Source organism: Hyperolius riggenbachi, chromosome 7 (genome assembly GCF_040937935.1).
Source record: "Hyperolius riggenbachi isolate aHypRig1 chromosome 7, aHypRig1.pri, whole genome shotgun sequence".
Taxonomy (NCBI): domain Eukaryota; kingdom Metazoa; phylum Chordata; class Amphibia; order Anura; family Hyperoliidae; genus Hyperolius; species Hyperolius riggenbachi.
The window spans coordinates 73,598,897-73,670,985 of NC_090652.1; the positions used below are offsets into that span (position 1 = coordinate 73,598,897).

The 72,089-nt window shown below is 46.6% G+C and overlaps 2 protein-coding genes across 3 annotated transcripts in view; one reads left to right on the forward strand and one right to left on the reverse strand.

Moving 5' to 3' along the window:
- The first annotated feature begins 9,439 nt into the window (after window positions 1-9,439).
- PAQR4 (progestin and adipoQ receptor family member 4) lies at window positions 9,440-54,997 on the forward strand. The gene is made up of 3 exons (XM_068244095.1): window positions 9,440-13,043; window positions 41,569-41,787; window positions 50,572-54,997. Exons 1-3 carry the CDS (start codon window positions 12,878-12,880, stop codon window positions 51,003-51,005), a joined length of 819 nt encoding a protein of 272 aa, XP_068100196.1. The 5' UTR covers window positions 9,440-12,877; the 3' UTR covers window positions 51,006-54,997.
- A 7,251-nt stretch (window positions 54,998-62,248) lies between these two features.
- The window catches only part of PKMYT1 (protein kinase, membrane associated tyrosine/threonine 1), a 21,866-nt gene continuing 12,025 nt past the window's right edge, over window positions 62,249-72,089 (reverse strand). The window contains exons 4-9 of one of the 2 annotated variants that reach the window (XM_068244096.1): window positions 70,611-70,717; window positions 69,452-69,624; window positions 67,677-67,927; window positions 63,936-63,995; window positions 63,445-63,531; window positions 62,249-62,629 (exon numbers count right to left, since the gene is read on the reverse strand). In XM_068244096.1, coding sequence (XP_068100197.1) covers window positions 62,446-62,629; window positions 63,445-63,531; window positions 63,936-63,995; window positions 67,677-67,927; window positions 69,452-69,624; window positions 70,611-70,717 — 862 coding nt within the window. In that variant the 3' untranslated portion in view covers window positions 62,249-62,445. The remainder of the gene's footprint in view (window positions 62,630-63,444; window positions 63,532-63,935; window positions 63,996-67,676; window positions 67,928-69,451; window positions 69,625-70,610; window positions 70,718-72,089) is intronic. The other variant, XM_068244097.1, reaches the window with a different exon arrangement.

Below are 72,089 nucleotides of genomic sequence, written 5' to 3' on the forward strand. Positions count from 1 at the left end.
CTGGCGCTTTTTCACCATGCCCACAGTGTACAGCAAGTACGCCACTTGCAACCACTGTCAGCGGAAGTTGAGCAGAGGTGCAGACCCCTTAATGTTCAGCACCAGCTCGCTCATCAACCACCTTGCTGCGAAACATTTCCACCAGCATGAGGAGTTCCAGAGGCTGAAGGCATCTGGTGCTGGCAGTGGCACCACACCCATCACTGCACAGCCTTCAGCAGCAGCAGCAGCAACAGCAGCCACCCGCCCTCCTGCTCCTCCAGCAGCACCAGCAGGAGTGCGGAAACGCACTGCTCCTCCCCCCTCTGCAACTCCTGCCGCTGACACTGAGGCCTGTTCTGGCAGCCAGTCCTCAGTGGCCTCCTCTGCTGTGTCTGCTGATTCCCGTGCCAGCAAAAGGCCACGCCAGAGCCTTTTGAGCGAGTCCTTCCAGGGGGTGGTTAGGGCTCTGCCTCCCAGCAGCCGTCGCGTGCGGCAGCTGAACGGCTTGATGGCACGGGCCATGTGCTCCCAACTCCTGCCGTACACGCTCGTGCAGGAGAGGAGCGACATTCGTGCGCTGCTTGCTTGCGCAGCCCCAGACTGGCAGCTCCCCAGCAGACACTTCTTCGCCCGCAAGGCCATTCCTGCACTGCACCGTTTTGTGATGGCCAATGTGGAGCGCGGGCTGGAGCACGCGGTTGGTGAAAGGGTCCACGTCACCATGGACTCCTGGAGCAGCCGCTTCGGGACAGGCCGCTACCTGTCCTTCACTGTCCACTGGGTCAGCTTGGTGGAAGGGGGTGAGGATGGGAGAGCAGCAGCGGGCACAGCAGCAGCAGCAACACAGTGGGTGGTGCAACCCCGCAGGGTCAGGGGAACTGCAGCAGGTTCCTCCGATCCTCTGCCATCCTCCGGCACACCTGGCCAAACCCCCCGCCTCAGCAGCAGCGTGAAGGCCCGCCACTGCCAAGCGCTGCTGCACTTGGTCAGCCTTGGGAAGACCAAGCTGACAGCAACCCATGTGTTGGCCAAACTCCAGGAGCAGGAGAGGATTTGGCTGACCCCCAGAGGCCTCAGAGTCGGAGAGGTGGTGGCCGACAATGGGGCCAATCTGGTTGCCGCAATAGACAGGGGAAACCTGACCCACATCCCCTGTCTTGCCCACGTGCTGAACCTGGTGGTGCAGAAGTTCTTGCGCACCTACCAGGGGATGGGCGAACTGCTGGAAACGGCAAGGAACGTTGTGCGTCACTTCCGGCGCTCGGCTGCAGCCTGTGCGAGCCTGGAAGACGTGCAAAAGGAGCTGGAGCTGCCACGCCATCGGCTGATCCTTGACGTTCCGACTTGCTGGAACTCCACCCTGGCGATGTTGGAGCGTCTGGTTGAACAGAAGCACGCTGTCAACCAGTACCTTGCCCTGGCCACTGTTTCCGCCGCTCAGAGAAGGGACAAGACCAGCAACATCCCGTCCATCGTCCCCGATGATGACTGGAGGCACATGCAGCAGGTGTGCTTAGTGCTGGCTCCCTTTCTGCAGGCCACTAACATGGTGAGCAGGGACCATGCTATGGTCTGCGAGTGGGTGCCCCTGGTTTGTCTGCTGAACAGGGCCCTCGATGCTTTGCTGGAACAGGGAGCGGCAGCCTTGGACCAGCAGGAGCGGCAAGCAGCTGCACAGTCCACCTCTGAGGGGGAGGAGGAGGAGGACTTGGTGGAGGTCCCTGACCTTGCTGCTGATGAGGGGGATCAGCACAGCGCAGCTGAGTTGGTGCGGGGGTGGAGAGAGGATGAGGCGGCAGAGGAGGAGGATGAGGAGGACAGCACTGCCGTCGATGTGCCAGCAGACGTGGCCCGCCTCTTCCCAATGGCAGCGCACATGCTGACGTGCCTGCGCAGGGACCCCAGGGTGATCCAGATGAAGCAGAGGGAGGACATCTGGATCAGCATGATGTTGGACCCGCGCCTCAAGGGGAAGTTGAGCCAGTTCCTGCCGCCTGCAGGAGGAGACCCAGCGCAACAAATAAGGAGCTTGCAGCAGGCCCTTGTTGAGCGCTTGGAGGAAGCCTTCCCCCAGCCTTCCACCCCCACTGTCCAGCCAGCACAGAGGCAGCAGCAGGTGCCTGCATCCAGCAGCAAGCGCCCCACAGACCTGCTGTCTCTCAGCCACGAGCTCTACAGGACTGTAGAGGCTCCGGCAGCAGTGACTAGAGAGGAGGTGCATGCAGCAGCATCCTCCTCCGGTCACAGCCAGCGCCTGACCCGCATGGTGGCTGACTACATGGGGTCCTACAGCGGGCTTGACAGCGATGCCCCTGTTGATCCCATGGAGTATTGGGTCAAGCGCCTGGAGATCTGGAGCGAGCTGGCGCAGTACGCCCTGGAAGTGCTGTCCTGCCCCCCTTCCAGCGTGCTGCTTCAGTGCAGCTGGTGGCGTGGTCACCGAGAAACGCTCACGTCTGTCTCACAAGTCTGTGGACAGACTGACGTTTCTCAAGATGAACCAGGCGTGGGTGGAAGGCGAGTTCCTGGCCCCTGTTGTCGGCGAGAGGGGGACATGAACTGGCTGCCGGAACTTAGAACCATCGTTAATGTGCCTTACCACCCTTTACCACCTCCTGGCTCCTGCTCACTAAGCCAGCCTGGTTCACTTTGACTATTACGTCGCCTGCAGCCACACATTTTACAACTACAGTGGGCTGCTGTGTACTGCCCTTCTGCTGTCTGTCTGTTTCCCACTGCCAGGGTACACAGATTTACATTATGCTGCCACTCTGCCACCAGCTATTACGTCAAAAAATAGCTATATATCTGTGTAATTTGTTTTACAAACAAAACCAAAAAACCATTAAAAAAAAAAAAGGTTTAATTTTTCTGAGGTGCCCGGGTTGAAAACTGTGTTGTCCCAGTTGTGTATTGGACACGATGTGGGCTGCACGACCGCTGTCTGGGACCTCCTGTTGTGTTTATTTACAGCCCTGGTATCACCCGCTAGGTACCAGGGCTATTATGTCACGCTGCCTGCCTGCTGCCACACTCACACTACTCCTCCATTCCTCCTGCTGCTGCTGCTGTCTGTCTGTGTTTCCCACTGCCAGGGTACACAGAATTACATTCTGCTGCCACTCTGCCACCAGCTATTACGTCAAACAATAGCTGCTCACATTACTCCTCCATTCCTCCTGCTGCTGTCGGTCTGTTTTTCCCACTGCCAGGGTACACAGAATTACATTCTGCTGCCACTCTGCCACCAGCTATTACGTCAAAAAATAGCTATATATCTGTGTAATTTGTTTTACAAACAAAACCAAAAAACCATAAAAAAAAAAAAGTTTAATTTTTCAGAGGTGCCCGGGTTGAAAACTGTGTTGTCCCAGTTGTGTATTGGACACGATGTGGGCTGCACGACCGCTGTCTGGGACCTCCTGTTGTGTTTATTTACAGCCCTGGTATCACCCGCTAGGTACCAGGGCTATTATGTCACGCTGCCTGCCTGCTGCCACACTCACACTACTCCTCCATTCCTCCTGCTGCTGCTGCTGTCTGTCTGTGTTTCTCACTGCCAGGGTACACAGAATTACATTCTGCTGCCACTCTGCCACCAGCTATTACGTCAAACAATAGCTGCTCACATTACTCCTCCATTCCTCCTGCTGCTGCTGCTGTCGGTCTGTTTTTCCCACTGCCAGGGTACACAGAATTACATTCTGCTGCCACTCTGCCACCAGCTATTACGTCAAAAAATAGCTATATATCTGTGTAATTTGTTTTACAAACAAAACCAAAAAACCATAAAAAAAAAAAAAAAAAGGTTTAATTTTTCAGAGGTGCCCGGGTTGAAAACTGTGTTGTCCCAGTTGTGTATTGGACACGATGTGGGCTGCACGACCGCTGTCTGGGACCTCCTGTTGTGTTTATTTACAGCCCTGGTATCACCCGCTAGGTACCAGGGCTATTATGTCACGCTGCCTGCCTGCTGCCACACTCACACTACTCCTCCATTCCTCCTGCTGCTGCTGCTGTCTGTCTGTGTTTCCCACTGCCAGGGTACACAGAATTACATTCTGCTGCCACTCTGCCACCAGCTATTACGTCAAACAATAGCTGCTCACATTACTCCTCCATTCCTCCTGCTGCTGCTGCTGTCGGTCTGTTTTTCCCACTGCCAGGGTACACAGAATTACATTCTGCTGCCACTCTGCCACCAGCTATTACGTCAAAAAATAGCTATATATCTGTGTAATTTGTTTTACAAACAAAACCAAAAAACCATAAAAAAAAAAAAGTTTAATTTTTCAGAGGTGCCCGGGTTGAAAACTGTGTTGTCCCAGTTGTGTATTGGACACGATGTGGGCTGCACGACCGCTGTCTGGGACCTCCTGTTGTGTTTATTTACAGCCCTGGTATCACCCGCTAGGTACCAGGGCTATTATGTCACGCTGCCTGCCTGCTGCCACACTCACACTACTCCTCCATTCCTCCTGCTGCTGCTGCTGTCTGTCTGTGTTTCCCACTGCCAGGGTACACAGAATTACATTCTGCTGCCACTCTGCCACCAGCTATTACGTCAAACAATAGCTGCTCACATTACTCCTCCATTCCTCCTGCTGCTGCTGCTGTCGGTCTGTGTTTCCCACTGCCAGGGTACACAGAATTACATTCTGCTGCCACTCTGCCACCAGCTATTACGTCAAAAAATAGCTATATATCTGTGTAATTTGTTTTACAAACAAAAGCAAAAAACCATAAAAAAAAAAAAAGGTTTAATTTTTCTGAGGTGCCCGGGTTGAAAACTGTGTTGTCCCAGTTGTGTATTGGACACGATGTGGGCTGCACGACCGCTGTCTGGGACCTCCTGCCTGCTGTGTTTATTTACAGCCCTGGTATCACCGCTAGGTACCAGGGCTATTATGTCACGCTGCCTGCCTCATTGACTGCCTGCTGCCACACACTCATCCTCCTCCTCCTGCTGCTGAATTTACCTCCTGCTGTCTGTGTGTTTCCACTGCCAGGGAACACATACAATGGCACTTCCAACATGCGTGCGCCACCAGCTATTTGTTACGCTCAAAAATAGCTGCATTTCTTTAAAAAAAAAAATTGAAAAGAGAAATAAGTGAAGAAGAAGAAGACGATATAGAAAAAGAAGGAGAAGAAGAAGAAGGAGAAGAAGAAGAAGAAGAAGATGAAGAAGAAGAAGAAGAAGAAGGAGAAGATGAAGAAGATGAAGAAGATGAAGAAGAAGAAGATGGAGAAGATGAAGAAGATGAAGAAGAAGAAGATGAAGAAGATGAAGAAGATGAAGAAGATGAAGAAGATGATGATGAAGAAGAAGATGAAGAAGATGAAGAAGAAGATGAAGAAGAAGAAGATGAAGAAGATGAAGAAGATGAAGAAGATGATGATGAAGAAGAAGATGAAGAAGATGAAGAAGAAGATGAAGAAGAAGAAGATGAAGAAGATGGAGAAGAAGAAGATGGAGAAGATGAAGAAGAAGAAGATGAAGAAGATGAAGAAGAAGAAGATGAAGAAGAAGATGATGATGAAGAAGAAGAAGAAGAAGAAGAAGACAATATAGAAGAAGAAGATATAGAAGAAGATATAGAAGAAGAAGAAGAAGATATAGAAGATAAAGAAGAAGAAGAAGAAGTATATACAGTACTGAACAAAATTCTGGACACAACTTCTCTTTCCACCTTTTTTTTTTAAGGAACATCCCCACATAATCACTTGCTGTTGTTACTTGGAAAAAAAGATGTTTCTTGCATCATTCACCCTCAAAACAAGTGTTGGAAGCTATTTAAGGCCAATTCGAATAGTCAGCTCGAATAATGAGCTCGAATACCGACTCGAATAGTGAGCTCGAAGTCCGAGGTCGAATCGAATAGTAAAAATTATTCGACTCGAATATTCGACTGACCTCGAATAATTTACTATTCGAATTCGACCAAACTCTAATTTTAAAAAGGGGTATTTGAGCACCACTGCATATATACAGTCACAATCAGATATGTATATCTGACCTTAAAAATACGGGGACTGCTTTATTAAATCAGCACAAGTAACTAATTTTGATTGGTTTATTTCATGTTTGTGGACTAAGCACAGCTATTACTGTATATATACATTCTTTTTAATGACTATTATCTGAGAAATAGAACATTTAATCATATTTTCTATTTTAATTACAGTTACAAATTCGTTAGGAGTCGGAGTAGGAGTTGGTGCATTTTTTCCCGACTCCAGGCACCCAAAATTGCCCCGACTCTGACTCCAAAGCCCTGCATTTATACACCTGGCTATACTGGGGACATCTATAGACCTAGCTACATATACTGGGGACACGGTAAGTCCTGGCTACATCTATAGACCTGGCTACATATACTGGGGACACCTATGGACCTGGCTACCTATACCGGGGACATCTATAGACCTGGCTACCTATACTGGGGACATCTATAGACCTGGCTACCTATACTGGGGACATATACACCTGGCTACATATACTGATGACAAGGGCTGTCTGTCATTATGTGCATTTATTGGTGAAAGGCTGTCTGTCATTATATACATTTACTGGTGAAACGCTGTCTCTTATGTGCATTTACTCGTGAAACGCTGTCTGTCATTATGTACATTTACTGGTGAAACGCTGTCTGTCATTATGTGTATTTACTGGTGAAACGCTGTCTCTTATGTGCATTTACTGGTGAAACGCTGTCTGTCATTATGTACATTTAGTGGTGAAACGCTGTCTGTCATTATGTACATTTAGTGGTGAAACGCTGTCTGTCATTATGTGCATTTACTGGTGAAACGCTGTCTCTCACTACATGGATTTACTTAATTTTGGCCACGCTCATTTGGAGGGTGACTGGAGGTGGGGGGCAGTGCAGGGTGATGAGGGTTGGCAGGCGACAGGAGGTGGGGGCAGTGCAGGATGAGGGTTGGAGGGTGACTGGAGGTGGGGGTAGTGCAGGGTGATGAGGGTTGGAGGGTGACAGGAGATGGGGGTAGTGCAGGGTGATGAGGGCTGGAGGGTGACAGGAGGTGGGGGCAGTGCAGGGTGACAGGAGGTAGGGGCAGAGCAGGGTGAGGAGGGTGACTGGAGGTGGGGGCAGTGCAGGTTGATGAGGGTTGGAGGGTGACTGGAGGTGGGGGGCAGTGCAGGTTGATGAGGGTTGGAGGGTGACTGGAGGTGGGGGGCAGTGCAGAATGATGAGGGTTGGAGGGTGACTGGAAGTTGGGGGCAGTGCAGGGTTGGAGGGTGACTGGAGGTGGGAGGCAGTGCAGGGTTGGAGGGTGACTGGAGGTGGGGGGCAGTGCAGGGTGATGAGGATTGGAGGATGACAGGAGGTGGGGGGCAGTGCAGAGTGAGGAGGGTTGAAGCGTGAGTGGAGCTGGGGGAGAGCAGGGTGATGAGGGTTGGAGGGTGATTGGAGGTGGGGTGGCAGAGCAGGGTGATGAGGGTGACAGGAGGTTGGGGCAGTGCAGGGTGATATGCAAGGAGGTTGACTGGAGGTGGGGGCATTGCAGGGTGATGAGGATTGCATTCCTCCCAGCTTTTTGAGATGAGAAAGAGGTACACTTAAGCTACACCCCTGTCACATGTACGTACCATAAAGATTTCATGAGAAAAATAGGTTGGCTTATAATTCAGGAGAAGCAAAAAGAAGGAGAAGTAAAAAGGCCGCATTGGAACGCTGGTTGGAACGCAGGAGCCCGGAAAGGGAAGTGACGTCACTCCCAACTGGCCAATCACCCGGAAAGCTGTACAGCCGGAGCGCACGGAGCTGTAAGGAGCTTGCAAACGGACGCCATACCGGGGGAGCGGCGATACGGAAAGAGAGAGGAGTCCTGCTTGCGAGGCTACCGGCCGGAGCCCGCATGTGAGAATTAGAAAAGCTGCAGGACGCGTAAGTGACTGGACGCACAAGTGATTGAAAGCGCCCTTTGCGGCAGGTGGATAGACACTCTGAGATAACGGAGGGGACTACTATAAACGCATAGGCGGATTGACCCAATACATTTATCTATACGGATTTTATTGGAGAACTTTTTATGGGGAATTTTTATTAGAGATTCAGGTGGCTCCATGGTATGCATGATAGTGTGTATGGCATGAATGAAGTTATATTGTTCCACTTATTACATTTTAATGAAGGTATATTGTTCCACTTATTAAATTTTTTTTAGAAAGTATATGCAGAAGGGGATATAGTAGAGAACTTTTGAAGTGACCTTGTATATGAAACCCTTTATGCTTATATGGTTTTAATTCCAAAGGCTAGATATTTTTTATGTATAGATAAATAAAATATCAATTACAAACTTGGATACGAGCGCTATTCTCTGTTTTTTTATTTATTTTGGCTTATAATTCAAACCACACTCGTCCTTTCTATCCTGGTGCATTTTCTTTCATATTAAAATTTGAAAATAAGAAATATATCAATTTAAAGGATGGTAATAAAAGAGACAAATAAATAATTTTTTTAGTAGAGAAATATATATATATATATTTACATAGAAAGAGGGACAAAGTCCTGAAAGAGGGACAGAAGGACAGGGCTCCCAAAGAGGGACAGTTGGGAGCTATGGTTGGAGGGTGACAGGCGGTAGAGGCAGAGCAGGGTGATGAGGGTTGGAGGGTGACTGGAGGTGGGGGGCAGTGCAGGGTGATGAGGGTTGGAGGGTGACAGGAAGTAGGGGCAGTGCAGGGTGATGAGGGTTGGAGGGTGACTGGAGGTGGGGGGCAGTGCAGGGTAATGAAGGTTGGAGGGTGACTGAAGGTGGGGGGCAGTGCAGGGTGATGAGGGTTGGAGGGTGACTGGAGGTGGGGGGCAGTGCAGGGTGATGAGATTTGGAGGGTGACTGGAGGCGGGGGGCAGTGCAGGGTGATGAGGGTTGGAGGGTGACTGGAGGTGGGGGGCAGTGCAGGGTGATGAGGGTTGGAGCCGGGTACGGTGGGGGGCAGGCAGTGCAGGGTGACGAAGGTTGGAGGGTGGCAGGAGGTGGGGAGGAGGCACGGGGTGGGTGATGATGACTGGGAGAGTGGAACTGACAGGGGACGGTGAATGATGGTGGGTCAGGTCAGTATCAGTGAGGAGGATCGGGGTGAGGGAGAGTGATGGTGAGTGTGGGAGAGACAGGTGGATGACAGTGATGAAGCCCCGTCTGTAAAGCCGATTCTACCTCAATCACCGCCCCCGATTCTGGTCACGTGGCAGCAGAGATTGGTCAGGAACAACTACGGTAGCTCTTTCGAGCAGTGGGCGTGTCTCCACAGCCTTCCCCGCCGACAATAGGATGTGGTGGGCGGAGTTCTTGGTTGCTGGGATACCTCCTCCTCCTGTAGTGTAGCCGTTGGTGGGTGTGCCTCCGGGTTGCTCGGATACCGCCTCCTGCTGCAGGAATGGGCGTTAGCGGGCGGGGATAGCGGTTGCTGGGATACCGCCTCCAATCTTCCTCTAGCCGCCGGGTGGGCGTGCCCTCAGGCTACTGCAGGAGAGCCGGTGGGCGGGGCAGAGGGAGGGGGTGGCCCTGGTCGGTGTCCGGTAATCGTCCACCAGCGTCTGGGAAGGGCCGGAGATCCGGGGGCGGGAGAGGCTCCCTTCACGTGACTTGTAACCAGGAGACCCCAGAAACCCACCGTGCAGAAAGCTCCGCCCCCCGGCCTGTCACCAGATCTGTTACTAGGGCCCCTCCTCCATCATTCAAAGACCCTCTTTCCTTTCACTCGAGACAGAGGAGACCCCACTTCCCCTCCAGAGGAGATACCGGAGACCTGCAACCTTCACTGGAGACATCCCCACCAAAGGAGACACGGATGTATCCAGAGACCAGCCCCACCATACATAGACCACCTACCTGTCACCATCTTCATAGGAGACCCTCATCTGTCTAAGTAGACTCCTCCACTTCCTACCGGAGACCTCTATCACCTGAGAGGAGAAGAGACCCCATACATACATCTCAATCAAAGGAGACTGTCACCAGAAGCAGAGGACATACTAAAGACCCTCCACTTCCTTCCCAAGACCTCCATCATCTAAGGAAACAAGCGGAGACATCCTTCCACAAGAAATTGCAGCGAGTCCCTCTAGGAAGGAGCACATTGTAAAGACCATCTACCAAAATATTCAGTATTTAACCAATTGCTGACCGTTGAAATACTTTGTTTCACCAAAGGTACATGCCAAGAGGCCTCCTCTACCCAGAGAACCCAATCCTGCCATCACAGATACCACGGACTGTCCTTCCACAGAAGACACTTCCAGGGCTATAACAAATCCCATTGTCCCATCACAGAGATGCTTTGAGTAGAGACATGCCCATCATCTCTGAGTGAAGACTGCCACCATTCACCTTTTACCTCATCCAACACAGACTGCAGAGCTGAGAGGCATCTCCATCGAATGAGGCAAAAAGAGACTTTATCCCATTTACTTGTCCAGCAACTGCTCAGCCTGTTCATTGCACACAATGTCTGCTGTACACTGAGAGATCTATGTGACCACTGAGGAGGAACTCTAGGAGAAGAGAAGTGTTCTGCCATATGTGACCTGGTACTTCTCAGTGGGGCTATTCTGTGCCAAGAGTGGTTGTCATTTCATAGATAGGACATTTTATAAAGATAACTCACCTTCCAAAATCATTTATCATGAGAGAAACATCAGAGAGCCCTCCATCATAGAATATATATGTATTTACTCCTCTCCCACTAGAGACAACCACCTGACAAGACCTTCATAGACCCTGTCATAGAAAAACAAACATCTCCACAGAGACTGTCCTAAGATGATGGCCATTACCATATGCCCAAACCAGAGACAGTTACATATCATAGACTTCTTAACTTCATAGATACTTCAATGAAGAGAGACATCTCTATGATGACCCATTAGAAATGGCTACATATCAGAGACCTCTTAATATTTTAGAGACTGTTTTGTGGTGAGAAACCTCTCCATAGTCTCATAAGAGACAGCTACCTATCAGAGACCTCTCCACACTACAGAATCCATCCTGTGACGAGAGACATCTGTGTATACTTTCATATGAGAGATATCTACATATCAAAGACCTCTTCCCCTTTTAGAGACTGTCATCCTATGAGACATCTAAATATCAGAGATCTGTCTTCCTACAGACTTTTCTGCAGTGTGATACATCTCCATCCTCTTCGAATAGCACCATGTCAGAGACATGTCCACTTCAGAGTCAATCCCATTATCAGAGCCACCTCTGTGCATGCCTCTGAGATATAGCTACAGAGGTCTCCTATGTAGTCCTCTCTATGTCAGAGACCACAGATGTTACTGCTGGTGATGAGTTAAGAGATGCACCTTCTCCGAAAGATAGAGACTGATCTTTACGTGGAGACATCTCCATTTTCTGAGGTGGAATTTTGCCATAGATTATATTGCCATCTCCATTATCAGTTTGCCCACTCTGCATGAATGATTATGTTAAGAACTGAGCTCAGTTCAAAATAAGTTTATGTGAATCCTCAGGTACTTCTGAGAGGTGACTACTTAAAGGGAGTTTTTACAATGCTGTGAATTTTGGGGAATTTTTCTGAAGTCTCTAACAGATACCTACCTCTTATCTGAGTTCAGAGTGGACATTTTGCTAGTGTTACAAAACATTGCTACTATTTTTTGTTTTCATAGAACATATCTGCCTTTCCACAGAGGGACATCACGACAGCTCAATTTTATTTATTTTTTTGAGAGAAGTTCTCAGTGTGAGATTGGTAGAAGTGGGAAGATGCCTATAGGTAGGCCAGGGAACTTTCCTTGGGGTGGAATATAGAATTACTGACTAGAACACCCCTTTAGGGGTTTATCTCATGGTGGACAAGTGTGGAAACCTGTTTAGGCATGCTCTCCAGGTAGCCTGAACACTGTGGTCTCTGCATCAAGGACTATTGTGATTCTGGTGGAAGCGTACAAAACGAATGAATTATTTTGCCTTATTTTGCACTTGGAGGATTTATCAGTTTACATTATGAAGATCTTGAAATATTAGAGAAGATACCGTATTGTTCTCGTGTCTTCTCTGAATCTGACGAGAAATCTCTGAAGCTGCTAGCCAATGACTTTCTCTCTAGTAGTTTACTGCAAAGCGAACAAAGTCGGAAATTATTACACCTATGTTGTCCTATCCCTGGAGACTCTACACTGCTGTTCAGTTCCCTAACGGTCACACATTTACAAGTTTTATAGTCAAGGATATAAAGCTGGGAATTGTTACACCCACGTTGTCTTATCCGAGGAGGACTACCTTGCTGTTTGCACTGGACTGGTGGCTTTCTTCGTGCGTCTCGTTGATTGGATACTGAGTGACTAAGGCTTTTCAAGAATCACGTCTCGTGTGACAAGTTTGTCAGGCTATCAGCACAGTGTTCACCGGCAGCATCTCATATCAGAGTGAACTTTGGCATGATGTCACTGGACAGATACATTGCTGCAAGCTTCTGTGAATGAAACGGCTCCTTCTAGATGAGGCACGAGAAATATTTGTGTGTGCGGAAGAAAAGAGCAGAGCCAGGCATTCCTGATGATCTGCTCGTGGCTCCGTCTCAACTTGCAGCTTGCAAATACCAGCAATCAGGCTGCCTAGTGTTCACGGATAAACACCGGCCGCCGGCGTCCACACGAGTTTGTTGTACTTGAAACCAGGATTCTAGGACTTGACGTAACCATGAAGCTCCCAGTGTCCTGCAATGTCACATCTAGGACATGAATATATTTGCAGGTGTGGAAGAAACTGATGACCTATCTGGAATATTTTTCCTTGCGGAGCAGCTGCTGCTAATACCTTACTTGATAAACCTGCATTTATTGGCCAGCGAATATCAGAATTTCGGAGAAGAGGACAGGCCTGTTTCTACATGGCGTTCCTGAGTGGTCCACGACTGTTGGATTGGGCCAGCTCTCCTCCACACCTCCAGTTCAATAAGTTTGTGTTGACAGGGTACCGTCCAGTGGCCAATGGTGCTGAATGTATGCGAAGCCTGTTCTACCTACACAATGAGCTGGGCAACATCTACACGCATGGTGAGACTCTGTGGCCACTCTGTATTTGTATATGTGTTGTTATCTATGTTGCTTGGTTGAGATGTATGGATAGCTTCACCCTGTCTATCATCCCTCTACACTCCTTATTACTAGTCTGTTATTCTGGCACCAGTAGATCCATCTGCTTGTCAAGGTGCCTCCGTAAGTCCCTGGGGCGGCCCAATAGAAGGTCAAGAACTAAGGGTTTTTGTTCGCCAGTGATGTTTCTTTCTCGTTATCCATCCTCAACATCATTACTGTCATTCACTTACCCGTCTTATGACCTGTGTTGGATTTTTTTTTTTTTTGTGGGGGGGGGGGGAGGGGGGGGGATTGTTCCATTGACAAACCTTATATCAGTTTTGCATGGAACCCAGACAAGCATACCAGCTTTCATCCATCTCCCTCAGGAGACTCTGGTGGCAAGATCTCTACATGCCTGAGTTCCCAGCTCTGACCACCTGTGACAACCAATACTGAAGGTTGTACCGCCTCCTCCTCTCCTTTTGGATGAGGATGTTTTAGGGGTTTTTTTTAAGGGGGGGGGGGTTAAACTCCAGGTTTTACAGGAACAGAGCTGGAAACTGTGGTGGGAGATCTCTGTGCTGAGGTCCTGTAGAGACACATGAGAGACTGAGCCTTTTTGATTCCACCTATAACTGGCATATTGGTTGGATTGACCATTAACCACCCTGGCGTTCTGATAAGATCGCCAGGGAGGCTGCGGGAGGGTTTTTTTTAAATTAAAAAAAAACTATTTCATGCAGCCAACTGAAAGTTGGCTGCATGAAAGCCCACTAGAGGGCGCTCCGGAGGCGTTCTTCCGATCGCCTCCGGCGCCCAGAATAAACAAGGAAGGCCGCAATGAGCGGCCTTTCTTGTTTTGCTTACACCGTCGCCATAGCGACGAGCGGAGTGACGTCATGGACGTCAGCCGACGTCCTGACGTCAGACGCCTCCGATCCAGCCCTTAGCGCTGGCCGGAACTTTTTGTTCCGGCTGCGCAGGGCTCAGGCGGCTGGGGGGACCCTCTTTCGCCGCTGCTCGCGGCGAATCGCCGCAGAGCGGCGGCGATCGGGCAGCACACGCGGCTGGCAAAGTGCCGGCTGCGTGTGCTGCTCTTTATTTGGCGCAAATCGGCCCAGCAGGGCCTGAGCGGCAGCCTCCGGCGGTGATGGACGAGCTGAGCTCGTCCATACCGCCCAGGTGGTTAAAGGACAACTGAAGTGAGAAGTATATGGGGACTGCCATATTTATTTCCTTTTAAGCAATACCAGTTACCTGGCTATTCTGCTGATTCTCTGCCGCTAATACTTTTCGCCATAGACCCTGAACAAGCATGCAGCAGATCAGGTGTTTCTGACATTGTCAGATCTGACAGATTAGCTGCATGCTTGTTTCTGGTGTGATTCAGACACTACTGCAGCCAACTAGATCAGCAGGGCTGTCAGGAAACTGATATTGTTTACTTCAGTTGTCCTTTATAGCACATCTGAACTAAGAAGGATATGTAGGCTGCTCACATTAATTTTTTTTAGTTTAAAACAATGCACATTGCCTGGCTGACCTGCTGATCCTCTGCCTCTGAAGCCCCATCTACACCATACAATTTTTTTGTCCAATTTGATTAAATTCGATTTAATTCATTGATTTAATTTGATTCAATCTGTCATGTCCGATCAGGATTCGATTCAATTTGCCATTGTTTTGCAATGGCAAATTGAATCGAATCCCGATCGGACATGTTGGATTGAATCAAATCAATGAATCGAATTTAATTAAATCAGATAAAAAATTGTATGGTGTAGATGGGGCTTAATGCCTAGTACACTCTATGCAATTTTCCGCCAGATTGATGGGCGAATCGATAATTCCTGACAGGTCCAATCTGATTCCCGACGATCGTTTTTCTGATCAATTTTTCCCAATCTCTTCTATACAATATTGATCAGAAAAAACGATCGGAAATCAGATTGGACCTGTCAGAAATAATCGTTTCGACCTTCAGTCTTACGGAACATTGCATCGTGTGTACCAGGCATATTACTTTTAGCTACATACCCTGAACAAGCATGCAGATCAGGTGTTTATGACTGAAGTCTGACTGGATTAGCTGCATGCTTGTTTCAGGTGTGTGATCCAGACACTCCTGCCGCCAGACAGATCAGCAGGGCTGCCAGGAAACTGGTATTGTTTATAAGGAAATAAATATGGCAGCCTCCATATCTTTGTCAGTTCAGGTGTCCCTTAATTATTACTTGGTCAGGTTTGCTCTGTTCTTTGCCAGCCAGAACCTAGACAGAAATAAGAACCAGACAATTGTCCTCCTCCTGCCTTTTAAAAACCAGTATAAAATCTTTGGTGGGAATCCTTTTGCTGTAAGTATAGAAATGGAAGTATAATGGCAACACAACTTACCGTCATCAGACCTCACCTGATTATTTCTTGTGATTTGTCTCTCTATCTGCCAAATGTCTGTGTTGTAACTACAAATGTATTTTATCTGAGGCATTAGGTTTTGTAGCATCCAATCTTGGAAACATTTTTTTTTATCATATATTTAAGTAGCATTGACACTTTTAATAGTGCTATACATAAAGCCTTTAGTGACTAAGGGCTGGTTCAGACGGACTTTCGGAGGCGTAGCGTTCGTTGGCGTCGCGGTGGCGATGCGTTCTTGCTTTCAGCAGCGTTCGTGTTGCGTTTGGATGCGATCGCCGCTTTTCTTCCCCCTAGGGGGACATTACCCGTCGCGGTTAACCGCCCCTGAAAGCTACATGTAGCTTCCAGGGGCTCTTTGAACGCCAGGGAAAATTGGGACCTGAATGCCGCGTTCGTGTAAACGCGCGTGAAAGCTTGGTACAAACGCTCCCGTTCACTTGAATGGGAGCGTTTCATGCCAAGCTCCGAACGCTGGCGGTAAACGCTCCACAAGCGTCCGTCTGTACCAGCCCTAAAGGTGGCTATACATCAGACAATCATTCGATTTGATTTTTCATAATTGAATTGGATGAAAATCGGTGCTGCCAAGTGCATGCCCGATCGACAGTGCGACCAATTTAGGGGGGCGAAATTGGCCGCATTAATTGGTTGGACATGCTGCAAGATGGGCCTTCGTGGTCGGTTGGGTATACAGCGGTACTGACCAGCAATAAAACACCCGACAGTTCCCCCAATGTTCAATGTGCCCCCCGGCACCCGGTGTACTATACAATACCTGTCTGCGTCTGCTGCTATATCCAGGCACCATCCTCCGTCCATACACCTGCCCCACGTGGTTGCCGGCGTACATGTGGGTGACGTCACACGCGCACAGGTTACTATGGCAACCATGTGGGGCGCATGTATGGAGGAAGAAGGTGCACTGAGGCAGCCCGGAGTTAGCGGCGGACATGGCCAGTTACACTGCGTCACAAGGCCAGATTGATTTCAGCATGAAATTGATTGGGAATGGGCCTGTGATGTATGGGCAGACAACAGATCTCTCTATGATTAGATTTGATCAGAGAGAGATCTGCCTCTTGGTCGATCTGCTCATACATTGTCTGATGTATGCAGGGCTGTAGAGTCGGAGCAATTTTGAGTACCAGGAGTCGGAGGTTTCATAAACTGAGGAGTCGGATGATTTTTGTACCAAATCCACAGCCCTGGTGAGTATTAAACTGAGAAAGCAGAGCCATTTTGGGGACTTGGAGTCAGTCGGTGGTTTCATAAACTGAGGAGTGGGAGTTGGCGCCGGATGATTTTTGTACCGACTCCACAGCCCTGGATGGGCACCTTAAAGGGAACCTCAACTGAGAGGGATATGGATGTTTCCTTTTAAATAATACCAGTTGCCTGGCAGTCCTGCTGATCTCTTCAGCTGTAGTAGTAGCTGAATCACAGACCTGAAACAAGCATGCAGCTAATCCAGTCTGACGTCAGTCAGAGCACCTGATCTGCATGCTTGTTCAGGGGCTGTGGCTAAAAGTATTAGAGACACAGGATCAGCAGGAGGGTCAGGCAACTGGTGTTATCTTAAAAGGAAAAATCAATTTCCTTCTCAGTTTAGGTTCCCTTTAACTGTCAATACTTTTCTTGCAAGCTTTCAATGGCAAAGTTTCTTCTTCAGGCATGAGACAGAACTGCTCCTAGAAGCTTCTGGAATGCATGTATAGCTTGTCATACAGTATCGTGCCTGAAAGAAGAAATGCAGGTTTTGAACATTTGAAAGAAAACGATCTACAGTTAGTCATTAAAGCCACAGCCTGAAGCGTCTTTTGTTATTTGGACAAAAGGCATACTTCTGTATTTTCTCTATGAATGACCCTGGACCACACCTTGCAGAGTACACTGAGCAATTCACGTCACTCCCTGTCCCTTCAAGCAGTGACATCTAATAGGTTCACCATAGTCTGAGGCCTACAAGAGGCCAAAGTCTGAGGCCTACAAGAGGCCATAGTCTGAGGCCTACAAGAGGCCATAGTCTGAGGCCTACAAGAGGCCATAGTCTGAGGCCTACAAGAGGCCATAGTCTGAGGCCTACAAGAGGCCATAGTCTGAGGCCTACAAGAGGCCATAGTCTGAGGCCTACAAGAGGCCATAGTCTGAGGCCTACAAGAGGCCATAGTCTGAGGCCTACAAGAGGCCATAGTCTGGGGCCTACAAGAGGCCATAGTCTGGGGCCTACAAGAGGCCATAGTCTGGGGCCTACAAGAGGCCATAGTCTGGGGCCTACAAGAGGCCATAGTCTGGGGCCTACAAGAGGCCATAGTCTGGGGCCTACAAGAGGCCATAGTCTGGGGCCTACAAGAGGCCATAGTCTGGGGCCTACAAGAATGTTTTGGTTTGTAGGAGAAAATCCACACAAACGGGAGAAAATTCCAGCTGGATGGGGTCCAGGCCTGGCCTAAACTTTATAACCACAGCATTGCAAGGCAGGACTGCTGACCACTTAAGGTGCCCATACATATAACGATGTTGCCTGCCTATACACCACAGGTCGATTCCCTACGCTGCCTCCCTGGCCTTCCCCGAAGTGTAAATGTCCCCAACCCCTCTCCCTAGTGCAGTATAGAATCTCGCCTGTCCCACTGCCTTGAATACCGGCCTCCTCCACTATTACCCCGTTTTTGTCATCACACCGAAAGCCACCAGGGTGCCTCACGGGGGTGACAGAGGATGAGACTGGGAGTCACGGCAGCAGGACAGGTGAGATTTTACACTGCATGGGCACCCGGGGGGGGGGGGGGGGGGGGGGGGGGGGGGCAAATACACTTGTGGGTGACCAGACAGGCATCGGCCATTGCAATATCAAACTGTTACCGCCACGCATGCGATCAAGCATTTTCGACCGAGATCTTTCCAGCATGTACATTCAACAGATTTCAGGATGGTCGATCAGGCTGCAAAATAGATATATGTATGGGCCTTGAGCCACCAGTGCAGACTATCTAAGGTACAATGAGGTTTTCCCACAAGGCCTTCAGTGTTCTCCTTAGAATTTTTTTTCCAGTCGGGTGGCATGAAGTAGTAGCCGGGTGGCATGAAAAATTAGCCGGGTGGGGCAAGATGAGGAAATGCAGGACCGGTGCTTCTGTACTCAACTCTGCTTACAGCATAGAAGGAGGTGAGCCGATGACAGCCGGGTGCTCACCAAAACTAGCCGGGTGGGGCACCTGGCTAAAAGAGCCTTGACCTTCATTTGGAGATGCTCAGTGAGATGGAAATGCTTGCTGGCAAATTTAATGCAGATTGAATGCAGTTTGGAATAGGGAAGTCACATGCTGTTCTGGCTGAATTTGTTTGGCCGAATTCCAAGCGGCATACAATTTTCATGCAAAATTATTTGCATCTCATTAGTCATCTCTAGCTCCGTATCCACAAAGTTATGTGAGGTGTTGGTTGAGATCCTGCCAATCTGTGGCCAGCCTAAAGCTATGTACACTCACTGGTCTAAACTTAGAGGATGAAAACCACCGCCATGACCAATAATCGTGAGTCAGATCAGCGGCCGGACCTTAGTGATCCCCGACACCGGAGCACCTCACAATCGCATTGTTTGTTCCACCTGGGAGAAATCGCTCTGCCGTGTGCCGTGTGCTGTTCGTTCAGAAGGCTGATGAGCCCTCCGTACCAGCTCTGTACGGGCTGGTGCACACCGAGCGGCTTTTTCAGCGTTTCTGCAGCCGTTGCGGCTGCGGATCCGCTTGGTCAATGTATCTCAATGGGGTGGTTCACACCAGAGCGGGAGGCGTTTTGCAGAAACGCATACTCCCGGGGTGAGGCATTTTTTTGATTGTGGATGCGTTTCTGCCTCAATGTTAAGTATAGGAAAAACGCAAACCGCTCTGAAAAACGCCAGTTCAGAGCGGTTTTGCCGGCATTTTTGTTACAGTAGCTGTTCAGTAACAGCTTTACTGTAACAATACATGAAATCTACTACACCAAAAACGCTTCACAAAACCGCAAAATGCTAGGTGAAATGCTACAGAAAAAGAAGAAAAAGCGTTTCAAAATCTGCTAGCATTTTGCGGATCTGCTAGCGGTTTTTGGTGTGCACCAGGCCTACATGATCCCTTGGGTGACAGAAAACCCCCAAAGATCCCCCCCCCCCCCCATTGTTCTTTGTCAAAATGTTATCAACATCCTGTGTTTACAAGTTAGCTGCTCTGCCGAGGCAGTCAGCTGGCAGAGCTCAAATTACAGTTTCAATCAGACACAGATGAGGGGGAATTAGACAGGCTAAACTATATAAATGCATACAGGGTGCATTTCTCAGTGTTTTCCTTCTGTCCTGTGCAAGAGTTCAAGTCCACTTTAAGGAACTGCTCATGTGTGGCCAATATCCTTCTGCAAATTTCTGGCTGTGAAAATGAATGTAAGGTGGCAAATCTGAGGCGTAAACTTTGTGGGGAAGTGGGGCATTGTGTTAAATTTAATGAATAAATATTGTGGGGTGGCATAGTAGCCAGCACCCTCACCTCGCCACCCTGGAGTCCCCAGTACACACACTATATGGTTCTTGGGCAGTTGGGGCCACCTCTACTGAGAATTTAACATGTGTACGACGGCCTCCAACCCACCAAACAGATCTGGAGTGCAAGGTCATCTCGGGTGAGAGCAGGCTGAGGGTATAGTTTTCTTTCTTACTCCTCCCACCCTCCTCTATAGCAACAGGCCACGCCTCTAGGCCAGCAACGTGTCTGTACAGAACTCAGCCTCCAAACTGATCCCTGAACTGTCACCCAAGGGATCAAATCCAGATCCCTGTGGGCGACAGTAATTGTGCGTGTGTATTGCAAGCAAATCGGAATGGGGCCACTCAAATGCGCTGTTTGCTGATTCTTACTGGCCCAGTTCCAGGTTGCATACAGTTTGCATTAGATTTGCGTGCCAGCCAGATTTATTAGCATCTCATAAACTATCTCTGTTCAGCAAATAATGTTAGCTGGGTCAGGGTGACCTGCATAACATTTGGTACTTGATAAGCAAGGTGATTGCCGCTACTACTGGAAGGAGAGTCTGTCCCCCGGGTGCTGCTGAACACTTCCTGTAGAGCTGGGTGACATTGGGCTTGATTCACAAAGCGGTGCTAACAGTTAGCATGCTGGTAAAAAGCTCTTTATCACGCCTGAACTCAGTATAGGTGTGATAAGTTTAGGCATGATAAGTTTAGGCGTGATAACTATAGCACCAACTGGGTTAGCACCGCAGTGCACAGTTGATCAAAAGTTTTGCACTAGCAAAGTCTGGAGCACTTCGCATAGAGTTTAATGGCGCTCCTTTGCGTGCGGGACTTTGCGTGCGATCTAAACTTATCACGCCTAAACTTATCATGCCTAAACTTATCACGCCTAAACTGGCTTTTCACCAGTGTGGTGCAACGGTTATCACGCCTAAAGTCTTTTAACTGGGTTAGCACCGCTTTGTGAATCAAGCCCATTGTCAGAATCTTTCCTGTAATTGGGGGAAATGTTCAGACAATGATTGGGGGACAGAAGTGAACCAGAGGCGGGGCCGGAGCATTGGGGAGTGGCTGCGCGGGCACAGCATGTCTGTGGGGAACCATTAGAAGCCCCGGGTAAGTTCAACTCATTTTCCCCGACCCCCCTACAGTATCCCTTTAAAGGAAGTCACTGGTTGCCCCATTATAGAGCCCCTACAAGGACTCCAGGCATGTCATATTTCTACGCCCCGTGATGGAGTAGACATGGGGAATCAGTAGAGATGGCCTTGCAGAGAGATGCGCAGCCCAAATGAGGGACCAGGAAAGTAGATCACGGCCTAGTTCTGTTGCATGTGTGTCGCTGTAATGATCTCAGTATGATCATCTGTCTCTCCCGCCTCCACCTGTCAGGATACGGGCGGCAAAGCAGCATATGACCCACCAAGACATGTCTTATTTCAGTAAATATGGCTCCTTTGCTAGGGAACGCTTCTTCTAAGAAGGAAGCGTAACAAATATTACTAAGACTATGATATGCTGGGCTTTAAAGCAGAACTGAACTGAAAATTAAAAGTCAAAATAGACATACACACGTCCTACTTACCTCCCGTGTAGGCTACTCAGCAATCTCTTTCTCCTCACCTCGTCCTGCTTGTCCACTGTGATCAATGGAATTCTCCGTCCTTTATTTTAAAAATGGCCTCTACCCCACAACCGCGCTGTGTAATATGTTGGTGCTTTATAAATACAATAAATAACAGCTTCCTCGTCAGCACACTTTATTTAAAGGACCACTATCGCGAATAAAGTAGGCAGTTAAAATCTGACAGAACTGACAGGTTTTGGGCCAGTCCATCTCCTCATGGGGGATTCTCGGGGTTTTCTTTGTTTTCAACAGCATTTCCTGAACAACAGTTGCAAAGTCTAAGGGCCCGTTTCCACTAGGAGCGGTGCGTTGCGGCTACAAAGCCGCATCGCACCGCAGGTGTCCTGAAACACATGCACAGCAATGGAAGATTTTCCACTGCATGCATGTTGTGCGGAGCGATCCAAGAACCTGCAGCATGCTGCAAATTCTCGCACAGCTGCATCCGCCCGCAGCCACGTCATATCTCTTTAATTCACTTCCTCATCGGGAGATGCGGAAGTGACGCGGGCGGCGGCGGAAGTGATGCGATGCGGCTAGGTGGCTGCATTCGCATCACTTTAGTAGTGGAAACCGGCCCATAGGGCCTGAGCCCACTGACGCAGTTGTGTCCGCTTTTCAGTTACACTTCAATGTTAGAGATGCTGAAAAGCGGACAGAAGCGGATACAACTGCATCAGTGGGCTCAGGCCCTAACTGACAAAATAGTGTGCAAGTGAGTAGGGAGGCTGGCTGGTATATTACTATTTTGGAAGTTAAACTGCTGTTGAAAACAAAGTAAACCCTGAGAATCCCCCATGAGGAGATGGGACTGGCCCAAAACCTGTCGGTTCTGTCAGATTTTAACTGCCTACTTTTTTCGAGTTGGTGGTCCTTTAAACATTGGTTATTCTTTCAGTTATAACTGACTGTAACTGATATATAACTGACAGCAACTGATATATTCTGACAAAATCTTGTCAGAACTGGAAGGTATTGTTGTTAGAAGAAAATGGTCAGCTTCTGAGAGGAAATGACGGCGAGGTAACTATGTAATATTCATTTGCAGCTACATCATGAGTTTATTTTAAATAATTTTACTCGGTTTAGGTTTATCTTAAAGAAAACCCAAGGCGAAAAGGGGGTAAGAAATACAAGCTTACCTAAGTAAGAAGCCTCTGGATCCTGTAGAGGATTCTCGGGTCGCTCTCACTCCTGCCGCCGGGAGCCTCTTGCTAAAGCTACGTACACACATGCGACAACGATCGTTTGTTGTGAACGACGAATGAACTTTTAATTGATGAAAGAACGACCTAAGTAAAGTTAGTTTTTAAAAGTGTGTAACGATCTGACTGTTAGAACGAACGTTACATCATGTAAAGCAACTATTGCGCTTGCGCATAAAAATGAAAAGTTTCAGGGAGAAATAGTGAAATGCGCATGTCAAGCATAGTACGAACGACCGTTTCCAACAATGTACTACTTTTGCAAACGATCGTCGTTGGAAAAAATCCGCCAAGCTAGATCGTTCGTTTTTAACGATCTAGCTCGTCCGTCATTAGACTTAATGGTCGTTGGCTGCTTTTTTTTAAACGATCGTCGTTTGAAAAGATCGGGGAACGATCGTTTCAAACGACTATAGTCGCATGTGTGTACGCACCTTAACTTTTCTGGCACAGACCTGGCCGTGCTGCACCCACGCAAGCACGCCCACACCTGCTCAGTAGCATGAAGGCCTGGTGCACGAGCTCTGGCTTACTGTGCATGTGCAGCCGTACTCATGCTGGCGCAGTATGACCACGTTCCTACAGACAAGCCCTTGTCGGTGATCTGGGGGGGAGGTTTCATGCTGGGCAACTGGGGATTGCAGCACGGAGTGGGAAGCCTCTATAGGACCCAGATGCTTTTCTCTTCATAGGTAAGTATATATTTTCATACCAGAGCTTTGGGTACACTTTAAAGGGAACCTGAAGTGAGAGGAATATGGAGGCTGCCATCTTCATTCTCTAATAAGTAATGCCAGTTGCCTGATCTCTGTGCTGATTTGCTGCCTCTGATACTTTAAGTCACTGGCCCAGAATGAGCATGCAGATCAGATGCTCTGACTCAGGTCTGACTCTACTGACTGCATGCTTGCTGCAGGTGTGTAACACCACAGCAACTAATCCCAAACCTCAGCATGACAGCCAAGCAACTGGCATTGTTTATAAGGGAATGAAGATGGCAGCCTCCATATTTCTCTCCCTTCGGCACTGTTCACATCTAAAATTGAAATCGCTGACGGCAGCGATTTACGATTTTTTTTTTTGAGTGCTTCCCCCCCCCCCCCCCCCCTCCCGGTGCTCCACTGCGCGGTACGATTTTGTGCAAAGCGCTTTTGCAGAGCAATTTTGTTTTGTGTTTTTCCTATACCTTTAAAATCGCCCCGAAAATGGTGCATGCCGTGCTTTTGTGAACGGAAAGCAGACGAAACGCGCTGATATGAACTATCCCATAAGGATTCATTGCACAAGGTATTTTAAGGTGGCCGGCGCTCAAAACAAGCACAAAACACCCTAGGTGTGAACAAGCCCACCAGGTGTCCTTCAAATATCAAAGATAGGCTCCGGACAAAATGTATTTTAGTTTTAGATGATGTGAAAAGGGGCTATAACTTATTTTTGGAAGAGAGAGAATGAATTGCTTTCTGGAAAAAGCTGTACTGCCAGAAGATTTTTGCACGAGATATACACTCAGGCCGGCTTCAGACGGAGTATTGGTGGCAGCCATGTGGTGCGGCCGGAGGCCATACCACCAAAAACAGGCCTTCAGGGATTATTATTGATTTATAAAGCGCCAATATATTCTGTGGATTACCGATTTAGTATTTGGTAATCCCCTTCTGGACGGGATCCAAACAGAAAGTGATGCTTGCTTGCGCTCACTTCCTGTTATTGTAAAAATATGCTTCCGTGCATGCGCCGCAACGCCAACATTTTGGAAAACCCTGTGTCGCCATAGACTTGCATGACTTTCGGTCCAACACAGATCGGTGTGGTAACAGGTATGTTCACGCGTTAGATAGGGCACTTCCGGCACAGACTTTGATTAGACATTTACCGCACCACACCGCCCCAGGGTGACAGGGTCCTCACAGTAAGTACAAATATTCTGGCCACATGCATTTTGGGTGCAGGGAGAAGCCTAGAGACTGCTCTCTCGAGTTCTTCTTGCTTAAAGGAAACCCCTCACATAGACAGGAGGAACATACAAACTCCATGCAGATCATGTCATGCCTGGCATGTTAGCCACGGACTAGTGCTGCCTGGCTAGACTTCTAATCGCTGAACCACCACACCACAGAGCTTCACCTCCACTCGGGTATCTATATAAATGGCAGCGACAGTTGCCAGCCCTGCTGTCCCGCCAGACATGTAGACGTTTGTAGATCGCCCTGATCTATATTAATAGCCCCGTAAGAGTCTGAGCACATTAGAGGCTTTGAGGTGAGGAGGAGAAATAGGCATAAGGAGCTCGGGATGGTAATCTCTTTAGGAGTGACCTGAATTCCTGACACCTCTACTATGCAGCTAAAATGTGGCATTCCAGCTCCATAGAGGTGCCTTATGAGGAGACTCCATACTTGTGAGGTGACATAGAAAGAGCTGCTATCCGGGTACAGGACAGAGGCTGCTGTACAGTGTGAGCTGTTTCCTGAGTAACCTGAGCTTCTTCCTCCTGTCATTGTACAGTCTCTGCAGAGATATGGGGAGGGGGGGAAGCTTACTCAGCACCCGCACTACAGATCTGAACGTTCTCCTCATCCCTACAATCTGCTGTCCCTGACCTTCTGCTGTCTGGAATAGCGTTCCCCCTCCTATAGCATGTACTAGTGACCTTCATACCTGCTCGATAGGTGCCGTGCAGAGAATGCCATGTATTGGGGAAGGTTATCTGAGGTCCTGGCACAGATTAGCTGCTACGCTGTTTGCTGTATTCCTATTTGCATTTTCCAGTCCAGAGGTAGCTGCAGCTCTTCAGTGGGGCCATTTCTGAGGTGACATATAGTCACACTATACTCAGTATAATGGTTGAGAAGTCTTTGGGCCCTGCCACACTGCACACGCTTCCATCCGATTTTGAAACCACGTACGTTTTGTAGATCACAAGGGCGCCGTGATTAGCATAGTCATCACAGGGCAATGTACACATTAGCGCAATCTGTTTTACACCCAATCACAAACGTCCCTGCTGCAATTTTCTTGCATTTGCAGTTGGGTTCAACGAATGGGAGTGCGTGCAAATTGCATAGCAGATGCTGTTTAATGCGATTAACTTTGCAATATCCGATTTGTAAAAAATGACCCGCTTTTTTTTTCTTGTCAGGAATTGTAATTACACTCGCCAATTGGATTGTACCAAAATGAGCGCTTGTAAAGTAGTGCAAATTGTGATTCTCAGTCAGGAAGGGCCCGTGTATTTACAAAGGCAGGAAGACACCTCAGGAAGGCGTCAGGAAAATCCCGACCAGTTGGTGGAATTCAGAAGTTCTGCGGCTGACCTTTGTAGAATGCCGGCTAGTCTCGTGCAGGGCTACTATACTGTACAATAATGATATACCAGCGTTCAGTATGTTATCTCTTACAACTTTTATAACGGCCCCAAAACTGAAATCGGTTCAATTTTTCCGGTAGAATAAAGGTCCATACACACGCAGGGTGGATGTCACCTAACGGGGATCAGGACTCGATCCCTTGGAGGACATAATGGGAGGTTCGGTAGATGAATTTCGGGTTTAGAAACTCAGGTACCGGTAAGAAAAGAAGATGAAAAGAGCACCAATAGTGTAGTATATCTGGGAAATGGGAAATGTACAGAAATAATTACTGACAAACGTGGGTTGCTATAGGCAACCACAATTTCGAGCATGTGGAGAAGAACCGTCTCCATTTGGTTATGGTGAAAAAAACAAAGGACCACTGGATGTATTCACAGAGGTAACCCCTGGGACAGGGGAGGAGACAATGCAAGATGGAAGGAGGCACCCCAATAGTGATACAATATGTAGTGAGTGGAGGTAAGTAATAGGAACAGTCTTACCTGGTGATAAGTGAGTGATGGTGAGGTTAAAATTGTTATTGTTAGACACAAATAAAAAGACAATGCATTTCACAGAACCCGACCCGCTTCCTCAGGTTAATACAAGACAGTGTCTGAGCTGTGGATCTCCATTTTAGAGTGCCAGAATTCCAGGGGACATTGCTGGGCCAAGGCCGTACAGATGCATCGGCAGCCTATGGCTTCCATTGCTGTGTAGGGGATGCACAGATTTGCCAACCTGCGGCGAGAACAAAGCTATTGGCCGTTGCTTGGACGAGTTGATCTGCCTGGTGGATCGCTGGGTCGGGGGCTGCTGTACACTCGCTGGATTGTTGGCAGAGGTGGTGGCTATTGGCCGACTTTAATCTAGCATGTGTACGTGCCTTAAAGTGAACCCAAGGTGAGTGTAATTTGGAGGCTGCCAATTTATGTCATTTTAAGCAATACCAGTTGCCTGGCTGTCCTGCTAATCCTCTGCCTCTAAAACTTTTAGCCATAGACCCTGAACAAGCATGCAGCAGATCAGGTGGTTCTGACATTATTATCAGACCTGACAAGATTAGCTGCATGCTTGTTTCTGTTGTGTACACACTACTGCAGCCAAAGAGATCAGCAGGGCTGCCAGGCAACTGGTATTGTTTAAACGGAAATAAATATGGCAGCCTGTTATCACTCTCAGGTTGACATTAAACAGATTCTGAACAATGGACATGAATGTATTAAATTACACCTGAAGCAAGAATAATATGGAGGCTGTCATAGTTATTTCCTTTTAAACAATACCAGTTGCCTGGCAGCCTTGCTGATCTCTTTGGCTGCAGTAGTAGGCAGACGATCAGCAGGACAGCCAAGTAATCTGCATTATTTAAAAGGAAATAAATATGGCATCCTCTATATCCCTCTCAGTTTCGGTGTCCATTAAAGATATTTCTAGACAACATTTATCAAACATGATTGTTGGCCGACCTGGGCAGTTAGTTCAGATCCTGCTAAGAAGTGAGCGTGTGCAGTGGGTTGCAAAAGTATTGAACATCCCATGGAGCACTGTTCAAGCGATCATTCAGAAATGGAAGGGGTATGTCACAACTGTAAACCTACCAAGACAAGGCCATCCACCTAAACTCACATGTCGAACAAGGAGGGCACTGATCAGAAATGCAGTCACGAGGCCCATGGTGACTCTGGACGAGCTGCAGAGAGCTACAGCTCAGGTAGGAGACTCTGTCCATAGGACAACTATTAGTCATGCACTGTACAAAGTTGGCCTTAATGGAAGAGTGGCAAGAAGAAAGGCATTGTTAACAGAAAGCATAAGAAGTCCCGTTTGCAGTTTGCCACAAGCCATGTGGGGGACACAGCAACCATGTGGAAGAAGGTGCTCTGGTCAGATGAGACCAAAATGGAACTTTTTGGCCAAAATGCAAAACGCTACGTGTGGCAGAAAACTAACACTGCACATCACTCTGAACACACCATCCCCACTGTCAAATATGGTGGTGACAGCATCATGCTCGGGGGGTGCATCTCTACAGCAGGGACAGGGAAGCTGGTCAGAGTTGATGGGAAGATGTATGGAGCCAAATACAGGGCAAACTTGGAAGAAAACCTCTTGGAGACTGCAAAAGACTTGGGTGGAGGTTCACCTTCCAGCAGGACTATGGCCTCAATTCACTAAACTTATCTCCTGTCTTTAATAACTCTTCTAGAGTTGTTACCATGGTGATAAGGCATGTAGTATTCAGAAAACATTTTACCTCAGGCAAGCCTAAAGTTAACTCTTCTGTCTTTAAATTAACTCTCCAATCCTTAAAATAACTCCAGAGTTAAAGACAGGCTGTTAATTAGCTGCATGTGAAAATAACTACAGAGGAGGTAAATTAACTACAGAGGAGGCAAATTAACTACAGAGGAGGTAAATTATCTACAGGAGAGGTAACTTAAGGAATGAAGAGGTAAGATAACTCTCTCACATGTGGAGGTAAGTTTTCTCTTGCCTTATTATCTCTTGCATGACCTTAGTGAATTGAGGCCAATGGCCTCAATTCACGAAGATCATGCTGGAGATAATAAGGCAAGAGATAACTTACCTCCACACAGTGAGAGAGTTATTTTATCTCTTCATTCCTTAATTTACCTCCTCTGTAGTTAATTTACCTCCTCTGTAGTTATTTTCACATGCAGTTAATAAACAGCCTGTCTTCTGGAGTTATTTTAAGGATTGAAGAGAGTTAACTTAAAGGCAGAAGAGTTAACTTTAGGTTTGCCTGAGGTAAAATGTTTCCTGAATACTACATGCCTTATCACCATGGTGATAACTCTAGAAGAGTTATTAAAGACAGGAGATAAGCTTAGTGAATTGAGGCCAATGACCCTAAACATAAAGCCAGGGCAACAATGGAATAGTTTAAAACAAAACATATCTATGTGTTAGAATGGCCCAGTCAAAGTCCAGATCTAAATCCAATCGAGAATCTGTGGCAAGATCTGAAAACTGCTGTTCACAAACACTGTCCATCTAATCTGACTGAGCTGGAGCTGTTTTGCAAATAAGAATGGGCAAGGATTTCAGTCTCTAGATGTGCAAAGCTGGTAGAGACCTACCCTAAAAGACTGGCAGCTGTAATTGCAGCAAAAGGTGGTTCTACAAAGTATTGACTCAGGAGGCCGAATAATTACGCACACCCCACTTTGCAGTTATTTATTTGTAAAAAATGTTTGGAATGATGTATGATTTTCGATCCACTTCTCACATGTACACCACTTTGTATTGGTCTTTCACGTGGAATTCCAATAAAATTGATGCATGTTTGTGGCAGTAATGTGACAAAATGTGGAAAACTTCAAGGGGGCTGAAAACTTTTGCAACCCACTGTATATGGTGGCCCTGATCCCCAGTGGCTGGATAGTGTACTCTGCCTCTGACACAGGCGACCTGAACAGCTCTTACTGTTCAGTAAGCCAGCACCTATTCAGTAGGAGACCTTGGGCAAGACTCCCTAATGCTGCTACTGCCTAGCAGTGGAGTTGGAGTCGGAGCAATTTTGGGTACCCGGAGTCGGGAGTCAGAGTCGGTGATTTCATAAACTGAGGAGTTGGAGGATTTTTGTACCGACTCCACAGCCCTGCTGCCTATAGAGCACGTCCTAGCACTGTCGGACTGGGAACTGGAAAAGCTGAAGAAATCCACTTGCTGGCCAAGCAGCAGTAATCAGGTGTTGCTGCTCACAGTGAAGACTTGCTGCAGGGAGTGATAACACAGGGTTACTGCTGCTTGGCCAGCAGGTGGATTTCCTCAGTTTTCCCACCTCCCAGTCCAACACTGTGTCCTTGTGGCTGCAGCTCTGGTGCTTCGAGTCAGGCCCGTTTCTAGGGGCCATGCGGCAGCCCTGAGCACTGAGGGAGGTGGGGCACTGTAATGGAGGGGGGAGGCACAGCCGCGGGAAGGGCAGCCCAACCTCTCCCTCCCTTCTTCTTCCCGGGCTGCTCTCCGTGCTCCCCCCTCAGAGTGCAGAGTGAGCGCGCAGGGAAGCGCTGTACACAGCTACTCACCTCCCTGGTTCCAATCGCCGATCACTCACTAGCCTCCAGTCTCCTCTCTGCATAGCCGCTGATACACACGCTGCTTCCTGCTAAACAGGAAGCAGTGTGTGTATCAGCGGCTGGGCAGAGGAGGAGACCAGCGGCAATTGGAACCAGGGAGGTGAGAGCTGTGTACAGCGCTTCCCTGCACACTCACTCTGCACTCCGAGGGGGGAGCACAGAGGGCGGCCCGGGGAGAGGAAGGGAGGGAGAGGTCGGGCTGCCCTCGCTGCGGCTCCCCCCTCTATTCTGGGGGGCACGGCACCTACCTATCTCACCTATACTGGGGCAGCTATCTACCTCACCTATACTGGGGGGCAGCTACCTTTAATCTAACCTATACTGGGGGACACCTACCTAATCTAACCTATACTGGGGGGCAGCTACCTAATCTAACTTATACTGGGGGGCACGGCACCTACCTCACCTATACTGGGGAGGGGGGGGGGCACCTACCTCACCTACAGTGATGTGAAAAACTATTTGCCCCCTTCCAGATTTCTTATTCTTTTGCATGTTTGTCACACTTAAATGTTTCTGCTCATCAAAAAACGTTAACTATTAGTCAAAGATAACATAATTGAACACAAAATGCAGTTTTAAATGATGGTTTTTATTATTTAGTGAGAAAAAAAACTCAAAACCTACATGGCCCTGTGTGAAAAAGAAATTGCCCCCTGAACCTAATAACTGGTTGGGCCACCCTTAGCAGCAATAACTGCAATCAAGCGTTTGCGATAACTTGCAACAAGTCTTTTACTGCGCTCTGGAGGAATTTTGGCCCACTCATCTTTGCAGAATTGTTGTAATTCAGCTTTATTTGAGGGTTTTCTAGCATGAACCGCCTTTTTAGGTCATGCCACAACATCTCAATAGGATTCAGGTCAGGACTTTGACTAGGCCACACCAAAGTCTTCATTTTGTTTTTCTTCAGCCATTCAGAGGTGGATTTGCTGGTGTGTTTTGGGTCATTGTCCTGCTGCAGCACCCAAGATCGCTTCAGCTTGAGTTGACGAACAGATGGCCGGACATTCTCCTTCAGGATTTTTTGGTAGACGGTAGAATTCATGGTTCCATCTATTACAGCAAGCCTTCCAGGTCCTGAAGCAGCAAAACAACCCCAGACCATCACACTACCACCACCATATTTTACTGTTGGTATGATGTTCTTTTGCTGAAATGCTGTGTTACTTCTACGCCAGATGTAACGGGACACGCTCCTTCCAAAAAGTTCAACTTTTTTCTCGTCGGTCCACAAGGTATTTTTCCAAAAGTCTTGGAAATCATTGAGATGTTTTTTTAGCTAAATTGAGACGAGCCTTAATGTTCTTTTTGCTTAAAAGTGGTTTGTGCCTTGGATATCTGCCATGCAGGCCATTTTTGCCCAGTCTCTTTCTTATGGTGGAGTCGTGAACACTGACCTTAATTGAGGCAAGTGAGGCCTGCAGTTCTTTAGATGTTGTCCTGTGGTTTTTGTGGCCTCTCGGATGAGTTTTCTCTGCGCTCTTGGGTTAATTTTGGTCGACCGGCCACTCCTGGGAAGGTTCATCACTGTTCCATGTTTTTGCCATTTGTGGATAATGGCTCTCACTGTGGTTCGCTGGAGTCCCAAAGCTTTAGAAATGGCTTTATAACCTTTACCAGACTGATAGATCTCAATTACTTTTGTTCTCATTTGTTCCTGAATTTCTTTGGATCTTGGCATGATGTCTAGCTTTTGAGGTGCTTTTGGTCTACTTCTCTGTGCCAGATAGCTCCTATTTAAGTCATTTCTTGATTGAAACAGGTGTGGCAGTAATCAGGCCTGGGGGTGACTACAGAAATTGAACTCAGGTGTGATAAACCACAGTTAAGTTATTTTTTAACAAGGGGGGCAATCACTTTTTCACACAGGGCCATGTAGATTTGGAGTTTTTTCTCACTAAATAATAAGAACCATCATTCAAAACTGCATTTTGTGTTCAATTATGCTATCTTTGACGAATAGTTAACGGTTTTTGATGAGCAGAAGCATTTAAGTGTGACAAACATGCAAAAGAAAAGGAAATCGGGAAGGGGGCAAATAGTTTTTCACATCACTGTATACTGGGGGGCAGCTACCGAATCTAACCTATACTGGGGAGCAGCTACCTAATCTAACCTATACTGGGGGGCAGCTACCTATCTAACCTATACTGGGTGGCCGGACACCTACCTACCTCACCTATACTGGGGGGCAGCTACCTAATCTAAACTATACTGGGGGGCAGCTACCTAATCTAACCTATACTGGGGGAGGGGGGCAGCTACCTAATCTAACCTATACTGGGGCAGCTACCTAATCCAACCTATACTGGGGGGCAGCTACCTATCTAACCTATACTGAGGAGGCACCTACCTAATCTAACCTATACTGGGGTCAGCCTCCTAATCTAACCTATACTGGGGGGCAGCTACCTATCTAACCTATACTAGGGGGAAGCTACCATCTAACCTATACTGTGGGGCAGCTACCTATCTATCCTATACTGGGGGCACTTAGTTATCTAATCTGTATTGGAGGCACCTACCTACCTACCTAGCCTATACAGGTGGCAACTATACTAGCTACCTATATTGGAGGCACCTACCTAACCTATACTGGAGGCGCCTACCTATCTAACCTGTACTGGGGGCACCTATCTAATTTATTTGCTGGGGGCAACTATTCTGGCTACCTATATTAGAGGCACCCACCTAGCTAACCTGTACTGGGGGCACCTATCTAATTTATACCGGGGGCGCCTGCCTATCTAACCTATACTGGGGGCAACTATAGTGGAGGCACCTACCTGGCTAACCTATACTGGGGAAAACTGTACCCTCCATACTGGAGGCACCTATGCCTGGCTACATATACTGAGTGCAACTAGACCTGGCTAACCTATACTGCGGGCACCTATACCTGGCTCTGCGGGGGGGGGGGAGCGCAATTTTTACACCCTCGCCCTGGGTGCATTTTACCCTAGAAACTGCACTGCTTCGAGTCCACATGGAGAAAAGCGCAATATAAATGGTCTTTGTCTGATGTGTCACCGAGAGGTCTGGCTTACTGTATCACCTCATCTGAGCTCAGGCCAAGGCTGTAGTTCTCCTTGCCCTTCCTGCCCTGTCATGCAGCAGAGTTGTCGCTCCTCCCCCTCTGCAGCAGCAGCAGAATGCATTGCTCACCTGAAGGTGACTATACATCTCTCGACTTGCCGGCCGATCGACCATCTGATTCAATAATTATTATCGAATCGGATGAAAATAGTTGGCTGTCAAGAGCATGTCCGATCAACGATGCGACCAATTTTGGGTGGAAATCGGTCACATGTATCGATCTGACATGCTGCAAGATGTTGGGCCATCGTGGTCTGTTGGGTGCGTGAGCAAATGGGGACGAGCAACGAAACCCACGGCGCTGTTCCCCCAGTGTATAAATGTACCCTCTGTGTGTGCATTTATACATTACCTATCCAATGTCGCTCACCGTGCTGTTCCATTGGGACCCCCCACTCTTCCATTATCGGTATACATGCCGCCAGTGTGACGCGGTTGTGACATCATACGCGCGGTGGGCAATGTATAAATACACACATGGGGGGCACATTTATACACTAGGGGGGCAGCGGCTAGGTGGTGGACGCGGCTGATTCCCTTGAGATTTCATGCTGAAATCTGAGGTGTATGGGTAGCCGACAGATCTCTGTAAACAGATTTGATTTAAAGAGATTTGTCTCTTGGTCGAATCTGCCCATCATTACTAGGTGTATGGCTAGCTTAAAGGCTAGCAACACATCTGTACAGCACTCGGGCTGGGTGCACACATAACACAACATTTTTTTTGTGCGTATTTGTTAGCTTTTTTTTTACCGCAGATGCATTTTCAAGCGTTTTGCATGCATTTTAATGTGTTTGCGTTTCGCACATACAATGTGCATGTGTTTTTTTATGCATTTTCCATGCTTTTTTCAATTGTGTTTTATGCTAATCACTAGGTAGACCATAGGAAGCGTAAATATATCAGAAAACAATAAAAAAAAAAAATCATAAAAACGCATATAATTGTGTTCCCATTGCTTTTCATTATGTGTGTTTTTTTAATGCATTTTTGAATATTCTGCAACAAAACTAGCGTTTTTAAAACCGCATGTTTGAATACGCATATGCATTTTTTATATGTGTTTTTTTTTTTTCCTGCGGCCCATAGACTTCCATTAGCGGCAAAAATGCAGCGTTTTCCCCAACACTAGCGTTTCTGTTGAGTGTGTGCCTAGCCTCAGTCTTTACATTCTTTATATGTGTGTTACAGCCCAGTATAAGACTTGCCATGGGGCCCATAGCTGCTTAGCTGAGCATGAATGGAAAACAGTAATGGGGTAACCAGGCCACACGACGTGGCTGCAGAACTCCACCACAATCTCATGTGAGAGGGATTTAGGGATGAGCCGCTGACTAAGCAATGTTCTCCATCTTCCAGGATAAATCCTCTTGTCAGGAGCCACAGGTCGCTGTTACCGGGAGGGAGGAGGTGAAAGTTCCTGTGCTGACGTGCTGCTCAGCTGGAGAAGGTTATTTGCCTAAGAACATAATGAGATTTGAATGAACATGATTGTTCCTGGGAGACAGCGCAGGCCTGACCTCTAAGCTGCCCAGTGTGTCCATTACTCCAGATAAATGTGACTGTTGCAGAACAAACATCACTGCAACTCAATGATGGATTCAGATGACATGGGGTTCTAGGCAAGGCAGTGGCTTTGGCTCAACCTGATGGTCCGATTGGCAATCTGAGAAAGTGGAAGTTGTGCCCCCTGTCAAACACTAGGCCCCAGGCACCTGGTTAAATTTCCTTGTGGATGATCCTGCTCTGCTGCAACTGGGAAAGTCACCACCACATAAAGTCCAAAGTTATTTCCCTTTAAACAATACCAGCTGCCTGGCAGTCCTGCTGGTCTATTTGGCTGCAGTAATGTCTGAATTATACACCTGAAACAAGCATGCAGCTCATCCAGTCAGACTTCAGTCAGGAGCATCTGATCTGCATGCTTGTTCAGGGTCATCTGTACCCACACTAGAGTTCCCAACAATACTTCTACTCCGTAACAAGCCAGTGGAAATCCTGTGTGTGGGGGGCGTTGTGCTGTGGAGATTGCTATGATGAGGGCAGTGCTGTGCTACAAGAGGCTGACACCGAGCGAGCACACCTTGTGTAAATACATTTACTGGCAGCATAGAGCACCATTGTATGCCGATACCGGCAGGAAAGGTATCACCTCAGGGACAGGATTATTTGTGCACACACACACATGGATAGGGAGAGCTGCCTGCTGCAACACTTCTCTTATGCTATTGTAAAGCCAGCACCCATACAGTGAGAAGACTGCATTGACCTCTGTGGACAAGATCAGAGATGTAGGTCGGGCAGGTTCTGTGCACCGAAATGTAGGCCAAGCACAGATTTTTGAAGTTGATCTTGAAGCGGATGGGCAGCCAGTGCAGGGCTTTGCAGAGGGGAGTTGTGGTGACACACTGATAAGAGGAGTTGGTAAGTCTGGCTGGTCCAAATCAGACATTGGAAAGGGTTAAAAATAAAGAATATCATGAGAATTCCCTAGGAGGAGATGGAGTAGTCCAAAACCCAGTGCTCTCCCCAGGCTCTTTAGCCGGGTGCTGCACCCGGCTAATTTTGGGGAGCACCCGGCTGTCATGGGCTCACCTCCTCCTCCTCCTCCTATGCTGTAAACAGAGTGGTGCTGGCCCTGCATTTATTTCCCTATCATGCTCCACCCGCCTACTTTTTCATGCCACCCGGCTGGAAAAAAAATTCTGTGGAGAACACTGAAAACCTGTCCGATTTTTACTGCCTACTGTAACACCGTAACATAGGGGAAAAAGTAATTTGAACGCATTTTACTCTGGGACAAATGCACATTTTATATGCATACAAACACACGTATTATACATTTTACAATTTTTCATGCTCATGGTCTTCTATGCTTTATTTTTCAGCTGTGTAACTTTTAGTATACTTGCTGGAAACCATAGCAACAGTATACAGCTTGGTACACATACCTAAAATTCTCCCCTCTATGTCTTATTGGTTCATAAGTCTGCACAAAGCAGGCAGTAACACGCATTGCCTCTTTGCACCTCAACTGCTTTGCTGGGTCCACTGCCAGAGATGGTTAACTTTTAAGTACCACAATAGTTGAAATCTACGCCGTGTTTTGATGGCTATCTGGCTCCCAAGGCGTAGATTTCAACTTACCACCGCTGCACGCATCCGCCGTTTTTGTCCTTCCCACCAAATCTCGCCGCTGAATCCCCGCCGTCTCCCGCAGCAGCTCACTCGCTCTGCCTGTCTCTATGACAGCAGAGCCCTGTGAGTGGGTCAGGAGCCGCCTGATTGGCTCTTGGCCCTGTCTTTCAATGTAAGCAACTCTCATTGGTTTAGATTGAAAGACAGGGTCAGGAGCCAATGAAAGCGGCTCCTGACCCGCTCACAGGAACTCTGCCGTCATAGAGACGGCAGAGTGAGTGGCCCAGGTTCCCGACGTGCGGCGCTGACTACAGTTGCGGCGGGTATGAGCGGCAATTCGTCAGGATTCTGCCGTTTCTGTAGCAGCGTTCTCTGGTCCTTAAGGGGGCAGAGACTGCTGGTACTTAAAGGGAACCTAAACTGAGAGGGATATGGATGTTTCTTTTTAAACAATACCAGTTGCTTGCTGGTCCTGCTGATCTCTTTGCTGCAGTAGTATCTGGATCTCACACCTAAAACAAGCATGCAGCTAATCCAGTCTGACTTCAGTCAGAGCACCTGATCTGCATGCTTGTTCAGGGGCTGTGGCTAAAAGTATTATAGACACAGGATCAGCAGGAGATTCAGGCAACTGGTATCATTTTAAAATGAAAAATCCATATGCTCAGTTTAGGTTCCCTTTAAGTGGTAAAGGTGGCCATACATCAAACAACTTGGCAACCGACTGACTGTCCCATTTAATTATCATAATCTGATTGGATGAAAATCAGTGCTGCCAGGAGCACGCCCGATCGATGATGCGACGATTTTTAGGCGAAATTGTTAGCATGTATCAGTAGGACACGCTGCAGGATTTAGTGCCGACATCGGTGCGTGGCGGGAACAGCGTGCAATATTGGGATGAACGATAAACGCGGCAGGACCCCTCGCGCTGTCCACCCTAACGTAAAATATTCCCGCCCGCCGCAGTATACTTTAAATGTCCACCACTGAGTCCGGGCTCCGTCCGCATACACGCACCCCAAGAAACATTTTAAGGACAGCAAATTAATTGGGAATTGGCCTGCGGTGAATGAGCAACCAACAGATCTCTCTTTGATCAGAGAGAGATCTGTCGCTTGGTCGATCTGCCCATACATCTTCTGATGTATGGGCACCTCTAGTGAGAGATGCAAAGACTTCTAGCTTGCCAGCAAGTTCAATGCAAATTGTATGCAGCTTGGCATTGGGCCAGTTTTGCAGTTGCTGCTGTTTCTGATTAGCCTGGTTCCTAAGCTGCATACAGCGAGTCTGCTATTCATTACAGCTCTGTCTGTGGAATGCAGCTCACAGTGCACAGAGGATTAGATGAGGATTGTTGTCTCTGAGAAAGCAGAGATACTCTTCAGCACTGGGTGATCAGTCATGCTTTCTGAGCTGAGCTTGGAGATAAGGCACACCACTGTGTCATTTATAGAAGAAGAAATGCTAACATTCCCTGGTATAAATAGCACATTGCCATTGAGGTGTGACTGGCTGCCTGGCACTGATTCATGCTTTGTGTACAGAGCATGGTCATAGCCCTGGGATCTTCCTCTGACTGCTACACAGGGCAGCCACATCAGATATGTCACTGATGATGTCACTACTGACATGTGTGAGAGGTTGTGCTTTAGCCTCTGCACTAAGCAGCTGATGATGATGTCACTACTGACACTTCTATGAGATGTGATACAGCCTCTGCACTAAGAAGCTGCTGATAATGTCATTACTGACACTTGTATGAGCAGTTGCGGTATAGCCTCTGCACTGGGCAGCTGCAAATGATGTCACTACTGACACTTGTATGAGAGATTGTGGTATAGCCTCTGCACTTGGCAGCTGCTGGTGATGTCACTACTGACATGTGTGAGAGGTTGTGCTTTAGCCTCTGCACTGGGCAGCTGATGATGATTTCACTACTGACAATTCTATGAGATGTGATACAGCCTCTGCACTAAGAAGCTGCTGATAATGTCACTAGTGACACTTGTATGAGCAGTTGCGGTATAGATTCTGCACTGGGCAGCTGCTGATGTCACTAGTGACACTTGTATGCGAGATTGCGGTATAGCCTCTGCACTGGGCAGCTGATGATGATGTCACTACTGACTCTTGTATGAGAGATTGCTGTATAGCCTCTGAATTGGGCAGCTGCTGATGATGTCACTACTGACTCTTGTATAAGCAGTTGCGGTATAGCCTCTGCACTGGGCAGCTGCTGCTGCTGTCACTACTGACACTTGTATGAGAGATTGCGGTATAGCCTCTGCACTGGGCAGCTGCTGTTGATGTCACTACTGACAATTGTATGAGCAGTTGCGGTATAGCCTCTGCACTTGGCAGCTGCTGATGATGTCACTACTGACACTTGTATGAGAGATTGCGGTATAGCCTCTGCACTGGGCAGCTGCTGTTGATGTCACTACTGACAATTGTATGAGCAGTTGCGGTATAGCCTCTGCACTTGGCAGCTGCTGATGATGTCACTACTGACACTTGTATGAGAGATTGCGGTATAGCCTCTGCACTGGGCAGCTGCTGGTGATGTCACTACTGACACTTGTATGAGAGATTGCGGTATAGCCTCTGCACTGGGCAGCTGCTGGTGATGTCACTACTGACAATTGTATGAGCAGTTGCGGTATAGCCTCTGCACTGGGCAGCTGCTGCTGATGTCACTACTGACACTTGTATGAGAGATTGCGGTATAGCCTCTGCACTGGGCAGCTGCTGCTGATGTCACTAGTGACACTTGTATGAGAGATTGTGATATAGCCTCTGCACTTGGCAGCTGCTGGTGATGTCACTACTGACACTTGTATGAGAGATTGCGGTATAGCCTCTGCACTGGGCAGCTGCTGGTGATGTCACTACTGACACTTGTATGAGAGATTGTGGTATAGCCTCTGCACTGGGCAGCTGCTGGTGATGTCACCACTGACACTTGTATGAGAGATTGCGGTATAGCCTCTGCACTGGGCAGCTGCTGGTGATGTCACTAGTGTCACTTGTATGAGAGATTGTGGTATAGCCTCTGCACTTGGCAGCTGCTGGTGATGTCACTACTGACACTTGTATGAGAGATTGTGGTATAGCCTCTGCACTTGGCAGCTGCTGCTGATGTCACTAGTGACACTTGTATGAGAGATTGCGGTATAGCCTCTGCACTGGGCAGCTGCTGCTGATGTCACTAGTGACATTTGTATGAGCAGTTGCAGTATAGCCTCTGCACTGGGCAGCTGCTGTTGATGTCACTACTCAAACTTGTATGCGAGGTTGTGGTTTAGCCTCTGCACTAAGCATCTGCTGGTGATGTAATTACTGACTCTTGGGTAGCTGGGAGGAGAGTTCCGCATAACTAAACAGCCTAGGCTAAACCTCACTAGGAGGGCGGGGCTACATACCAATATACAGCAATGTATAGATATAGGAAGTGTTTCGGATGCTGAAACCAGGAAAATTACCATAAAAGCAACTATCCTGAGGCCGATTTCACACTGCAAATCAATGTTGCGGTATGATGATAGCACCGCAACGCTAAAAAATAGCCTTCGGGGATTACTGTGGCAATGAGTGGTAATCTCCATTCTGGCTGCAAGCCAAGCAGGAAGTGAGGCTCTCTAGCGCTCACTTCCTGTGGCCGACGTTAGAATTGCGCTGAAGTGTATTGTCAAAATATGCTTCCGCTAATGCACGACGTGAATAGTCGCGCAGTTTAAAGAGAAACCGTAACCAAGGATTGAACTTCATCCCAATCAGTAACTGATACCCCCTTTTACATGAGGAATCTTTTTTCCTTTTCTCAAACGGATCATCAGGGGGCTCTGTATGGCTCATATTGTGGTGAAACCCCTCCCACAGTGTGATGTCAGGACCATAGTTCTGACATCACACTGTGGGAGCCTTGTTGCATTGTGGGAAATAACAGCTGTTTCCAACTGCCAAAAAAGCAAGCAGCATCTCCTTCCACTGACATCACCTGCCAGCAATAAAAAGGTCACCAAGTGATAAATGTCAGAATGTAAATCGGGGAGAGGAAAGATTTTACAATGGGCAAACTCTGACTAAATCATTTATACATAATTATTGTAAAAATGAAGCACTTTTTTTTTATTACATTATTTTCACTGGAGTTCCTCTTTAAAATATGTACAGCGTCATAGACTTACATGGCTTCCAGTTTCCGCACATCTCCGCGCATCCTGAACGAACACAGTGACTCCAGTGCAGGAGTCTTGGGCACAGCCGGCGCCACCGTAGGCTGTAATAGGAATTACACCTATAGCAGCGCACAGGGAGTAACTTCGGTGCTGTCAGAAGACGGAGCTGAAGTTACTTTTAAAACACAATAATTTGGCTTTCAGCAATTGCTGGAAGCCAAATTATTTCATTCCCCACCATCCATGGCAGCCTGGAGGGGGAATAGTATTTAATACGGCTGGGACTTGTGCAGCAGCAGGATCAGCCATATACTGCTGTATCCTGCGCCCAAGTCTCCTGGCACCTATTCCTCTCGTACGCATCCTAAAGACCAATGCGCGGATGCTTCAGCGGTAAATTGAGGACTTCTGGCACATTACACTGCGTAAGTATGAAATGCCCCATAGACTTTCATCGGTGTAGCGTTACCCTGCCGTAAAAACTGGGTAACACAACGCACCAGTGTGAAAGGGGCCTGAATCATTTACTACATTCTACTGTGTGTCACTACAGTTCCTCTTTAATGATGCGCTGTCTCTGTTTTGTAACACACAAATGCAATGACTGGGGTTTTCCCTCCATTCCTGTCAGAGAGGAATGACAGCAGTGGAGAGATTCCCTGTGTGAGGCGCTGGCTCTGTATTGTGCTGCCTCTGTAGAGTAAATAAGACTGCAGATGAGATTACACAGGTGACAGGACAGCTTCACTTACAGGTATCATGTTCAGCAGCCTGGATATATGGTTTCCTGTTACTGTAGCAATTACTTCATTATCTGTCTTCTGCATTCATAACACAGAATATGATGAGGTCTCACTGTGGTCTCTCTTTTTCAGGTATTCCGCTCCTGGGGTTCCTCTTCCTCCTCCCTCTTCAGATTCCTTGGCGCCAGTTGTCTGTACCTTGGCTTGGTGTGGTGCATTATCTTGCTTGCGTCAGCCCACAGCTAGGCAGCGTGGTGTACCATCTCTTCATGAACCACCATGGGGGGGCCACGGTCTACCACAAGCTCCTCACGCTGGACATGTGTGGGATTTGCCTGGTCAACACACTAGGTGAGTGTAGCCCCGTTCTACTTGGGAAGTATGTAAAATGGCCACGGCCAAATTTCGGTGCATGGTGAAGCCGTAAGAAGCCTTGCAGCGGCTGAAAGTCCGGGATGGTGTTAATACTACTCCCCCTCTGAGTTGTCACAACTCAGGGGAATACATAATTCGGGTTATTTCCGGCGGTCAAATTGGTCACTGAACGCCGCTATCAGCGTAATTCTCATTACGATATGTGAAGGAAAAAAAGCAGAAAAAAACTGGCACCAGTATGCGTCAGGGATGGAACAGCCACTGGTAGGCTTACCTGCAGCGTGCTCCGGTATATCACAGAATCTTGAAAAAGAGAAGGAGAAACGGGCACTGCTGCATAAAAGTCCCTTTATTGTGGCCGGGTTACAGAGTGGTTAACAGTGGGGGGAAGGGGGTTGCCTGACAGCTGTTTTGCAGGTATGTAACCTGCTTTTTCAGAGGTCTCTGAGGAAGCAGGATACATACCTGTGAAACAGCTGTCAGGCAACCCCCTTCCCCCCCACTGCTAACCACTCTGTAACCCGGCCACAATAAAGGGACTTTTATGCAGCAGTGCCCGTTTCTCCTTCTCTTTTTCGTAATTCTCATTACGGCCTATGGCGGCACCCAAATCATCTCTGATCAGCGTCTGTAGGTGAGAGCATTTTCAGGGAGCCATTGTTGCATGTCTCTGCCACCCTTCACCCTCTCTAACGTACAGCATTGCTTGCTCTTCGTAGGTAAACCTTTCTAGTTTCCAGCATCCTAGGACCTCTACTGAGGAGTGGTTACTCACTTACTAAAGCTCTACACATCATTTACAAGGGGTTCCCTCTCTCCTCTTTGGGACCCTTCACTTATATTGTGGAAAATGTAACAAGAGCTGGGGTAATACTCTATAGTGGGCGGGAACAGTAGCAGGCACTATGGCAAGCACCAAACCACCCTCATTTCTAAAGATTAAAGAGACTCTGAAGTCTTGTTTGTTTACCTGTGTTTTTGTTTTTTTTATTTAGTGCTGTTCAGCATTATATTCCAAGTGGATTCGCTGCATTGCCACAGCAGAACGAGTGTTTTAAATGAGAGAAATAGCCCAGTTCCTGGGCTCTGCAGATCCTATTTTCGGGTAGAGGCAGAGCTTTACGCTGTTGCTCTGCCTCTACTCCAGCCAATCTCCACCTCTCCCCGCCCCTCTCAGTCTTCTTTCACTGAGAGGGGTGGGGAGAGGCGGAGATCCACGAAATTTGATTGGCTAGGTGGCAGAGCTACAGCGCAAAGCTCTGCCTCCCCAGGGCAGCACAATCTGCAACCTGCAAAGTCGTGGAACTTTGCAGGTCTATTTCTCTGGTTTAAAACAATCGTTCTGCAGCAAGAATGTGGTGAATCAACTTGGAATATAATGCTGAACAGGATTAAATAAAAAAAGGTAAAAAACGAGACTTCAGAGTCTCTTTAAAGGGAACCTGAGATGAAAGACTTGGAGACTGAAATATTTATTTCCTTTTTAACCCATTAGCAGCTGCAATAGAGTTTTCTCGTTTGAGATAAGTGCACTGCTTTTGACCTCAGTCGGCAGAACTCCTTGTGCTGTAAATTCTTGGAATGCTTTGATCTCTCTGCTAGCAGAAAATATAGAAACTGAAAGCAGAAGTCCTCTGTTATTGTCTCACACTGCCCCCTAGTGGCAAGTGGCCATAAATACACATTACAGCAGTACTAATTAGAAGCAAGGACATGTAACAAAGAAATTAAAAAATGAGCTAAAATAAATTGGCCTGGAGCACTTGCAAGCCTCTAAATAAATTAGCTGCTAAAGGGTTAAACAATATCAGTTGCCTGGATATCTTGCTGATTACTTGCCTCTAATACATTTACTCACAGACCCTGAACAAGTATGCAGATCAGATGTTTCTGATTCTGACAAAAATCTGACTAGGTTGATTCAGGTGTGTGATTCAGACAATACTACAGCCAAAGAGATCACCAGGACTGCCAGGCAACTAGTATTGTTTAAAAGGAAATAAATATGGCAGCTTTCATATGTCTCTCACCTCAGGTTCCTTCTAAAGGATACCTGTCCCAAGGCTACCTAAGGTAAGCACATGCTGGATCCACATACCTCTTTGTGTTGTCTGTTTATCTCCTTGTTTCCCACTGGTCTCCATAATTACTTCTTGAAAATCTGACTTTTGGCTAAAGTCAAATCTTCAGACAGGAAGAGGCGGGCTTGCAGTGATGTTGCCGCCTATTACTCTCCTATTCCCTCCTCTTAAAGTGAAACCTAAGTGATAATAATCTGATGAGGTAAATGATTATCCTCCTACTCCTAAAAATGACTTTTAGATAGCCTGCAGTTTTATGTTGTATTTAAAAACTTAAAAAGTAGATTTATTGTTTTGTTTCAGCTCAATGAAACAGTTTGTCCTCTGTTTCAGTGTGCTAAAATATATTAACTATTGGCCTTTTTTTATCTATCCCCCACTCTCAGAAGCCCAGTTCTCTGCCAGGAAAGTATTTTATGGCTGTAATTTCTTATCAGTTAAGGACACTATAGTCCAACTGGGTCTGACTATAGACTATGTACAGTTGCATAGCTGAATATTAACTCTTTAAAGAGACACTGAAGCGAAAAAAAAATATGATATAATGAATTGGTTGTGTACTATGAATAATTACTAGAAGATTAGCAGCAAAGAAAATATTCTCATACTTTTATTTTCAGGTATATAGTGTTTTTTCTAACATTGCATTATTCTATAATATGTGCAGATTACACAACACTCAGCATTCAAAATGAGTCTTTCAGAGCAGTCAGTGAACTAATGACCTCTCCTCTAGCAGAGAAAAAGTAAATAGTCCAGGAACAGTTGAGATCATAAAAGTCAGATAACAGCCCTCTCCAGGACTAACTTAGTCGGAGAGCTTAATGGCTTGTTTGCATAGAGATAACAACTGTAGTTTCTCAACTCTTCCTGTACTGGAAACAATTAGACTGATGTATCTGATCTTAATGTTTTATTTCTTAGCTGTACTACACATACAAATCATAATATCATAATTTTTTTTTTCGCTTCAGTGTCTCTTTAATGCAGAGAAAGAAAAAGCAACACAGCATATGTTTTTGTGTGTCAGAAACTGTACATGCACATGTCTATTTCATCATGTCACATGTCACTGAAAGCTCCCTTTAATGGGAACCTGAAGTGAGAGGTATATGGAGGCTGCCATATGTATTTATATTTAAACAATACCAGTTGCCTTGCAGTCCTGCTGATCTCTTTAGCTGCAGCTAATCTTGTCAGATATCTTTGTCAGAAACATCTGATCTGCATATGCTTGTTCAGGGTCTCTGGATAAAAGTATTTGAAGCAGAGGATCAGCAGGACAGTCGAGCAACTGGTATTGTTTCAAAGAAAATTAATATGGCATCCTCCATATTCCTCTCACTTCAGTTTCCCTTTAAAGCGGTATTGTCACCATAAAAATAAAATTTCAACAGCAACTGGTCTGAGTGTATTAAGTGATAAAGATGCTAATCCTGCATTCAAAACTTTTTCTGCTGTAATGGTTTGTAGTGATCACATACTTTAGGAGCACTGGCCCTAGTGCCAATGAGTTGAATGCTGGGAGTTCTTTTTATCTATAATATATTTCTCCTCTTCCATTTATTTCCCTATCTAGTTGCTTCTCAGAAACACCCTCTGATTACTTGTGTTTACAAGCAAGGCTGAGGTGACTCAGTGATTGGATGTGTAAATAAAAAATAGACAGTGCAGTTGTTAGTATACACCTCAGTGGGAGTGTCTGAAGACTCTGGGAGGAGGGCAGCTAATGAATACACAATGAGCAAGAGAAGGGAGAGGGGAAAACAAGAGTCAGGGAGGATATGATGTCAGCATTAGCTTGGCAAAATGGCCACTACCTAGAATAGGATTTTCTGCTTTTCCTTTATAAAATTCACAGGAATCATTACGTGGATAGCACAATAACAACAATAACAATAATATTTATATAGCGCTTTTTCTCCCTGGGGACTCAAAGCGCTGTGACCCTGCATTATGCAGTCTCAAAGGCTAGGGAAAAGAGGTGAGTTTTTAGCCTTTTTTTTAAGGCTGTTATACATCTGTTATGTAAGTAGAAGTAGTATTTATCTACTTATATATGTGTTTTTTTTATTTCTAGGTTAGCATGGGTGTCGCTTGTTCTTTAAGGCACGGGTGTCCAAACTTTTTAGGCCATATCACCATTCTGAGTCTGCTAGGGGGGCTGAACTAGCGAAATTAAACACAATTTTTGCTTATTTCCGTTAGTTACACTATGTCTGTGACATTTTGGCAAATGAAACCCTTCCACAGGAAATAACCCATATATCATGTGCAGTTACCATGTCCCTTTCACAGGGCCGAGGCAGAGGCGAGAGAGGCTCCAGCCTCAGGGCGCAGTGTAGGAGGGGGTGCACAACTCACTCAGCGATCATTCCCATATTGTGTTTGAGTAGAGAGAAATAAGGAAAAGCGATACATGGCAGTGACTGCAAGCCAGATAACTAGAGATTAAGGTGTTTGAGCCCTGGGATGCTCTTAGTCCATTAGCAATCAATGTGTGACGGCTGGAGTTGGAGGGATGGAGGGGTGCACTTTGGTGTCTCGGCCTTGGGTGCTGGAGGATTTTGTCCCATTTCTGAGTATGTAGGAATAGTGCTACTGGCACAGTGGTGGATGCTAATCAGTGGCTGATAATGCTACAGTGGTGGCAGATAACCTACATGCGAGTAAAGGAGGAGGCAGATCGGTGACATAAGGTGGCCCCGGCAGCTACGATCTGTGGGTCACATGGAATTAACAACTCTAGAGAGCTTCAAGGGCCACCAGAAAAGACACAGTGTGCCGCATATGGCCCCTGGGCTGGAATTAAGACATGCCTGCTTTAAGGGAAGTGAATGGGGTGGGGAAGAGAATGTGACGGTGATAGGTGGGAACATCACAACAAGCCCACCTCTTCCTGTTTGAAAATTTGACTTTAGCTAAAAGTCTGAGTGATTACAGAGACGAGGGAGAATGAGGAGAGGAACAGACAATGCACAGAGGTATGTGCATCTAGTGTGAACGTACCTCAGTGTTTTCCCTAGGTAGCTTTGTCTCAACTCAGGTGTGCTTCAATCACAAGCTGCGATGATAATGGAGTCTGAAGAATCCAAGTCATAATGCTTCCTCCAAACTCACAGCTAAAATTCCAGCCTTCCTGTTTACAGAAATCCTCTCTTTATCACATAAATCCTAGTGTTCTCTCCGCCCTAGTAGCAGAGACAGCCATACTATCCCAGGAAAAAAACCACGTATATAAGTTGATAAATACTTGTACTACTTACATAACATATGTATTGTACTGTCCACGCTTTGATTTCAGTAAATTTTATATAGTAAATAAAGAGAAAACTGTTTCAGGCATTTTCCATCTTTACTGCCCCTGACTGCAGCCAACCCTGATGTAATTTACTCTTACTCTCTTTTTCTTCTAGAAACTGCACTATCACATCTAGCTCGCTTTGTAAATACATGTGAGCACAGCATAGATTGTATTTCAGCAGCTTCTGCAGAAGACTGGCGTGCATTTCCCTTCTCAGCCACACACTGAACTGCCCTCAGCCAATCAGTGTGGAGCAGGAATGTGGGAGGGGAGATAACAAGCTTCCCTCTCTTCGGCAATGTACCAAATAGAGCTAGGCTGCGTGAGATAAGATTTATTACAGCAGAAATATTTATGATTATAATGGAATGCTTGCATTGCAGGGTCAGGATGTAGAGTGCATAATAAACACAGAGCAGTGGGTAAATGGGATTTGTTTTTTTGGCTGACAATCCCTCTTTAAAAGCAGTAACACTTTGAGATAGCATCAAAGGGTCTAATTGGAAACCTATATGGTGACAAATGATACATTCAGGTCTAACCCCAAGGTTAGTAGAGTCAAAAAAAAATTCTGGATAGTGCTCATTTGGTGAACATTGTGTTGTACAAAGAAGCAGAAATAATACTCAATTGTCACACTTTATTTCATATGCTAGAAGCTTGTTTGTGTAGTGCAGCAGTTCTCCTAAGAGTAGTGATGTCAAACATCCCTGGAGAAGTAGAGCCAGGGCAGCAGCATAGCCATGGTTGTGATATCCAACACCATTAGCAGGGAAGCTGGCCAACATCATTGTTTAAATAATTTTTAGGGAATATCTTTATCAAGAATAAAAGCCTTGCGGAGAATCCCCTATGAAGAGATGGACTAGTTCAAAACCTGTCACTTCTGTTAGATTTCTACTACCTACTGTAAGTGACATAGGAGAGAAGTGACTTATGGCTCATTTTATTTTGAAAGAAACGTACTTCTTATTTGTATATGTTTGCACATATTTTAAATGTTAGTTTTTCGCTGTAGTGCCCCTTTAATCACAGCATAAAACTACTGTTTCCCTCCTCTGGATCAGGAATCCAGTTCTGAAACATGTATGAAGAAGAAAGTTTCGGAAGCTTGCAAAGAAATCTTGTACAGTTAGTCATTAAGGGCCCTTTTCCACTAGCAATCGCAATCACAAATGCCAGCGATTGCGATTTTTCATTTGCATTGCATTTTCACTCTGAAAATCGCTCCAGAAAGCGATTTGCGATTTCCAAATTGAATCACTATAGTGGAAAATACTTCTCATGATTTCAATGATAAAGTAACAACCCTAGTGATTAAAAAAAATCGCTAGCGATTTTGCGATTCAGCTGTGTAGTGGAAAAAGGCCCTAAACCTATCATTCAACTGTTGTTATGTCATTCGGAATGTCAGTGGAATGGGTTACATTAGTCTAGGGACAATAAAGGCCATTGTAGTGTTGAGAAGGGAGAGGTGCTGTCCGCCCGTTTACTAGACCCTTGTGGGGTAGGGAGGAGGCCTCTGCCTTCAGTGGTTTGGTTCTGGAACCCTCGTTGCAGTGAGGTGGAGGTTCGCTTTCTTACTTACCTCTAGGTAAGTAAAAGGCAGGTAAAGGGTGTGTCCCCATATTGGTAATGGTTAAAGCTCCTTTTTAGTCTTGCATTTTGAGCAGGGTAATATAGATCATGGTAATCTCCCCATGAGGATTTTTCAAGCTAATCATAAACATAACAGTATAAGGTGATCTTGAATGTATTTGTAGTAGTTCAACATAAGTGTTGCAAGAAACCGAATGATTTTTGAACATTAGAAGCATTGTAGAGAACAACCGATAACAATCAACGTGCTCCCATTTTTTTTAACCACTTAAAGGAGTACTGTAGTTGGGGGGGGGGGGGGTTGGGAGAAAATGAGTTGAACTTACCCGGGGCTTCTAATGGTCCCCCAAAGACGTCCTGTGCCCGCGCAGCCACTCACCGATGCTCCGGCCCCGCCTCACTTCTGGAATTTCAGACTTTAAAGTCTGAAAACCACTGCGCCTGCGTTGCCGTGTCCTCGCTCCCGCTGATGTCACCAGGAGCGTACTGCGCAGGCACAGACCATACTGGGCTTGTGCAGTACGCTCCTGGTGACATCAGCGGGAGCGAGGACATGGCAACGCAGGCGCAGTGGTTTTCAGACTTTAAAGTCAGTAATTCCAGAAGTGAACCGGAGGTGGGGCTGGAGCATCGGTGAGTGGCTGCGTGGGCACAGGATGTCTGCGGGGGACCATTAGAAGCCCCGGGTAAGTTCAACTCATTTCCCCCCAACCCCAGTATTCCTTTAATCCTATCAGGATAAGTATTGCTGTCCAGATAGGAGCCACTCTGGTCTATCGGAATGCGTATATGCATCCAGTGTTTCCGCGGCATTACATGGCGGAGATTGGTGAATGGGGAACAAGTGTTCCCTGAGCCAATCGCGGTGCCTGGAATGAATGGAGATGACCCCGATCATCACCCATATCCATTCATGATAATAAAAGTGAAAAAAAACAATTGAACACTTCCTGGTAATCCAGTATAGTGTTTGTAGCACCAAAAAGTACAATTACAATAGGCATACATTTTTAGTTAATAAATTAATAAACATTGTTAAAAAGAAAAGAAAAACAGTTTAAAAAAAAATACATGAACAGTTGCCTTAGGGACTCGGCTTTTTTTTTTTTAAATGCATGTCATGGGGGTATATTACTATTATTTTAGTAAATAAGGGCTTGTAGTTATTGCCCAGATATATAAAAAAAAACAAAACTGAAAAAATACACTGTCCAAATAATATATTGTTGCCATTGTACTAGGAACATAATTTAAATGTTGTGATAGCCACGACTAATGAGCAAATAAAATGTATGGTTTATCTTTAGTAACATTGCTTATTATAAAACTATAGAAGATGGAATTGGAGGATTAGTTTATTTTTAGTTTTTTTCTTCTTTTCCCCATAAAATACATACAAAATAAAGCCATTGCTAAAAAACAAATATCACCCACAAAAAGCCTAATTTGCGGCGATAAAAACAAGATACAGATCATTCAGGTGTGAGAAGCAGTGATAAAGTTATAGCCAGGTGAATGGGAGGAGCGCTGATCAGTGAAAATGGCTCTTGGTGGTAATGGTAAAATGACCTGTGGGATGAAGTGGTTAAATAGCTTGAACCCATACAGATTGAGAGGAAGCTTTTCAGTGGCATAAGTGACTACACAGAACCATGAATGTTTTGGTAAACCAATAGCACTGACTTTCGCTGTAGGGACAGTAGCTAAATCTTGCACTGACTACGTGTTTACAGATTGTTGATATGTAAATAAACTTTACTATTTGTCTCCCCACAGGGGCTCTTCCCATCATATACTGCACCTTGCTGTGCTACCCATCCCTGCGGAGCCTGTCTCTCATAGCATACTCTGCCTTGTCCAGCTATGTCATCTTCTGTGCTATCCGGGCTCACAGCAACGTCCGACGCCTCTGCTCCTTTGCCTGGCAAGCTGCCTTCCGCTTCTTTTTCTTCTATCTACGCTGGGCAGGAATAGGCTCCGGCCACCCCTTCTCTCTACGCTGCTACCTCCTTATGGACAGCCTGGCCTTCCTCGGCGGAATTATCAACATCTCCCGCCTCCCGGAACGCCTGAGGCCGGGGAAATTTGACTACTGGTGCAACAGCCACCAAATAATGCACGTTTTGGTGGTGATCAGCATCTTGTATTTGCACTGGGGAGTATCGTCTGACCTCATGTGGATAAGCAGCGATAGGTGTCCGCTGGATTGAAGCCACAGTAGCGGCACACATCATCAGCAACCACCATGGACACAGGACAGGAAATAGAGGATGTTATATGTAGCTGCACATGCAACCAGCAATTCAAACCCGTTTACAGAAGTAGAACCTTTTTTTGCATTTCCTTCAGGACGGGAAAAGTGTCACAATGTTTTGCGGGAGGGGAACGAATACTAAGATGATAGACTTGAACAATGACATTTGTTACTTGAGCGTCTCGGAATTGGTCGAGAGCAGATTTAACACGTCAGTATTAGCCGGGAATGGGTCAAGTTCCCACACTCTATCCTGTGAAAGAGAGACTTGTGATTTCTCCACGCAGCCTGTTCCAAGGCCTGAAGGAGCAGGTTGATGGGTGGTTAATAGATTAATACTGCACTTACACAGATGGCCTGCTGGCTGCGCTATGGTGCAGACATGATGGAGCTGTTGATGGAAAGAATGACACAATACTTCGTGCAGGATTAGATGAGCAGTAGTGTTGTTGGGGTGATGCTACACCCTTCTGCTCTAGCCATGGGGGTCACTACTGTTAGCCACCACCAGTCCACTGTCCAGAGAAGAGAAATTACGTGGTGTCGGTCTGGGCTATTGATGGTTATGTCTAGGAGAACTCACGGAGAAGCATGTGATCAGGTTGGTCTGGTAATATATACCCCGTTTCCCTGAAAATAAGTCCTACCCTGAAAATAAGCCCTAGCTGAAATATTGAGCATGCTTGAAATCGAAGCCTTAACCTGAAAATAAGCCTTGGTGGTAGTTAAAGAGGAGGAATGAAAACTTGTACAGGAGCTTATACAGGATGCATCATTAGATCCTATGGTACCAGCTCATTATCTTCCTCCATTAACTGTAGACAGTGTTTTGATGGGCTTCTAGAGGACAGAGTGGTGGGACAAGGATGAGGATGTTCCAAGTACAGTTGCTGCTCTGTGCTGATGGCTGCACTGTGTGTGACAGCATCTTGTGCCTGTGATGTGTAGCGGTGACTGCCGGGCTCACGCTACTGGTGCATGTGGCTTTCCCTCACTGCGCAGCCGCCACGCACCCCCCTACTGTGCAATCCAGAGGAGGAAGAGGCAGACAACAAGTGGGGTCACAGCAGTGCAGTGCCAATTGGGCACCAGTCCTGTCATCCCAGCACAAAGCATTGTGCAGGGACAGGGCAGGTGCCTGATCAGTACCGTACAATACCTTGGGAGCTTATACAGGAGGCGACAACGTTAGATCCTCTTCAATTTTTATGGTGCTCTTATAAATATATGACATGCCCTAAAAATAAACCCCAGCACGTCTTTTGGAGCAAAAATTAATATGACACTGTCTTATTTTCGGGGGGAACACGGGTATGCAAGTCTCTGATTTGCTAGTCACGATCATGTGCTAAAGCAAAATGTGATCACAGCAAATCAGAGCTTTGCAAATCTATCAGCTGATCAAACCTCACATGCTTCTCCATGAGTTCTTCTAGAAATGACCATCACTAGTCTGGGTTAATTAGCAAAACAATTTGTTCTACATTGCTAATTGCTGTTCAACTCCAGTCAACTATTTTTGCAGTTTTGATGGAGTGGTGACAGATGGGAACCTAGCAAGTTTTTGTTATTGTCAATGTCCCTGTTAAAGGGATCTTCACTAACTTCCTGTGATACCACTGAGAACAGGGAGTACTGTAAATGTCTTCAGAGGTTCTAAGCCCACCCTCTGCTGCCCACAATTTAAAAACAGAAACAAAAAAAGTGTGGAGTTCCATGCAATGGCCTATGGGAAATGACACCCTGACTGTAACGCAGCACCCAGAGGTGCACACACCCACCTACCTTTAATGTTCATCACAAGTGCCCCAACATGCTGCAGTCTTTAAACCCCTATGACCACTGAAGTATACAGGTACTGGTGACAAATGGCAGAAAACAGCATTAGTCCAGGATGAGGTACATTCTGCAGCTCAGACTGTGGCATTTAGAGTGGTGTTCTGCCAGCAGATAGAGATGCCTGCATGTATTACAACCTCCCCGTGTTTTCTAATATGCAAATATCAAACTTCCTCAGGAGAGCAGGGTGTGACCCCGACTAACTCCTGCAATAGGAGGCTTTGCTGGCCAATCATAGAGCTTGTTCCTCTTGAAAGGTGGTATTTGCATATTAGAATACCCAGTAGCAGGGATGTTGAACTCCAGTCTTTCAGGGCCGAGGTCCTCACACATTTTTGGCACAGCTGAAATGAATTGATGGGACTGAGTTAGGAAAGGTGTGTTTCATCAAGCAGTCCACATTGCTCCATTTCCCTGTCCATCCTATACACTGGCATGGATATGGCCCTTGAGGATTTAAGTTTGACACCTGTTGTGTAGAGGCTGCTGGAGTGCACTGTACCATGAGATGCAGCTTGGTGAATATGGAGGTAACCACACAGATCATACCTCAATGGGATCAGGTTCAGAAGTTTACAGTTTGTGCACCAGCACTGCTGCTTCCATGGAGATGCCACATGATGACCCAGCTAGCTTTGTTAGACTCCAGTTCTTCTCCTGTGACCTGAAGAAGCCAGAATTCCTAGACCTACACTGAGCAGAGGTTCTGTCTTCCACCCCACCTTCCAATTGTCTATAGGCCAACGATCAGAGGCCCCACCTTCTAGCTGTCTATAGACAACAAATCGATCAAAGACCCTGCCTTTCATTTCACCTTCCTGCTGTTTATACACCACTGATCAGAAGTCCCGTCTGCATCCCACCTTCCACTTATCTATAGACCATTGATCAGAGGTCTTGCCTTCCATCCCACCTTCCACTTGTCTTTAGATCACCAGAGGCCCCACCTTCCACCTATCTATAGACCACTGATCAGAGGCCCTGCCTTCCATCCCACCTTCCTGCTGTCTATAGATCAGTGATCAGAGGCCAGCTTTCCATCCCACCTTCCTGCTATCTATAGACCACTGATCAGAGGCTCCGCCTTTCATCCCACTTTCCTGCTGTATATAGAGCACTGATCAGAGGCCCCACCTTCCATTCCACCCTCCTCCCGTCTATAGACCACTGATCAGAGGCTCTGCCTTCCATCCTACCTTCCTGCCGTCTATAGGCCAATGAAAGCACAGTTATTGGCAGCTGGGTCTGCGGCTGGCAGGAAGTAGTTGGGCACAGTTTAGGGCAATGGTTTTCTGACGCACAGAAGAGGATCTGGCACTAGACCTTTTGTGGCAGCCATTCTACAGGTGCCATGTGTTTTCTGCACACGTTGAGAAAGTAAAAAAAAAAAAAAATTTGAAAAATGTTTATGTATTACTGAAATCTAATGAGAAACAGAATTAGCAGTAGAGTTGGTGAATGAGATACTAATACTTCCAGTTTGCATGCTAATTCAATGCAAATGATATGTAGCTTGGAGTCTGCCCAATCCAATGCTGAGCAGTTCAATTCCAAGCTACCTTCTATTTGAATGCCAGTGAGAAAAATTAGCATCTCATTGATCTTCCTTACTAGTCAGCAGGGTTGGCCGATGAGATGCAAATAATTCTGAGGAGAGGGAGGATTATGCAGTTTGAAAATGGACCAATCAAATCCCACCAAGGTGGAGTTTGATTGGTCAGTTTTCAAGCTACTTTGCATATAATGCTGCATCCACTCCGAATTCTTTGCATCTCATAGACCATCCCTACTAGGTCATCAGTGACACATCCAGACCAGAGAATCAGAACAATATCCCCCACACGGAGAGGGGTGGAGAGGAGACACACACAATCCCTCTTGTGAACAAAAGCTGTACAAGAGATCCAAGTCACATGAGCAGCCAGCCAGCCAGCATGGGGTCTCCAGTGTCTTGGGCTGGGGAGAAAGTCGCCTTACACCTCGTGCTGCAGCCCATCTCCAGAGCTGAAGTCTGGATGGTAGCTGCAGCATATCCCGCAGGGCTTTGCACGAGGCCAGTATTACTGATGCAATAATAAATATTAATAAATTCATTTTATGACACCTGCAGTCCTTCTCTTATCTGTCTAACAGCTACAGATCGGTAGCAGCACACTTCTGCACACCCAGCCCTAGAATTGTATTTCCTACATTAGTAATCAACAGACATTAGTAATCAATTACAGATTCAAAAGAAAAGGGTTTCTTTTTATTGATTGACTGGGTGCAGAGATAGCTGCATATGGACAACGCTAGCAGTTGCAGGTTGCACCAATTTTACAGATATCTTACAGAGTACCAATCTCCCCTACCCAATTACTACCCTATACTTGGCATGTTCTGCTGCCCAAGTCCCTCCACCCGTGCTGCAGGCCACCACTTTTGATGCTTCCTCCCCCCCAGTCACACAAATCGGTGTATATTTCCCATGTCCCACTATCCCCTACCTAAACTACAAACCTCACTTCTATACTCAACTCCTCACTGTCCACACAACTGCCAGAGCACTTGAGCCAGTCACCATCTCACCTACAATTGAAGTTATTCACCAACAGTGGCAACATCAGGCCTGGTGACATTTCTTCAATAAAATTCCCATTGAAGCAATGCTCACATCTGTAATAGCACAAAAACTTGTCATCCGCCCTCTCTACAGTCCAAGGTCATTTTCAATGTTGCAGCCCACATGTAATATGTCACAAATTGTCAATGGCAACAAAAAGGAATAAGTTGTTTAAAAATATCATTTATTGAAGTCTAAGATACCATAAAAAAGTCACCTAAGAAGTTGGAAGGCTCTGGATCCCTTAAGCTGAATTCTCAACACTTAACGGAGGAAGATAATCCAGTGACATCCCATTGACAACGAATGTTCCACAATCCATCTTCCAGCCGGCGGGTACAAGTGATGTCATAGGACTGGAGCAAAGGAGAAGTCAAGCGATCGCGGTACTTTGCTCGGAGTCAACAGCGATCCCATGTAACGAGGATTGTGGCCACACGTCACTAAACGTTCGTCGCGCCAACATCGCAAGATCGTGGAAACGATCGCTCATTGCTCCAAAAATGGCCAGTCAGAAAAATCGCGTAGTGGGTATGGGCCTTCCCATTCTTCTCTGCATCTCCTCGTTCCACCGCCGGGAACTAGGATGTCAAAGAAAACCTTACGGTGTCCTTTCAAGATCTGGGACATACTTGGGTCTCCTGAGACTTCCAAAGATGAGCGGCTCCGTTTGCACAGGCATGGACTCGCATGTGGGCAGCACAGAGCTGCTAGTCTTCAGAAGAACACAGAGACCCAGGTACTCCCCAAAGCCTTGAGAGGAGACCCAAAGGTGCAGCCTGTGGGAGATTTGAATGGGGGACAGCGGGGAATGAGGAGACAGAAGACCAGGAAGGATCTATAGGATCCAGAAGCTTCCCTCTTAGATGAGTATGCAACTTTTCTTTATTTAGGTATCCTTTAAGATGCCATACATTACTTGATATTTCATTGAAAGATTAAGCAATCAACTTTATTGGGTGATTGAAAGCAGTGTGGTCGATTGAAAGTAAATAGACTAGTGGCTCATACTGCAAGCAAGATCTTGGCAAATGTCCTTCACTAATGGATCTGAGTGATGTTATGCCTCCATGAAACCAAACAGGAAAATCGAGTAATGTATGAGCACCTTTAGAGTGTGGTTGATAGGATATCTGAAATTGCATCACATGCATATTATTATTGAAATAGGTCTAAAGTTTGTGCACACCAAGGCTAGGTACACACAATACAATTCTTTGACAGATTTATGGTCAGATAGATTATTTCCAACAGGTCTGATCTGATTTCCGATCGATTTCCCATAGAAGTGAACGGAAAATTGATTGGAAATCAGATCAGACCTGTTGGAAATAATCGATTTGACAGTAAATCAGTCAGAAAATTGTATTGTGTGTACCTAACATTAGGCAGAATGTTTCCCCCTGCACTCAGTTTGGAAGCAGCCTACTGATTTCAACAGGCTGCGATTCCACATCTGAATATACATGGAGGTAAACCCGATTTGGCTCCATTGAGAATGGACGCCAAGGAGTATTTATCTTATTTCTGTATCAGTAGAATTGGGCGCTATTTGTTAGATATGAGAGGGTCTGTTTTTTTTTTATATTATTAACCCTCAAAAAAAAAAAAAAAAAAAAAAAAAAAAAAAAAAAACACAATCGACGATATTTTAGCATACCCATCAAATTAGCATACAAAAGCTACTGAGCAGTGCAAAGTCATGCCATAAAGTAACCCCATAATACCCACAATTTATACAAACCTTGCAACCTGTATTTCCAGCCCAAAGCCCAGCGAGCAGGCGAGGGTCCTGGTGTGCAATGTCCACCATCCAAGTGGACAGAGTTAGAATAAAAAGTTGCTCGAGCAAAGCAAGGACCGAGCCCACAGCACAGCAAGTGGACATTGATTCTACTGAGGAGAATATCACTTTAAATGTATGCTATTTTGACAATGTATGCTGAAATGTGGGAAGCCATCCAGTCCAGGACTTTTCCCGGTGGCAACTCCTTTGACTGCTCCAATAAAAGTTGCCTCAATACCGGGGACATCAAGGATCTCCTCAAATTGAGAATCCCTCAATAGATCTAGGGCTCCCATCAAAAAGTCCATAGAAGGAAAGGTTATACCCTAAGGGCCTGTTCACACTATATGCGTTCCTAGCCGTTTTCAGGGAACGCGTACTGGAACAAAAAACGCATAGAAACGGCTCCTAATGCTTTTGAATGGGCTAGTTCACATGTATGCGTATGAGACGCATACGTTTCTCATCCGCATTGCTGCACGCAGTTCTGTGCGATACACATAGAAACGGACGCAATGAAAGTCTATGGACACGTATCAAAAACGCGTACTATTGCGTTTTTAGCGTCCGTTTTCCTCTGCGGTTCCCATAATTCTTTTTTTTCCCCTGGGTCACGTGTTTGTGCAAAACGCAATAGAAAACGCATTCAAACGCAAGAAAAACGCATGCGTTTTTCAACTTGCGTTTCTTTGAATTTATACGCGTTCTACAAACGCAGCAAGTATGAACAGGCCCTAAACCTCCCAAATGATATAAGTTGCTGTAATAGTTGGATATTTCCCCAGTTTCTAGTGTACTTCTAATACTCTAAGAAATTGTAGCTTTTCTTTCTTCTGCATTTGAGCTAAATAGTATATGTTCCACTCTTAGTTGGGTTGTGTACATGTTAGATGAACCTTGGCCAAGGTGGTTGATAACTGCCTCTTCTGAGAATCTACTATGTGTAAAGTTGACCCCTGATGCCCCCGGACCGTTTCCACCAGCCGAGAGCGTTGTTCTCCCGGTGTGAAATCACTCGTGCACCACTCTGTCAGGCCTCCGCATGGCAGCAAAACTTGTTTCTAAGCTGCAGGCAAGCAATGTGTCTGTACAGGGTTGGCCCTGCAAGGTCGACTGAGGGATTGAGTCCCAATCTCTGCAAGGTGACAAGGTGGCCCGTGTATTGAAACATAAATGTCCTTATTAATAACAGATGACACCAGCTTGGGTAACAATTCAATATCGGTCTTTAATTAAAAAAAAAGAAGTCCATTAAACAGGACAGCAACCCTTTCCTTGCCAGACATAAAGGGACAGGAAAGCTGCCAACCCCCCATTCCTCCCAACACTTGTTGCATGGCTGGGATAGATTCTGAGTCAGTAACCTGGACCAATAATGCAGGTCTGGTGCTTCGACTATTCTCACCCGGCATGCTTATCCAAGTGAAATGGGAACTGAAGTAAGAGGTATACGGAGGCTGCCATAGTTATTTCCTATTAATCAATACCAGTTGCGTGGCAGCCCTGCTGGTCTATTTCTCTGCAGTAGTATCTGAATAACATCAGAAACAAGCATGCAGCTAGTCTTGTCAGATCTGACTTTAAAGTCTGAAACACCTGATCTGCTGCCTGCTTGTTCAGGGGCTATGGCTAATAGTATTAGAGGCAGAGGATCAGCAGGGCTGCCAGGCAACTGGTATTGCTTAAAAGGAAATAACCATGGCAGCCTCCATAAACTTCTCTTCAGTTTCCCTTTAAGTGCCCAAGAGTCTTAGAAGATCAGCAGAGCAGCAGGCAACTACTACAGGGAGGAGGATGGCAGCTTCAATACCTCTCATGAATGGGAAACTACAGCACAAAGGCATGGATTGCTAATTTACTGTACTTGGGGTGCTGAGCTCCACTTTAAATGGAACATGAAACCAGAGGTATATAAAGGCTGCCATATTGGTTTCTTTTTAAACAATATCAGTTGCCTGGCAGTCCTGCTGATCTCTCTGGCTGCAGTAGAGTCTGAATTACCCACCTGAAACAAGCATGCAGCTAATCTTGTAAGATTTTTGTCAGAAACACAAGATCTGCTGCATGCTTGTTCAGGGTCTATGGCTAAAAGTATTGAAGGCAGAGGATCAGCAGGATAGACAGGTAAATGGTATTGCTTAGAAGGAAATAAATAGGTCAGCCTCCATAATCCGCTCACTTCAGGTTCCCTTTAATGTGCAACTAAGCTTCCCACACCAGACCCCTCTCAGGACTCTGCGACTTCCAACAAACTTGCAGAGGAATTAGCCAGAGAGGGGAAGGGCGTTGGATTTGTAACCAATAGCTAGTCAAACATATCCATCAGGAATCTCCGGGACAAAACTTGGATATTGCTAGAGAGGTCCAGGAGCAGCAAAAAACAACCACAACATTTGCACTTTTGTCAGCTGTCAGACTCAAGGCACTTTAAGCAAATTTGTTTTTTTTTTTTTAAATACCATACTAACCTATGGAGAGGGAAGCCTCTGGGTCCTAAAAAGCCCTTCCTCTCACTGTCCCAGCACTGTCACCCCTCTCCAAATCAGCCGCCACACAAGGCCTCAGAAGCACTTGCGACCCTGAGTGCTTCCGAAGAAGGGCAGCTCCGCCCAAGTGCTCCTGAAGAGGGGCGGCGGCTCCATACTACAGAGGGGCGGCGGCTCCATACTACGTAGCCGCCCGTCTTCAGAAGCACTAGTAGACACGTGTGCTTCCGAGGGCTCCCGGAGCAGTTGTCCACCAGTTGGTAGAAGACAGCTAACGGGGGTAACAGCACTGGAATGCGGGAACAATGAGAGGCACAGGAAGGCTCTTTAGGACCCACAGCCTTACCTCTCCATAGGTAAAATATATGATTTTTTTTTTCATCCACTACAGATTTACTTTAAAGGACACTTAAGGTGCGTACACACGCACTACAAAAGGTAGTGACGCGTCCGCCGGACCCTCCTGCTGGGTGGTCTTTTAGCTGACAGTAGCTAACACACGCGCTACTGTAGGCTAAAAGACCGCCCAGCGGGAGGGTCCGACAGACCCGTCGTTGCCTTTTGTAGTGCGTGTGTATGCACCTTTAAACTCAGAAGGATATGGAGGCTCACATTTATTTACTTTTAAACAATGCACATTGCCTGCTTTCTGACCAAAGTCAGACAAGATTAGCCACATGCTTGTTTCAGTTGTGTCATCCAAATACTACTGCAGCCAAAAAGATCAGCAGGACTGCCAGGCAACTGGTATTGGTTAAAAGGAAATAAATATGGCATCCACCATATCCCTCTCAGTTCCAAGTGAAGTGTACTTTAAGAAAGGGTGTGTTCAGTAGGCCTCCTTGGAGCGTTGGGGAGTCTTGACCAAGAACTCCCTCCTGAATAAGTAACAGGCTGCAGCTAGGATCCAAATCCTGGCCTCCTGTGTTCAAGGTGGCTTCTTGAACCAGTGCACCACACAGCCGCCTGCAAACAGTGCTGCTCCAACTTTGCTATATGCTGGGTTGCTGTCCGATTTCATTTGTGCTATAACATTTGGAAAATCAGCTGTTATCAGAGCAGTCACACATAAGCAGTGTGTAAGGATTTCTCACAAACATCTGATATTAATGAGAGCCCAGTACAATGGATGCCACCCTCTGTATCTCACGGTGGTGTACAAACATAGAACATGGGATAGTGCCCATCTACGCCCTTTGGCAGTGGCCTCTACAGGGTATGCTTATTCATAAAAAGGTGGCTCTCCTATCATATTGCACAAATATCATGGGCGCCATCTTGGCCAATCCACACATCCGAACTAGTGCTGACGAATGATAGAAAAACTAATAATATAGAACAGAGCTTTGCACTTATTGAGACACTGAAGCGAAAAAAAAAAATATGATATAATGAATTGGTTGTGTACTATGAATAATTACTAGAAGACTAGCAGCAAAGAAAATATTCTCATTTTTATTTTCAGGTATATAGTGTTTTTTCTAACATTGCATTATCCTATAATATGTGCAGATTACACAACACTCAGCATTCAAAATGAGTCTTTCAGAGCAGTCTGTGAAGTAATGAACTCTCCTCTAGCAGAGGAAAAGTAAACAGTTCAATTACAGTTGAGATAATAAAAGTCAGATAACAGCCCTCTCCACGACGTTGGTCGGAGAGCTTAATAGCTTTTTTGCATAGAGATAACAACTGGAGTTTCTCAACTCTTCCTGTACTGGAAACAATTAGACTGATGTATCTGATCTTAATGTTTTTTTTTCTTAGCTGTACTACACATACAAATCATAATATCATCATTTTTTTTTTCGCTTCAGTGTCTCTTTAAAGAGACACTGAAGTCACACAAAAAAACCATCTTTTTATTTAACAAAAGTGTTTAATATGTTTGCCCTAACTAAACCGCTGCATTCCCGCCGCTGTAATCTATCTAAATCCCCCCTAACTCTCTCTCCCTCTCCTCCGCAAAATCCACAACTTTCTTGGTCGTGGATTTTGCTGCCCTCTACTCTTCCGTGTGAGGCAGAGCTATGAGCTGCAACCCTGCTTCACACGCGTCTGTCAGCGGCGGATCTCCGCCTCTCCCCCAGAGAGGCGGGGCAGAGGGGCGGGGGAGAGGCGGCGATCCGGGCTGACAGACGTGCTGAGAGGCAGAGCTGCGGCTCATAGCTCTGCCTTTCATGGAAGCGCTGCCCGGATTGCCCCCCTGAGGAGTTTGGGGGGGATTTAGATAGCGTACAGCGGCGGGGATGCGGCGGTTTAGTTAGGGGGATCATATTAAACATATTTGTTAAATAAAAAGATGGTTTTTTTGAGACTTCAGAGTCTCTTTAAGCTAATCAAAGGCAAGCAACGCAGCTTCATCTCAGCCAGAGATAGACAATCCAGTAGTCACATTCAGCACTGTATCCCAACAGTGAAACAACATATCAACTGAGAGAGATGGACAATCTACCCATCAGATATGAAAAGTGGGAAAGCGACCATGCTGAAAACACGTACACGTCTTCGTATTGGCAAGTAGGAGATGGACAGTCCAACCATCAGGTCCACAGTTGTAAAATAGAAGAGGATCAGATTATATGAACAAGAGGTTCTTCATCTCCATATTAGAATGGACACTCCAGATGGTTGAGGAACTGGTAATGTCTTCAGCTCCAGCAGTCTGACTGTATGACAAAATTTACTGTTCACATGCTTCATCGAACATGGTGAGAAGGTTCCGGGGCAGAAACGAAGAGCGCTGGCCTTCAACATCTACAAATCCAGAAGAATTGCTGCTGCTGGTGTCCATATTAAGAGACTTCTGAACACATGGGGAGTCCTGGCTGATGCAGCTGACATTGGGAGACCCAGGAAGTGCCGACCTAAATGGGAGACACAGCAGATGAGTGTATGGTCAGTAGGATGAGATGGACATCTAGACCACGGTACTGGCTGAGCAGATACGCAGCTGGGAGCAGTAAGCCTTGTACACATACTAGACAATGCTCGTGCTCTTTAAGGGCTCGTACATATGCTCAATGCATGTTGCCCGTTGCGGATCAGGAGCTGATTGGGCAACACCCTTGAGCCCTGCTACACACACAGGCATGTCATCTGTGTTGCTATGCCGGGGGTGGGGGGTGGCGACCGAGGGACGCTAAGCAGCGCATAAATGATGTCACACGGCGCGAACAATGGGGGGGGGGAATCAAAGTCACTGGGGTGGGGTAGAACCGTCCGGCGGAATGCTCGGGGTTTGGGCGTCATCGGGTGCCGTACACACGCCTGATTGTTGGCTGAAGCGGTCATTATCGTCCGCCTCACCCGCATCAGGCATGTGTACGAGGCTTAACACGGGAGGCTGAAGGTGGTGAATTTACAGACTGTCAACTACTACCAGGCACTAGCTAAAGATGAGCAAGAACCATTTAGCAAAAAAGAAAATTGTATCAGAGTGCGACAGGGATATGGGGTGGTTGGTATGGGGGAAGATAGCCACATTCCATTTTCTTACACTTCTACCTTCAGAGCGCAAGTTTCGTTTAAGAAGGCTGAAATGTAAAGATATGTAAAGATGGAACGTAGCACTGAACGCATCAGAATGCAGGTAGTGGCTTTGGTCAGTTAACCCCCCATACCCCTTTCTGCAGACATTCCCATTCACTGAAGATTCCCCCCCCCCCCATGGTGCACTCACCTTTTCCTGGAGCTGAAGCTGGGAGTCCTGTTGCAGGGGGTGGAGGTGCTCCCCAGGGAGGGTCGAGGCAGTAGCTCTGGAGAATTCCTAAGGAATGGAAGGTAACATAACATAGTATTATAATCACACAGACACAGGCAGGTCATTCATCCCAAACAGTGTCAAACATTCCATCCTTCCACAGCCTTTACGGTCCTCAGTGCTGAACAATTTCCTACTCTGCACTCCTGCCCTGCCCTGATCTCTGCCCAGCCACCATCAATCAGAGAATCAGTCACGCCCCCAAATCCAGACTCACCGTAAAGGTTCACTAACAAAACCTCAAAGACTCACTATTCTGTCCTCTCCCAGCCACCCCAGCTGGCCCTGAAGTCACCCTGTAAATTAGCGCCCACAGGAAGTATGTTGACTTAAATTTCCTCCACTGGATCCCAACTCTAGGCTCTACAGACCCGATAACATTGCCCCACTAATACACGTAGTCCTCTAACCTTGCCGGGCAGAGTTGCGGAGCGAGTTCTCTCTCAGGTATGAAGGACGGCAGCTTGCTTCTGCAAATTCAGAAAATGTCATTAACTATGGATGATCAATGAGGTGCTCCTTTTCCCAACTTGAGGCAGATCGGGTTGCACTTTGTATGCAGACAAACTGGACCAATCAGGCGCTACACTGGATTGGGCCACTTTCAATCTGCATACAAATTGCAACCAAACTTGCATGACGTTGGAAACATCTGCAACTTATTAATCATCAGATTTACGTGCTTCTGGCTGTTTTGTTGTTGTCTCTGAGCTAAAAGTTTACTCAGCAGGGAACAGCTACTACTGCTGACCTAATTTACAAGGCAGGGAGTGAGGATATCTGAGTAATGGGACAACACAGACACCAAATACAGGTATGTATATTATTCTGGTTTTGGAATGATCCTATACAGGCTCACTTTAAATAAGGCATGAAGGAGGAGAATGCAGAGGCTCCAATCTTTAATTCATCTGAAGTAATGCTAGTTGCCCTGGCTGGCTTGTTGGGGTTTTGGCTCCAGCACTGTCTAAAGGTGGCCATACACTTATAGATGACCATCAGATCCCTGTCAGATCAAATCTGATCTGAGAGCGATTTATCACTGGCACAGCGTACATAGATTGTTTTTGGCAGCGTTGATGCAGCACAATGCTCTGGGCCGTCGATCTACTGCCATTCCTGGCCCCCTGTCGATCAATATCTTCCATCCAGAGTGATCAACCGATTCAAAATTTCAGTCACCAAAGATTTCAGATTTTATCAGTGATCAAACTGGCCGGATATCAATGAGAAAAATCAATAAGTATATGGCTACCTTAAAAAGTGTACCAGACATTGAGGGGTGGGGTGGGGAGAGACAGGAATTTTTACTTACCTGAAGGCTGGTTCACATTGGGGCAATTCTTGAGCGCTTTGCTGATCGCCGGTGATCAGCAAAGCGCTGCTACAATGTATCCCTATAGGTACATTCACACTGCAGCAGTTGCGATTTCTACCAATAAACAAACGTGCTGCATGCAGCGTTTTGGGGGCGATTGCTCTGCGATTCCTGTTCCATTGAACGGGAATCACAAGTGCAAATCGAGGCAGAATCGCGAGATTTAAAGGGAACCTTAACCTCCTTAGCGGTAACCCCGTGCTGGACACGGGGTAAGCCGACAGAGGGTGCCGCTCAGGCCCTGCTGGGCCGATTTACATACTTTTTTTTTTTTTTGCTAAGTGCTAGCTGCGTGTGCATAACGATCGCTGCCGCCACCCGCCGATTCACCGCTATCCGCCACCCCCCCCCCCCCCACGAGACCCCTGCGCTGCCTGGCCAATCAGTGCCAGGCAGCGCTGAGGGGTGGATTGGGACACCCACTGACGTCAGGACGTCGATGACGTTCGTGACGTCATCGCGATCGCCGCCATGGCGACGGGGAAGCCCATACAGGGAATTCCGTTCAGAATGGGATTCCCTGCAGGGTAAAAGCGCCGGCGTCGATCGGAGGGGTGGGAGGGATAGCGAAGGGAGGGGGGGGGGGGGGAGCATGTAGCTAGCGCTACGCTACCTACATGCTTTAAAAAAAAAAAAAAAAAAATTAAAAAGTGCGGCGCTGCCCCCTGGCGGATTTATTGTACCGCCAAGGGGGTTAACTAAAAAGAAAAAAAAAAAAAAAGTTTCACTCACCTGGGGCATCTACCTGCAGCCATCCTGTGCCCTCGCAGTCACTTATGGTCCCCCCGCCTCCAGCTAGTTTCGTTTTTGCCGACTCAGAGTCGGCGGGCCGCTATGCGTAATTTTGCACGTATTCCCGCTGGTGCAGGAGGCAATATCGGACATTAACAAGTACATTGGTACGCGTTGCGGTTCAACGAGTAAAAATTTACGTGTTAGAATTGCAATGGGTAAATTTTTACTCATTGAATCGCAACAAGTAAAATGTACTTGTAAATGTCCGAGATTGCTTCCTGCACCAGCGGGAATGCGTGCAAAATTACGCAAGGCGGCCCGCCGACTGAGTCGGCAAAAATGAAAGTAGCTGGCGGCGGGGGTCCAGAGGAGCCATAAGTCACTGCGAGGGCACAGGATGGCTGCAGGGGGCTGGTAGATGCCCCAGGTGAGTGAAACACTTTTTTTTATAGAGTTAAGGTTCCCTTTAAGTTAAAAATCGCGATCGCGGAGCCGAAAGCGATCACGGCTAGCGGCGCTCCAAGCACCAAGTGTGAACTAGCCCTAAGGCTTCTTTTAGCTGATGAGTTGTGCTGCTGTCAACCCCGGTACAATCCACAACTACCTCAGTTGCAGACCATCTTCTCGATAGGGATGATCAAGGAGATGCAAATTCTTCCGAGTTTATGCAAATATATGCAGTTTGAGGGTAGGAACAAAGTAGGCAAAATCGCATATGCGTTTTCTATAGCACATAGCAGAAAACACATATGCGATTCTGCCTAGTATGTTCCTACCCTGAAAATGGACCAATCAATTTAAAACTGGGTTAGTCCTTTTTCAAACTACATACATTTGCATACAAATTTGCATAATTTCCGAAGCATTTGCGTTTCATTGATCATCCCTACTTCTCGATTGCCTGCAGTTTGTACAGACTGTGCAGGATGCTCCTGGCCACGAGAGACTTATCGAGGAGACACATGGAAAAGCATATGTGTAGTAGCCCCTAGGTTACGGACTTAAATATGACTACAGCAGCACAACGCATCAGACTGGAAGGACAGTGAAGGAGCTGACAGATTACAGGTGGCTGGTAGAAGCTCCAAGTAAAAAATCTCTAGTCTCTCTCATCTCAGGTTTACTTTAAAGGACAAATGAAGCGAGAGGGATATGGAGGCTGCCATATTTATTTCCTTTTAAGCAATACCAATTGCCTGGCAGCCCTGCTGATCCTCTTCCTCTAATACTTTTATCCATAGACCCTGAACAAGCATGCAGCAGATCAGGTGTTCCTGACATTGTCAGATCTGACAAGATTAGCTGCATGCTTGCTTCTGGTGTCATTCAGTCACTACTGCATCCAAACAGATCAGCAGAATTGCCAGGCAACTGGTATTGTTTAAAAGGAAATAAATATGGCAGCCTCCATAGTCTTCTCACTTCAGTTGTCCTTTAAAGGGAACCTGAACTGAGTAAAATTATTTATTGAAAATAAACACAAGATTTAGTTGCAAATTAATATTACATACTAACCTCACCGTCAGTTCCTATCAGAAGCTCACCATTTTCTTCTTACAGTGATCCCTCCCAATTCTGACAATATTTTGTCAGAACTGAAATATATCAACAGCTGTCCGTTACAACTGAATGTGCAAGGTAATGTCCATGTTTCCCTATGGCTCAAGTGGGCCATATTACAGTTTAACAGTGTGCTGACCAGGAAGCTGTTATGGGGTAATGACCATTTTCAAGATGGAGGAAAGAGAATTTCATTGATCAGAGTGGACAAACAGGATTGCAGGAGAGGAGAAAAAGGTTGAGGAGTAGACTACACAGGAGGTAACTATGACGTGTGTATGTTTATTTTGACTTAATTTTCAGTTCAGGTTCTCTTTAAGTCCCAGATGGAATAAAATGCAGCCAGTGGAGTCACATGACCTACACTTTGGTTCTCACCAACAGACACCACCACCAAGTAGCAGAGAAGGAAGGTAAGGCAGGGAAACTGAATGGGTAAAAAACAAGTACAGTCCACTGGAGGTAGAAAGAAACTCACCTGAGAGCAAATTCCAAGCCATGGAAGGTGGCATTTCTGGGAATAGGCAGTGGACTTGGTGGCACCTCAAACACTTCATCTCCAAAGCTATCCTCTTCCCAGTCACTGGATATGCTGCTTTCATACAGCCAATTCTGAGAGGGAGAGGAAGGTGGGGGACTCAAAGGAACACTGGATTGGCCCCGACGTAATAACCACATGACCGGAGGTTTCAGAGCACTGGAGACCGCCAGCAGCAGCCACATTACAAGCTGGGGACACGGTGAGTAAAACAGAACAAAAGTGTCATTAGAGCAGACTGATACTACAGAATATAACACAATCTCCACTATGATCAGTTCCCAGCCACCAAACAATACTGCTTGCTGTAGAATTCCATGAAGGAGGTAGCTCATGGGATGGACTGTCACTAAAGTGATAGCTTCAATACGTCAGCACCTGATCATGGCAATCCTTCAGATGGGGCTTTTGTCTATAGCTGGTAAAATGACCTGTCATAATCTGGGACAGGACTTGAGGATTGCAAGGGCAACATAGTAAAGGTGGCCACACACCATACAAATGTTTTAAATATTTGTTCAATTCAAAAACAGCAATCAATTTTTCTGACTGATTGTAACAGTTCAAAAATCTGACCAATGTACCAATCATGAAAAAAATGATTGAAAGCTCAGAAAAAATTGATTGGAACTGTACATCAAGCAAATGACGATCCATCAGACATCATACAATTCTTGATAAAGTTGGTCTGAAATTTCCAACATGTCCAATCTCCAAAACTAATTAAAAAAAAACAAAAACACACAACTCAATTTTTTGGGATAACCAATCGTAATTATCGAATTGGTGGAAAAAATTGATCTTTTAATTGTATGGTGTGTGGCCACCATCACATAGCAAATGCGGTGCTATGCGATTTCCTTTGCAATCTCCCATTTGTACCTGCTATCGCACCAGCTATCATGGTGAAACACGTGCTTGTTAAGTAGTAGTAAAAAAAAGAAATAATAAAATAAAAAAATCGCAATCACAATTGTGATTTTCAGTGTGGAAGGGCCCTTAAGGGCTCAGACATACTAGAAGCAACTTTCAGCCATATTTTTTCTGTCCTATGCCTTGACAAAGGGGACCCCAGGGGCCCCAAAACGATCGTCAGCCATCTGGTCAGATCTTTATTGCATGTGTGTGTAATGGGAAAATAGACTTCTTGAAGACTGTTGTGTGGATTCCTCCTTTCTGATACAGGACCTGGAATAGGACCAGCCACATCAAGCAGAGAACCAATCTCTGTCTACACAGGATACAGCTGTACTGCAGGGACTTGTGCTGTACACACAGAAGTGCTGCATCACACAGCCTGTGTCTGTAATGCCCACTGAAGCTCTTCCTAAAGAAACATCAAAATACCACATGGGGCTAAAATAGAAATGCTGAATTGTTTTTTAAATAAGTGTGACTATTAAGGACAATACCCTCTAGGGCAGTGCAGTCCAACTTCATGGACAGGGGGCCTGACTAGCACCAATCTTTTTGGCTGGAGAGAGCAGAGCATCAGTGTCCCGGCTTTGGGAGGTGGAGCCAAACACGAACAAGAGGCGGTCCTGTCAGAGGAGGGGGGCTGACACAAAAAATAGTCTGGGCAAACGAGTGCAGCCATGGGCCACATCCGGCCCACAGGCTGCCAGTTGGACAGCACTGCTCTGGGGTGTGTAATCTATTCCAGTAATGCAGATAGAACAAGCAGGAGAGCAAGGTGAAGAGCTGAGCCATCTCACCTGGAAAACTGCAAAGACTTTAGTAAGCATTCTTCTGGTGCAGAGTGTCACTCTCCTCCATCGTTCAGCCCTACCGATAGCAGGGAGAGAGAACAGCCAGTCCACTGTAGCGCGACAGCGATAGTCTGGTTCCAGCATCGCACCCAGGACTTTCAGGAAATCCGTCGGCAGCTCTGCAAGAAAGGTTATAGATGAACACCATTTCCATAGAGAAACAGTAAAGATGGCTGAGAAGTGCGAACGGCCTCTACCCTCCCATCTACCTACTATGGATGGGTAGGCTGAGAAGAGACAAGGACTTCCCTTACCACCACACTGTGGATAGGCAGGCTGAGAAAAGCACAAGGACTTTCCCATGTTACCCACCATGGAAAGCCACAAGGACAGCCCCTATCCTGCCTCACTATGGATGGGCTGGCTGAGAAGAAACACAAGAACCGCCCCCATTCTGCCTCACTATGGATGGGCTGGCTGAGAAGAGACAAAAGGACCACCCCCATCCTGCCTCACTATGGATGGGCTGGCTGAAAAGAGACACAAGGACCGCCCCCATCCTGCCTCACTATGGATGGGCTGGCTGAGAAGAGACACAAGGACCACCCCCATCCTGCCTCACTATGGATGGGCTGGCTGAAAAGAGACACAAGGACCGCCCCCATCCTGCCTCACTATAGATGGGCTGGCTGAAGATACACACGGATCGCCCCCATCCTGCCTCACTATGGATGGGCTGGCTGAGAAGAGACACAAGGACCGCCACTATCCTGCCTCACTATGGATGGACTGGCTGAGAAGAGACACAAGGACCGCCTCCATCCTGCCTCACTATGAATGGGCTGGCTAAGAAGAGACAAGATACTACCTCTTCCTTTAATATGGGAGGACAGTCTGAGAACAGCCAAAAAAATGAACACTGAGCTGGGTACAACGGGGAAAAAAAATAAAGAAAAGGGCAGAAGCGATGTCACTTTTGGCATCACAGAGAAACAGTAAAGATGGAAAGCAGCAGAAATATGGTTTGCTTTTTTTATATCAAATTTCTCCTAAATCTGACAGTGAACACTAAAAACAGGATACAGTAGGCAAGCTAAAGAAGTAATTGTTTAATGGATGATTTTTTTTTTTTTTAGTTAATATTTCCTCCCATCTGAATACTCACGTGACGTGAACTCCGTAGGAAGATGACCTTTCCGTAGCTGTTGCCAGCTCTCTCCTCCTCTGGGAAGCTCCATGTTACACGCCACCTCCAGCAGTGTCATTCCCAGGCTGGGAAATAAAACACAGCACAAGAGGCATCAAGGTCAGTCACAGAAACCCTGATCTATGCATTATCCAATCTGCCTTATCCCAGGAAAAAATTCCTTCCCGACCATCAGCGCTAATGAGAATAATCCCAGGATCAGTGTGTCATTATGTATTCTTAGAAATCTAAGTAGCCCCGTGCCTTTCCCTCTGTCCAGACCTTTTTTTGGAAGCAATCCACCATGTCTGCTACAACCGGATCCCAGGTACTTTACATCTTAACAGCCATGAGCTCTGCTTAACCTTGTAAAGTGGACCTCTACTCCCTTTATTCCTGCCTACCTATGACATCATTTTAAATGAGAACAAGGTCATATTTTTCTGACGATACTAAGCTTTTGATTAGTAACGTTAAGTGCTATTTTCCACTGATCCGATGAACACTAGGTACAATTTAAACTCAAACAACATGTGGGGATGTTACCATTACAGCTCGTTCACACTAAGGGCCTGATTTACATAGCGGTGCTAACCCAGTTAAGCTGGCCATACACTGGCCCGATTTGCCGCCGTTTCAACAGCAGATTCGATCACTGGGATCGAATCTGCTGCCAATCGTTCGCGCTACACGCCGAACTTCGATCCATTCCGTCCGATCCCGTCGATCGCTCCGTGCGGAAAATTACAGTCGATCGCCCGCGGGTAGGGAGCACGTCGCTAGCGGCGTTCGAGTGCCCGACGACCGACGCAATAGAGCGGCAATACATTAGCTGCTCCGTCGGCTCGACTACCCCCGATCATCGCTGCTCCGTGTCCGCGCTAGTCTCCGGCATGCTTCAGTTCCTCCTGCCAGGCAGGAAGTTTAAACAGTAGAGGGCGCTCTACTGTTTAAACTTCCTGCCGGGCAGGAAGAAGTAAAGCATGCTGGACCTGAAGACCAGAGAAGATAGCGGAGACCTGGGGACTGGAGTCTCGCTGGCGGAGCAGGTAATGTATGCGTGTATGCGGGCGGGGGGAGCGGCGGCAGCACCACCACCACCACAGATTGTGAACGGTTTCAGGCTGAAATCGGTTCACAATCTGTTTGCAGTAAAGGTAGCCATACAATCCCTCTCTGATCAGATTCGATCAGAGAGGGATCTATCTGTTGGTCGATCTGATGGCAAATCGACCAGTGTATGGCTACCTTTAGAGACTGTAGGCATGATAACCATTGCACCACGCTGGTGAAAAGCCAGTTTAGGTGTGATAAGTTTAGGCGTGATAAGTTTAGGCATGATAAGTTTAGGCGTGATAACTTTAGATCGCTTGCAAAGTCCCGCACGCAAAGCAGCACCATTAAACTTTATGCGAAGTGCACCAGACTTTGCTGGCGCAAAACTTTTGATCAGCTGTG

Coding starts and splice junctions, on each gene's coding strand:
- PAQR4 (XM_068244095.1), top strand. CDS start 12,878: ATGGCGTTCCTGAGTGGTCCACGACTGTTGGATTGGGCCAGCTCTCCT. Junction 13,044..41,568: donor GGGCAACATCTACACGCATG/GTGAGACTCTGT, acceptor TCTCTTTTTCAG/GTATTCCGCTCCTGGGGTTC. Junction 41,788..50,571: donor TTGCCTGGTCAACACACTAG/GTGAGTGTAGCC, acceptor GTCTCCCCACAG/GGGCTCTTCCCATCATATAC.